Source organism: Prionailurus viverrinus, chromosome D1 (assembly GCF_022837055.1).
Source record: "Prionailurus viverrinus isolate Anna chromosome D1, UM_Priviv_1.0, whole genome shotgun sequence".
Lineage (NCBI taxonomy): Eukaryota > Metazoa > Chordata > Mammalia > Carnivora > Felidae > Prionailurus > Prionailurus viverrinus.
In genome coordinates this window covers 63,097,687-63,169,775 of record NC_062570.1, presented here as the reverse complement: position 1 = coordinate 63,169,775, position 72,089 = coordinate 63,097,687, and the positions used below count along the sequence as shown (strand labels likewise).

Here is a 72,089-nt window from a genome sequence, read left to right as displayed (position 1 = left end):
TGATATTCATGGGCCTGTCACAGTCTCTCAGAAGAGAGGCAGAAAGCTTAAGTCACCTGAGACAGGTGGTATTTAACTTAGGTTGGATCCTCTAGAAACAGACATTGAGGCAGAGATTTGCATGCAGGAAACTTATTGTGAAGTATACTTTGGAGTGACATCTGTCAGGGAGTGAGGGAAACAGGACAGAAAATACAAAAAAGTTAAACTGATCCTGTAACCCCAGCTGCCTGAGCTGATTCCATGGGGCTGCTCTTGGGCTGAGATGGTCCTTCAGTATTGCTTAAAAAGAGAGAGGTTCAGTTCTTTGTATTTGTACTTAGAGTGGGTATTGGGTAAGAGCTGCACTCAGAAAGGAAAAGTAATCTTGAATGAGTCAGCTCTTTGTCCAAGGGAGAGCGATTCAATTGTGAGCTTTTAGCAGCCAACACTCTCAGCAGATGGGAGGAATGAACATGTTTAGCCTTTAAAGAATTTATTGCTCTGAGTGTGACCTGTGTGAATGAGAAACCTGAGCTTAAAGTGAAATGTGGGCTTTCCTAGCTCACTGAGAATGAAGCTGCCTATGGCAGACATCAAGGTGGACAGGCTTAGGGGTGATGACCAACACTGGACAGATGGGCCACCTGGTCAGGTGCATGTGCCACTCCCTGCTCTGCCTCTCTGCCCAACCAGCTATCCCTGGGGTAGTTGACTTAGCTCTGTGTGTCCCCAGCCAATCTGGATGCTAATTTTGGCTCTGTCCGGAGGTGTCTGTGTGTCCTCTAGGACTTGACAATTGATAATAACATCTTGCCTGCCCAATGCCTTATTCACAGTCACCGGCCCTACCTTGGGGAAGTAGCAAGAATGGATATGTCTTTCATGGTACGACTACAGAACTAGGTATAAGTTTGTGCATTATTTATAGAATAATCTATATACCAGAACTTTATACATATCATTTAATTAATATTTATAATAAACAAGTGTGATTTATGTTATTTGCTCTACAATCAGATGAGGAAATCTATACTCAGATAGTTTAAGTATCCTGCCATGGTTTCATTTGTAGAATATGAAAAGGGGAGAATTTAACCTTTGTTGTCTGCCTACAAAGCTTGTGTTTATCCCACTGTACTGTGAAGCCTCTGCCAGCCAGCATATAATTATCAAGTTTAATAAGAAATTGTACTTTTCTTAAGACAAACCATTAAGACACTGAAAAGATTTCTGTAATTATGTAAAACAGAAAACTGTGGATGAAGATAAAAAGATCACAAAATAAAGTGCTTCTGACATGACTAGTATGTTCCTAATACAGCAAATGAGTCCTTCTAAAAGACAGTAGCCAAGAGCCTATGAATTTTGAAGGATGAAAAAGACCAATTCAGATAAAAGAGGAAGAAAGAATACATTAAAGTTACATGTAAAATAAATTGGTGTGCTCATATAATTCCAACATTGGAATCGTTCAAGCAAAACATATGTGTGGAAAAGTGCTAAGTATAAGTCAAATTAATACAAAAGATAGACTTTGAAAACTTTGCTTGCCAGTCAGTTATGATATTAGTCCATGGATTAAATGGACAAAAGGATTTTAATCTCAGAAGTGATATGATGACTTTCGAATTTCAGATATATTTTATAATCCTCTGCCTTAAGAATGCAGTGTGGAAGAAAGGGTTAATGACAAGGCCAGAGGATCTAAGGAAATAATCCAGGTGATAAACGTTAGGAGTATGCACTAGGCAGTGACCCTAGGGGTTGAGAAGAATGAGTGGATCAAAAGGGGTTGAAATTCAGTCAACAGGAATGGTGACAAAGTAAAAGGAGATATAAAAATGAATAAGAATGATATCAGGTTTCTACATTGGGTTAGATAGGTAGATATAGTGATTATATAGAGAGAAGATAAAGGAGGTAGAGTGTATTTAGGGAGAATAAACAATTTGATTCAGTCTTGAATATGTTGAGTGTGTGCTATAGACATTGATGTATAGATAAGTGGAAAATGGATTTGTATTTCAGAAAGGTATTTGAATTAGAAACCTAGATTTGGAAGATATTAGACTATATAAGTGGTTTAAATATTGTAAATGGATGAACTCAATCAGAGAAAATGTACAGAACTGGGAAGGGAGTAGAAGATGAAGCCCTGGAATCAATAACATATAGTGAACAGATAGATGGAGAAGGTGTTGGGATGGAGGACATAGGAGGAACACAGTAGAGTGCTGTGTCATGGAAACTGAGGGAAAATACTTAAAAAAAATAACTGATTTATTGTGTCCAGTAATGGCAAGAGGTGATACAGAAGATCCATTCAAGTGGATATTCCAAATTAGAAGTCAATGAATGGTAGTTTACACATCTCTAAGCAGCATGATTACTCTGCTGTAAATGAAAGTAGACCTATCTTAATTCAGGCATGTGGATGTCTCACCTTAAAGACATTATCTCAAGAACAGAGGATTCTCTGTATCTCACTTTATTCTTTTGTGTTTCACTTTCAGGTTCTGTCTTCTCATGAAGGTGGTAGCCAGAGGTAGACACTGTGATAACCCCCCAGCAATGGAGAAATCATGATTTTTGTTTCTTTTCTCTCTTGCTTCTCTAAGCCATTGACGATGGCCCTTAGTAATTCCAGCTGGAGGCTACTGCAGCCTTCTTTTTTCCTGATGGGCATCCCCGGTTTAGAGGAAAGCCAGCACTGGATAGCAATGCCACTGAGTGTCCTTTATCTCTTTGCTGTAATGGGCAATGTCACCATCATCTTTATCATCTGGACTGACCCATCCTTGCACCAGCCTATGTACCTCTTTCTGGCCATGCTCTCTGGCATTGACCTGGTGCTGGCATCCTCCACTGCACCCAAAACCCTTGCAGTGCTCCTGGTTCATGCCCATGAGATTGGGTACACTGTCTGCCTGACCCAAATGTTCTTCATCCATGCGTTCTCTTCCATGGAGTCAGGTGTGCTTGTGGCCATGGCTCTGGATCGCTATGTAGCCATTTGTCACCCTCTGCACCATTCCACCATCTTGCATCCAGGGATCATAGGGCGCATTGGAATGGCAGTGCTGGTACGGGGGTTACTCCTCCTCCTCCCCTTCCCTATCCTGTTGCGGAGACTTATCTTCTGCCAGGCCACCGTCATAGGCCATGCCTATTGTGAACATATGGCTGTGGTGAAACTTGCCTGCTCAGAAACCACAGTGAACCGAGCTTATGGGTTGGCAGTGGCCCTGCTTGTGGTTGGGCTAGATGTCGTGGCCATTGGTATTTCCTATGCCTTCATCCTCCAGACAGTGCTGAAAGTACCAGGGGGTGAGGCCCGACTTAAGGCCTTTAGCACATGTGGGTCTCACATTTGTGTCATCCTGATCTTCTATGTTCCTGGAATATTCTCCTTCCTCACTCACCGCTTTGGCCACCATGTACCCCATCATGTCCATGTTCTTCTGGCCACACTCTACCTCCTCGTGCCACCTGCACTCAATCCTCTTGTCTATGGGGTAAAGACTCAGCAGATCCGCCAGCGAGTACTCAGGGTATTCTCCCTAAAAGGATGGATCTGAACACATCCCAGTTATTATTTTCTGAGGCTCCTGTCAAAGGTACTGCCTGGAGTCCATGGCTGATCTAAGCTATGTGAGTAGAGACCATTGCACAGTGAGGGGTCCTTCTAGTCCTGCTATCTCATGGCAAAGAACACCCCTGGGCACTTGGCTCCATCACTTATTGGATTACTTGGATAGCAGGATTTGTGATTATTTTCCCCATCCTTTTTTTTACTGTTGATACCAATATTTATATACTCCTTGTGGTGAGGGACTGGGAGATAAAGTCAATAAATAATAGCTCTGGATATGCCATTTTTTTCTGCCTTCACCCAATGATTGTGGAACATTGTCTAGTAAGGGAATGGGAGGTCCCAACCTTTGTCTGGTTTTAGTTTTAAAGTGTCTTGAACTTTCAAAAAGCTGGAGCTCTAGGGCACTGGTTTTCTTGGTAGTAAGAGAATGTCTCTCATAGCATTTGAGATGTCCACTATGTGAGAAAACACCTGTATTACAATATGTTTCTCATTTATTTAAACAGACCTAAGGGGGACAATACTGTATTAGACTCTATAAATAATATGTTATGATCCCTATTTTTATTTTTTATTTTGCTTAAAATAAAAAAAATGTTTATTTATTTTTGAGAGAGAGAGATAGAGTGCTAGTGGGGGAAGGGCAGAGAGAGAGGGAGACAGAGAATCTGAAGCAGGCTCCAGGCTGTCAGCACAGAGCTAGACACGGGGCTGGAACTCACAAACCGCAAGATCATGACCCATTCTGAAGTTGGTGCTTAACTGACTGAGCCACCCAGGTGCCCCTGATCCCTATTTTTAAAATATAAAGATATATGTATATATACATCTTTATATATAAAGATATATGTATATATATATACAGTGTAAAAAAATATATATTACATAAAGATATATGTGTGTGTGTATATATATATATATATATATATATATATACAGTGTAAAATATAAAAAAAATTTTTTTTTCAACGTTTATTTATTTTTGGGACAGAGAGAGACAGAGCATGAACGGGGGAGGGGCAGAGAGAGAGGGAGACACAGAATTGGAAACAGGCTCCAGGCTCTGAGCCATCAGCCCAGAGCCTGACTCGGGGCTCGAACTCACGGACCGTGAGATCGTGACCTGGCTGAAGTCGACGCTTAACCGACTGCGCCACCCAGGCGCCCCTACAGTGTAAAATATAAAGATATATGTATATATATACACAGTGGATTTCTTTTTTAAAAAGTTTTATTTATATTTTTTATTTATTATATTTAAATTCATTTATATTTTTTTCTTAGGATAAGAGGGAATAAGACCAAGTATTGAATATACATATGTTTATGAATATTAATTTAACAAAGCAATAGTAATCATGTAATTATTATTATCTAATAACTATAATGTGCTAGAAGCTGATGTTGGTAAATTTTTGTTATAATTATAGATTATTATATTTATTAATAAATATAGAACTAGTTATGCCACTTGAGAGTAGAAATTTCTCTTTCTGAAATGTGGATATGGAATGATGTTCATTAGATCCCCACCCCACCTTTTGGTAACAGGAGCTAGGTTAAACTTACAAGAGAATTGTCATAATTGGTGTGTTGCATCCTATTTGTTGGACATTGCCCTAAAATCTGACTTAACTTTTGTGTTCCTAAAAAGTAGCACATTTTGTTCAGTTCTGGAAGAAGCAAGTCACTGCTGCCTTGAGGTAGGATACTCTGGGGTCAGTGGACTCCACAGCGGTCAAAAGAGGGGAATGGATGAGTTAGTGTTCCAGTTTCCCCTTTCTTGGTAAATTTCACTCCTAATAAATAGTTTTCAGGTACAGAGACTGAGTAGGAAATCTTCAGTTTGGGTGAATTAGGGAGGAATTGTATGAGTTCTTATTGTAGGAACAATTACACGTTCTCATCACGTTGGTTGTAGGCGCAGGACTTGAACTCTGGTGAGTTGTCCTGAGGAAGCCCAGGCTGTGGTGTATGTTGTATCCCATTCACTAGAAAACAACTATTTTGGCTCTAGAGGTACTTTGTTTAGGAAGGTTATTCAAAGTAGCTGTTTGTTCTCTAGTCACATTTACACTATTTGTGGATGCTTGGGATGTGGGTATGATGGTGGGATCTGAAGAGCTTCTTGGGTCACAAGATGGAAACATGTACTGAAGATGGCAGAGCAACACTGTAGAAGAGCCTGTGTTCCCAATGCTCTCTCGGCCACCAACCCTGACTTAAACTTGAGACAGAAACTTGTTTAGTAGGTTAAGTCCCCTACTATGATTTGGAGAATCTTTTTTTTTTAATGTTTATTTATTTTTGAGAAAGAGAGACAGAGACAGAATGTGAGTTGGGAGGAGCAGAGAGAGAGGAGGCATGGAATCCAAAGCAGGCTCCAGGCTCTGAGCTGTCAGCGCAGAGCCTGACTTAGAGCTTGAACTCAAGAGCCATGAGGTTATGACCTGAGCTGAAGTTGGATGCTTAACCAACCAGGTGCCCCCAAATCCCAAATAGGCTCTAGCTGTCAGCAGCCTCTCCCCCACTCATGCTGTCTCCATTTCAAATAAATAAACTAAAAAAAAAAGGACATTTAAAAATATTACTACATATTTTATAAATTTTTTTTCTACTTTCACTCCTATCTGTAAAGGATTAGCTTTTCTGCTTGTTTAGCATCATCCTTCCTTTTCACGAGACTAGTGTTCTTCAACTGTCTGTAGATTCTTTTATCTGTCTATTCATCGATGAGACTTACTGGTTTAGATAGGTGGTGACAGTTTCCTCAGAGGCTGTGAAGGTTACAGCTCCTGTTTTCTGGTTGTAAGACTCTGTAGGTCATTGTGCTGCGGTGTGCTAACAGGTAGAATTCCCCTCTGGTCGTTAAGAAGAAAATGAAAGGTGTACCAAGTTCCCTCTTTTTCTGCTGAAATAGAGAAGCTTTTATACCTGGAACCAGAGATGGTACAGTATACTATGCTGATATGTGGAGCTACCTCTCCATACGTCTTGTCCATTTCTAGCGAGTACCCTACCTTGGAATTGATTTTGATTGTATCTGGCCTCACTGCAATGACAGGGTTTGGGGGTCAGCAGCATCTTCTTTTTATATAGGGAGATTATGTCCTAGCCACGTTGTGCACACAGAACACTACACTGATACAGCTGTCCAGCCCATACAAGAATAATGACCTCATGAATTCATGAAGGATATCTTTCAATTTCTGTCACCATTTCCATTGACTCTAAGCTTGGCATATTCTCTGGATCTTTTAATGAACACATTTCCCATCTCTGCATCAAGATTTAACTTGTCCAGTTTCTCCTTCCCTAATTCATAATTCTCTACACAACTACCGACATTGGTTTGCAGCCTCTTCATTCTGGTTTTTCTGTGAAGCCAATCCTATGTGACTTATGAATACCAGAAATTTTCCAAGTATTTGAACTGATAATTGTACACTTTCCTATATCTGGTATTGGTATTTAATTATCTTATTTTCATATTTCTTTAGCCATTAAACATTGGCAGATGTGGGAAGTAAATCATGTTTTCAGTCCAACATCTTGAATCAGAATTATTACAATTTTAATTTAATCTTGTGATATTACTTGTGTTGCATGCATTTTATGTGCTAGACTAGACGCCAGGAAGACAGGAGTCTCTTATATGTCATTTACTTCTCAATACCAAGTGCCTGACTTACTCCCCAACACAACAAACCTATTAATAATTATTTGTGGTACAGGATGAATGCACAAACTTGATACCTCTGGTGTGAATGCTTTCTTTCTATCTTTTTTTTTGGTAACTTTTAGTGTGCTTTTCTGTTTAGGAGGACAGATCTCCCATCCTAGAATTAGATGCTCCTCATTTGAGGGAGACAGGGTGACTCTTGATAGAAAGAAGCTCAGGAATGTTATGGGCAATTGAAAGTGCAGATTTCTCACTCTTTATCTCCTCTGTTCTTAGTAGTTCAGATTGCATACAAGGAATTAAAGGGTGATCAAAGTAATGACAGTTAGAACCTAGTAACTTTCTTTTCCAGTAAGTCATGACTACAAAATATAGATGGGACCAGAGGACAAAGGGGAGGCCGTCAATTTCATTCTCTTACTTCTAGATCTTGAGATCCATTCCTACTTCTTCCCCCCACCTTGACATGTGTAGATTTAATGTGAAAGTTGGGCTACTAGTACAATTACCCAGCCATCTGCAAGGAGGATTGCAGGAACCCCATAAACGGAGCCATGGAAGAATGTAAAATGTAAAAAGAATCATTGGCTTCTAGGGCTTTCTCTCAGAGAAACAGACCTTAGTGTTCTTATGCAGGTGTGTATGTGATAACTTGAATACAAGGTACAAGAGTCCACTGCTATACTTACAGATCCTCCAGGAAGGCAGTGAAACAGACAGAACATATTTCCTATGTCTGAGATGCATTAACCCCACACACTGCGCAATTGTATTAGTAATCCTTCTTTCCATATGGTAAACCAATCAAGGGAGAGGAGGAGGGAAAGATAGAGCAGAAATTTCATTCCTATTATTTCCCCCTTGTGGTGAGAGGAAGAAAAGCCTTCTTCTGGAAGTGGAGTGGAAGAATAAAGTTCTTCCCTAATAGGCAGCAGATGGCTCCTTTCACGTTCTGAATGAAGTTGATAATGTTACATGGGGGCGTGGGGGTGGGGTGGGAAAAAGGGCATCGGGATGGGGGCAGGATATTTTTTTGTTTGTGTGCTACATCATAAATTATGTCTCAATAAATTTCAAGCGAACAGAATATATTCTTTTAACAAACACAGAATTAAGTTGGAAAACAATAACAATAAGATGCCATGAAAAGCACTAAGCACTTGGAAGTTAAATAGCACACATCTAAATAATCCATGGCTTAAAAAAGAATCACAGAAGCAGTTAGACAATATTTCAAACTGGCTGTTGGTAACATAACAAAAGTTGTAGGACACAGACCCCCCCCCAAAAAAAATTGAGACAAATTTATAATTTTCACTGCTTATAATAGAAAGAATGAAGATTTAAAAGCAATTATTTAAGTTGATGACTTGACAATTTAAAGAAAGAGGGGTAAGTTAAGCCCAGGTAACCAGGAGTAAGGAATTAATAAAGATAAGACTAGAATCGATAAAATTGAAAAGAGAAACAATAGAGAAAATCAAATTAACAAAAGAACAAAGTTGATTCTTTGGAAAGATTAATAAAGTTAATAAAGCCCTAATAAGACTTATAAAAGAAAAAGAGAGAAACACAGAAGATCAATATGGTGATTTAAGAAGTTATCATACAGATAATACAAAATATTAAAAGGATAATAAAGGTTTGTTACAACTTTAAGCTCAAAAACCCAACAAATTTACCTATTAGATTTTAGGGCACACACTATGTGAATTTTAACCCCCATACATCCTAATTGCAGGCTTGCCTTTAGGAATTCTCAAGGGATAGTGTTTTCTTTTTCAAAGAAAATATTTTTTTCCTTGTCTTCCATTCCCTTCCTCCTTCTTTCCTCCTCCTCCTCCTCTCCCTCTTCTTCCTCCCCCCTTCTTCTTCTTCCCCTTCCTCTCTTGCTATCTCCCTCCCTTCTCTCCATCTCACCTTCCTTCCTTCCTTTTTTTCTTTTCTATGATTTTCCCCTAATTATCAACTAAGAATGTCTCCTTCTCAGCTTCTCCCCTTAAGGGAGACTGTATTGTAATAGAGTTCTCCAGAGAAATGGAACTACAGTAAAACCTTGGATTTATTTAGAGTAACTTGTTCTGTAGGTGTTCCACAAGATGGAGCAAACATTTCTAATAAATTTTAAACCTGATAAACAAACAGTGTCTTGCAATAGAAGTAGTAAGTGATGCAGAATGTCACATGATCACAACTGAGCCAAGGGGTCTTAAAATTTGCTTTGATATACCAGTACTTTGGATTACAAGCATGTTTCCAGAGCTAATTACTCTCGCAAACCAAGGTTTTACTGTAATAGGATATAGATAGATATAAGAGGAGATTTGTTACAGGAACTGGCTCATGTGGTTATGGAGGCTGATAAGCCCCACAATCTGTCTGCAAGCAAGAGAACCAGGAAAGCTGGTGGTATAATTTATTCTGAGTCTCAAGGCCTGAGAAGCAGGAGAGCACTGGTGTAAATCCTAGTCTGAGACCAGCAGCTGCTAGTCTAAGTATAGGAGTCTGAAGGCTGAGGTTCCAGTTGCTCTGATGTTCAAAGGCAGGGAAGAAATTGACATCTCAGCTCAAGATGAGAGGGGATTTCCCCTTCCTTTGTCTTCTTGTATTTTATTAAGGCTTTCAATAGATTGGTTCATGTGGGCCCACATTGGTGAGGGTGGGTCTTTTAATCAACTGAACGAAATGCTAATGAATTCCAGAAACACCCTCACAGTTACATCCAGATGTAAAGTTTGGCCAGCTATCTGGGTATTCCTTAGCCCAGGTAACTTGACACATAAAACTAACCATCAGATATATGAACTCCCAACAGACTCCTTCCTTCTTCCTTCTCCTCCCTGGCTTTGTGTTTTTTCTCCAAGAAATGTGATCTGTAAATGTAGATTGGACCTGGACTCTCTCTTTATGCTAATGACCGTATAATGAGAAAAATATATATAAATGGAACAGGTAGGCATTAGCTGTGAAGGTTTACACTTTTAGTTGATTTCAACTTGAAGGAAAGTCTAAATAGTGTGTGAGAGCCTCTATGAGAAAGAAAATATAAGGGCATGAAGGAATTAATTTATGTTTAAAATATGAGCCCAGCACTATTCTAAGTGGTATTTATATATTGATTCTTTTAACCTTCGTGAGGACCCTGTGATGTAGGGGGACTATTACTATTTTCATGTTAAATAAGAAAACTGAGACTCAGAGACACAAAGTGATTTTTTTAAGTAACACAGCTTATAAGTGACTGTGCTGGGATTTTAACCCAGGTAGCCCATCCTACAGTCTTTTTCATCATAGCACCCTGCCCTCCATTCTAAACCACATTGGTGGTAATTTGCACTATTGAGATATCACTCCGTGCCACATTTTACTGATGTTCCATTTTGTGCTGATAAGATTTCCCACAGGCTCATCAAATATGTGAGTAACCAAATTCTAGAATCTTATTCTGAGGGTCTGTTCTTGAGTCCCCTTCTGGTACCAATTACTGTATCATGCAGGGTATAAGCAGGAAACTACTAGAAAAGGGTTTAACTGAAAGGAGTTTAAAAAGGGAATATTTATTGAGGTGTTGCAAGGGTCAAGTACCAACAAGAAGTACTCAGGAGCTAGCCACTGCCACCCAGAAGGGGAGGGAGCAGTATTACTCCAACCTGGGGGGCTGTGGAGCTGTGGAAGAGGGGCTTCTTACTAGGATCTCTGGCTAGGAAGAAACACAACCATGGTTAGAACTGTATCAGACCAAAAAGTGGGGGTAGCAATAAGTACCCCAGCCCCTCTCTCCTCCTATATTTGATGTCCTAAAGGTGACTACTGTTGTCTGAACTGGAAGTCCAAGAGTCAGGTTGGGGAACAGAGCTGAAGCAGGACATAGAAGAGATCAGCCTCCATGAACACAGAGCAGAGCAAAGAAAGAGGAAATGGATTTGTAGCCACATAGAGAATAAACAGCACACTAGGTTGAACAAACTGTTTGCCTTTTCTGTGGCTGGACCCAGGAGGTCAAGGAGAAAAAGATCACACAATGAATCTGACTGGTTTTACTTTAACTTCTTTATCACAAATCCATAAGAGATATTCAACAATGTCTGCAGCTGGAATGATTACCCACTCAGAAATGTGGTTCTAAATACATTGAAGGGATAGGAAGGAGTCAGATTATATGACTTTGATTTCACTAGTTAGGTAAACATGTTTTGAACCTACTACATTCTAAACACTATGAGTAACACTACATTAATGGGGAACAAAATTGACATGGATTTAATTCATGTGTAATGTTGAATAGTGCATGTTAAGAAAATTAGTTTTATTTTATGAAAAATGGAAAGCCACTGATACTATAATGTAGTGTAATTAGTGTAAAGGAATCTTGATGACGGCAGGGACCTTAACTACTTTATTTACCTTTATACCTGTGACAAATCTAGAACTGGACATATAGCTGATAATAAAAAGTGAATATGTATATTACACCTGTGACATGTGTCAACTATACTTGAATAAAAAATACTTATCCAGTGACTAATTTTACATAGTGTTAATTAGCTGCATGAATTCATGAAGATACCAAACAGCAGAGCTTAACACAGGATAATGTGAAAAGCAGGAAAAAGTATAGTTTTGTTGAGAAATTCTGGAAAGTTTCAATATAAGATTTCAGGATGTTGAAAGTGGTATAATGTTTAGGAGGATAGTCTGTGGAGTTGAGCAGACAGATATAGATTTGAATTTCAAGTCAGTTTCAAATCCTGTCCTTCACATTGCAACTATAGGCACCCACTAGCACCATACCATAAGGTGAGATGAAGGTTCTTAAGAGATCCAGCTCATTGGCCTCAGGATCCTAGACTCCCAAGCTAAGACTATTCCCAGATGGCTTGGAGAAGGGGGTAGTACAGTGTGAGGAGTTACCCTAGATCATGAAACTCATAAAACCTTGACAGAGCCTCCTGCATGCCTGACACTGTGACAGCCAGGGTTTGTTTGTTTTGTTGCATATTCCCCTGGCTGGAGAGCCTCACCGTGTGCAACAAGGCCATGTCCGAGCTCAGCCCCAACTCTTTGCCCTCATTCCCAGATACAACTTTTAACCCTTTCCCAGGTGGAGAGACCAATGGAAGGTAAAGAAAGGCAAATTGAGGAATTCAACAGTGAGCCAGATTCATAGACTGGGACAGAACCCTGGGGAGGTGGACTGCCTCCATTGATCCCTCCCAGTGTCCTTGACAGTGGCTGGTTTACTTACTACTGCAGAAGGGGCCATGAAGATGCCCCCAGGCTGGTTCTTCCTTCTGGGCTCCTTCCCCTCTCCTGGCTGTTGCTGCCTGTGCTGGGCCTTTTGTTGCTGAGAGCAGATCTGTCCCTCTCTTACCACTCCTGGGTTTGGGATATAAATCATAGCCATGAAATCACCTGGTCTCAGTCTGACTCCCCTGGGCCCACCCCATGGCACTCCTCAGTGTCACCCAACTGCCTCTGGGGCAGGTCATCTCACTCCAGCAAGAGGAGCCTGCAGTGATTTTGGAGGCCTCTCTTGGCCACTCTGGGAACAAACCTAGTCCTAGGACATGGGCCCTGCAGGTGGACAGCTCTGCCAGGTTGAGTTGTTAGAATAAAAAGTGTTTCTTCTTCTTGTCTCAGCTTGGTTTCCTCTCCACTCAGTCTAGCAAGTAGTCAATTCTGTTGTAATGGGACACAGGAGTTCTGAAAAATCACCATGCTATGCAAAACCCCACACAAGATACCATAGGATTTATGGAAAAACAGAGGTAGCATAGTACTCAAAAATGTTGTCAGTGACACATAAAAAAGATAGAAAACTAGGATAAACTATAGCAGAATTTGACACGTTAAGAGGGTAAGAGAAATACAAATGCTACAATGAACACAACACTTTATGTTGAGAAGGACATGAAGTTGCTTGTGGACGTGGATGGAAGGGCTGCAGATTGTGAGTCATGGTGAAGTGATAAAAGGAGATTTGTTTGAAATCAGAAAATTGTAAAGTGAGGGAAGGTGGCTGGTGGGTGTTAGCAGTGTGTGTGTGTGTGTGTGTGTGTGTGTGTGTGTGTGTGTGGTGTATTCTGTGATGCTCACTCTCAACTTGATGCAGTTTCTGTGTTTGGATTGCACAAAGGCAAATGTGAAATTCACTTATCCTCAAATCGTTTCATAGTGTATCAGTGGTGTTGGACCATGTTTGTACATTTAAACCAAGTGACATAGCAGAACTGACTGTATCTCCCTTTTCCTGTGTCAACAGTCTTCCACTCTCCTGAAGCTTCCACCTCAGTATTTGAAGATTCCAAGGACTAAGGACTTCAAAAAAAAAATCTCTATTGCACGCACATCCTGTAAGAGTCATCTTTGTATATTGCCCTCACTTCCTCACCGTTTTAATCTACAACCATATAAAAATATGTCCTATGGCTGCATTGAACCTGCTTTCGTTAATAACTTCCATATTGCTTAATTGAATGAACATTGAATTATAGAGAGTCCCAACAGGGAACAGATGGCCCACTCAAATTAGAGTAATTAGTGGGGCATCTGGGTGGCTTAGTCAATTGAGTGTCCCAACTTTTGATTTTGGCTCAGGTCATGATCCCAGAGTCCTGCGATGGAGCCCTGTGCTAGACATGGAGCCTGTTTGAGATTCTCTCTCTCTCTCTGCCACTGCCCTGCTTGTGCGAGCTCTCTCTCTCTCTAAAATAAAAAATAAAAAAAAATAATAGAGAAAGATTTATGTACAAAGGGACTATTTATAAAAATGTCACCAATAAAAGATCCCAAGTGATAGTGCAATTATGTTGCGTTAGTAACAGCACTTGTCACCAGCTTTAGATGTGAAGGGATGAGTCACTAGATTTTTGAAGTAGGGAGTTGGCATAGAGAAGGTTACCTTGAGAGGACCTTTTTTTATTGATTTTGAATTTATTCTATCTCTTCAGGCATGAGTTATGTTTATGAAGTTAAAAAAAGTTTATTTATTTATTTATTTATTTATTTAGGAGAGAAAACATGAGTGGGGGAGGGGCAGAGAGAGAGAGAGAGAGAGAGAGAGAGAGAGAATTCCAAGCAGGGTCCATGCTCAGCATGGAGCCTGATGTGGAGCTTGATCTCATGGCCATGAGATCATGACCTGAACCGAAATCAAGGGTTGGACACTCAACTGACTGAGCCACCCCGGTGCCACATGTTTGTGAACTTTAATGCCACTCTCTTCTGTTGATTTTGTACAAATATCTGGTTGTATTTGGTGTTAGATAAAATTGTACTGGACAGGATGCACAAGCGGAAGTTGATTTTATTCTTATGCCTTTGCCAGCAAGGGGAAAGAGAGCACAGATTAAGTCTGGATACTCAATTGTCAAAAGGCAAGGTTGAGCTGGGGCAAGTTGTCAGGTGGAATAGGTTTAAACCCTGGGGTGAGCAAGTGGGAAAGTATTGGAGGATTTCAGTGGGAAGTTAATCAATAGGATGTGTCTAACACATTGAATTACTCCTGAGGATTACCAATGATTTTGTCTATGATTAGGCCATCTGTATTTGCTAATTGGTGCCCTTAGAGGTTAGACTGGTGCCCTCTACAGGGACTGGAAGATGGGGTGCCATCTCTTTCAATGTTTACATTTCAGGAGATAGTTCCCAGATCCTTGAGAAAGACATTTCCTAGGTTGTAAAACTGACCAGAGGTTAAGAGAAGATTTATATACACTGCAAAGGGGCAGAGAAAGAATTTATAATTACACATTTGCTTAAACAAGTGTTTTAAGAAAGCAAAGGCCAGGGGCCTATACTCAGAAAAAACTTTCTAAAGTTTAGCCATCTTGGTCATTGATTGTTTGTTTTTTCTCTTAGTAGGCAATGTGAGGATGCTGTTGTATTTGGTTGATGTATCATGTTGTCTAGGAACTGTAGGGTGTCCTGATAGCTTGATTTATGCCTGAGCTTATGCCCCATGCTTAATGGGGCATGATTGTTTATAGCCATGTGGGTCATTGTCCTGTTTTCTGACCCAATCTTTAATATTCTGGAATACTCACCACTGTTTCTTGACTTTTGGCTACTTCTTTGTCCAGGAGTATATATGCAGGATAGAAGACCTGCTTGACTACTACTCCTATGCTTCTCATTTTTTAGCAGCTTGATTTTCTCATGGCCTTCTGCTTCTTTTAGTATCAGACGTCTCTGAATCTGAATCAACATTATTTTTGTAGCAGTTTTTTTCCTGTGTACCTTTTGGGCTCCCATTATTTTCCATAATTCTATCACAATAGTCTTTTGTCTTTTGGAGTTTCCTCATATTTTTTGTTTCATAAATGACTCTCCATTTGTTTTGTATCATGTTATGGGTTGATTTATTATTGAATATCTTGTCAGTATTGTTAGGTTTTGGAATGGGAGTAGGGAGGTGCAGTGAGTGCTGAATTTGTCATGTTGATCCAGAAATATTTGGAACTTATTTACTCTTTAGAATTTTTGAGACTTTCCTGATAGCTTATTATTTTATCATTTCCTGAAAATAATGCATGAAAAGAACATGATGTATATTATCTGTTTTTACTTGGTGTTAGCTATTCAGCATTCATTCAAATCCACCTTTGTATAACTTTCATTATCATAGAGACTGGGAAACAAAAAATACTCAACTTTGGAGTCTTGTAATTGGAGATTAACATCAGATTAATTTATGGCCAATCAGATATAAAGGTCTCTAGAGGCTTCCTTTTCCATCTCTCCTTCTTGGCTGGAGTTTAATGTGGAGGATGGTGGTCATTGCTTTGAATGGCAGAGCAGAGAAGTAGAAAAAGCCTGGCCTTTTGTTGGTATACTAGAAGTGTTATAACAACTCAACTACCTGAATCTCTGTGTGTGTGTGTGTGTGTGTGTGTGTGTGTGTGTGTGTGTGGTGAGATAAAGAAACTCCAATTTGGTTAAGCCACTATAATCTAGTGTGTTTTATACAGCTAAGCACAACCCTAATTGGTAGTTGACTAACGTTTCCCCTTTTTGATGTATTGTGCCTTGTACAAGATAGTACATTGTTGTGACACTTCTAGCTTCTGTTCACTCTTCACTCACTTTCCAGAGTAAGAGTATCTTATTATTAGTGATTGATGTAAAGGGGGAAAAAATGGGCATGTAGAGCTCAATCCCTTTCTCTCTTCTTGTCTCTGCAACGTGTGTCTCTGTGGCTCTCAGCCATGTGGTAACTCCAGTTGTAAAGGTCCTATGTCTTCAGGGTCCTATGTCTTAGCAGTTTGGGAGAGTCATTTGATTCAAGACGTTGTTAGCATTTGTTTAATTAACAGGGTATATTGAAACAATATAAAAAGCATTCAAAATCCATATTTAGATAAAGAATTCTCAACAAAATACTAGAAAACAGAATTCAGCAAAATAGAAAAATGATTATATACTATAATCAAGTGTGTTTTATCTAAAAAATGTAAGATTGGTGAAAATCAACTAATGCAACATACCATATCAATGGAATATAAACCCAAACCACATGATCATCTCAAGATGTAGAAAAAGCATTTGACAAAATCCAGTACTCTTTCAAGATAAAGACACTTAAAAACTAGGAATAGAAGGGAGCTCCCTCAACTTGATGAAGCCCATCTATTAAAACCCTATAGCTAACATTATACTTGATGATGCAAGATTGGAGATTTTCTCTCTAAGATGGGGAATAAGATACAGAGGTCTGTTCCCACACTTCTATTCAACATACTGAAGTTCTAGCCAGGGCAGAGGCAAAAAACTAAAATAAAGGCACTTGGTTGTAAAGGAAGGAGTAAAACTATCTCTATTTGCAGACGACATGATCTTGTATGTAGAAAAAAGCTATTATAAGTAATAAACAAGTAATAAACAAGGAGATAAGGTAATTTGTACATAAATTATTTGTATTTTTTATGCTAGCAATGAACTATTCAAATAAGAAAACAATTTCATTTAACACCAGAAATAATTAAATATTTAAGAGTAAACTTAACAAGTGGAAGGCAAAATGTGTACTCTGAAAACTACAAAATGTTTAGAAGAAATTAAAGAGAAACTAAATAAAGGGAAAGATATCTTTTGTTCATGAGAAGAGATAATATCGAGATGGCAATACTCCTGAAATTGATCCACAGATTCTGTGAAGTCCGTATCAAAATTTCAACTGCCTTTTGGCAGAAATGGACAGGTTCATCTTAAAATTCATATGGAAATTCAAGGGACCAAGAAGAGCTAAATAATATTTAAAAAAAGAATAAAGTTGGTGGACTCACACTTCCAAACTTACTACACAGTTATAATAATCAAAACAGCATGGTATTAATATGAGGATGTATATATAGTTCAATGGAATAGAATTGAAAATTCAGAAATAAACTCTCATACTTATGGTTAACTGGTTTTTAACAAAGTTATGAAATCAATTTGATGGGAGGAATAGCCTTTTCAACAAATGGTGCTGGGATAATTGGATATGCAGGATGCATATCATTTTCTCACATATCATATATAAAAGTTAAAATGAATCATAGGCTTAAATGCAAGAACTAAAACTATAAAACCCTTAGAAGATAATATAGGAACAAATCTTTATGACATTGACATTAGGCAAAACCTATGAGACCAAAAGCATGAGCAATAAAGAAAAATATATGAGTTAGATGTCATCAAAATTAAAAACGTCCATGCTTCAAAGAATACCATCAAGACATTAAAAAGACAACCCCACAGCATAAGAGAACATACATGCAAATCATATCTCTGATAAGGAACTTGTATATAGAATATTCAAAGAACTCTTACAACTTAATAATAAGAGGACAAACAACCCAACTAAAAATCCAGTTTAAAATTGGACAAATGATCTGAATGGACATTACCCTAAAGAAGACATGCACGTGGCCAGTATGCATGTGAACACATACATGCTCGACATCACTAGCTATCAGGAAGCTCAAATCAAAAACCACAATGGAATACTACCTCACACCACCTAGGATACTTTAATCAAAAAAGATAGATAAAAGCAAATGAAAAATGGACTTTTTATTGTAGAATGGACTTAGATTTTTAGAATAGTGTTAGTTGTGAAGATAGTGTAGAATTCCCATATATCCCACTCCTACCTTCTCTATTGTTATTAATTTCTTTGGTACAGTACATTTGTCACCTTTCACTAACCAATATTGATACAGTATTATTAACTAAAGTAATGCTTTATTCAGATTTTTAAAATGTTTACCTAATGTCTTTTTTTCTGTTCCAGGATTCCATCAGGACACAACATTACATTTAGATGCCAGGTCTCCACAATCCTTTTGCTTTGATAATTTTCTTATGATTGGACCAGGATTATGTGTTTTTGGAGAAATGCCAAAGAGGTAAAGTCTATTCTCATCATATCATATCAGAGATACTTATTATGTACATGATTTGTCAGTGTTGATGTAAACTTGATCACCTAACTGACATAGTGTTTGTTGGGTTTCTTCATTTGTTTTTTAACCGACTGAGCCACCCAGGCACCCTAGTTTCTTCATTTGTAAACTGATTCTTTTTCCCACTTCCCATACTGTACTCTTGGGAGAGAAATAACGAGTTATGCACTTAAGAAGTAAGTAATTATGTTCCAGCTATTTGAGGATGGTGTACATACATAAATTATTTGGAAATTTTTACATGGGAGATTTGTCTATTATTCTCCATTTATTTATTGAATCATCTACTTATATCAGTGTAGACTTATGGATATTTATCTTGTACATTGGGTATTAATCCCATACCAGGACTTCTGATGTGTAAAGAACTTAGAAGTCTTCACTCCTGTCCTTACAAGAAGAAAAATTAGAAAAAAAGGAATATTAATAATTTTTCTTGAATCCATAAGGGAATTGATTGTTGCAGGGCAAAGTGCCACCCCAAAATTTGGAGAGATAGGAAAACACAGAGAATCAGTTTACTTAGAGTAGAAGCTGCTGGAGTCACAAACTTGTAGTAAGACGTCAAAGGTAATTTTGGCATATTGCTGGAGTATGAGTGTAGTTTAGTATGAAAATGAGAAATATTTGGGGACTACAGTCTTAGGGAAGCCCCACACTTAATATCCAGCAATTCCAGCAGATTCTCACAGTATAGATCCAAGATGGGCCCCCTGGATTTTGGCAGGAGGAGGGGAGAAGTTAACATTATGAAATAATCCCAGAGCATTCTCCATGATAAAGGCCTCATCTCCATGGGGAAGAGACTTTATTACAGCCATTTCCCACCTAGAGGAAGAGATTCCTCTGACACCAGGAAGTCAGTTAGCCCTGTCACCTCAGTTTTCTTGTGGGTCCAGGAAGTGGTTGGTTTTCAGTTGTTCAACTTTTTCTTGATGTGAGGATGGGAATGACAACTTCTAAACTTTCTTTACACATTTAACCTGAAAAGAAGTCTCTCTGAGTCTCACATAATTTTTACTAATTTGTTAGTTTTCCAATGTCTATACCCATTTAAAGATGTTCATCCATGATTTCTACTTGTTCTCAGCAGGACACTTTGCTTGAATTATCCTATCAGCCATTAATAGAAATGGATCCAATCTCTTGGATGGCAATATTAGAGGAGATTCTAGTATCTTTTTTTCTGGGACTTTTTTCTTTCTCCCTGAAATGTCAAAGGATCCCAGGGACTTGGTCTAAACATCATGTGGAAAGAGTAACAGGCTTTGACCCATCCATTAGTACACTACTGTTTATCCGTTGTCACTGCTTTTGTTTTTGGTGTCTGGAATCACAATTAAAAACAGGTGAAAGCACATGGTCCAATTCTGTATTGACATTAGATATAATGAAACTCTATCTAACTCACTCTGTCAAAGGAAAGATGATTCAGTTCCTTGAGGGTTAATGGCTTAATGCTGTCACATTTGAACTTCCAAATTTACTGGCACAAGTTAGGCTTCTCCTTGCGAAGTCAGCCATAATGCTATGTGATTGGGTCAGAAATGTCATATCGCATGCTATCTTGGAGCCAATATTCCACCCTTATTGATCTGGCACTGAAATAAATAAAAAACATTAGAGCAACTTTCATTCTTTTTGTCCCCAAACAAATATCATTTCTTTTACAGAAAAAAATACCCTTTAGATACTTTTGGTGTCCTTTATAATTTCAGTGAACCATTGGGCATCATTAGGATTTTCTGAATTCATTAGAGAAATTCAAGTAATGTTGAATATAACAAATTGAATATTCCTCTTTAGGCTCTAATGCAAATAAACTCAAGAGTTGGTAAAAACTTTATAAAATAACAAAATAATTACTGTCAAATTCTTGACCTACATTCTTTTTTTAATGTTTATTTATTATTTTGAGAGAGAGAGAGAGAGAGAGAGAGAGAGAGAGACAGAGTACGAGTGGGGTAGAGAGAGAGGGAGACACAGAATCTGAAGCAGGCGCCAGACTCTGAGCTGTCAGCACAGAGCCAGACATGGGGCTTGAGTTCACAGACCACAAGGTCATGACCTGAGCTGAAGTCAGACACTTAACCGACTGAGCCACCCAAGTGTCCCATCTTGACCTACATTCTTATAACTGATAGGGATCCTATAGAGTGACTATAGAGGATTTAAAATGTGCTGTGTTTACTATTGGACAGGAAAATTGCTGCCACCTTTTAAACGGAATATTCTTTTATTAAAAGACAAGAGATTTATAATTTCACTTGGAGATCATTCCTTTTTATTGTCATCTTAATTTATGTTTTTAAAAGTTAGTAGCAAGGTTGAATAGAGAGAAAAGGGTAAGGGTTAAGAACAGAGACTCTGGAGCCTGAATGCTTGGGTTCTAACCTCACTCTGCAACGTCCTTCCCATTTGACCTTGGCCAAGTGTCTCAACTTTCTTGCCTCACCTGCAGAATGTGTAAAGGACAGTTGTACGTGTTTCATAGGGTTGTTGTGCAATTATATGAGTTAATATTTGAGAAATGCTTAGAACAGTGCCTGGCACATAGTATACACTTTACAAAACAGGTGAGTTAATTTGAATCGATATTGCTAGCAACTGGGAGACATGGAATTTTAACCCAGGGCTGTTGTGCTCCAAAGCCTGTGCTCTTTCTGTAATACCGGTTGTAAAATTCTGCCATCAAAAGTTGGCTCACTTCCTGGACACATTCTCACCCAAACCAAGCACCCTCTGGAAGCCCACTCTCAGCTCCTGGGTCCGGAGGGCATACACCATGGGGTTAAAGGCTGGAGGCATAACATTATGCAGCACGTTGAAGAGAACAGGGATGAAGGGGACCTTTCTTCCTGCCAGGTGGGTGACAGACAGCACAATAACGGCTGTGTAGAAGAAGACAATGAGGATGAGATGGGAGCTGCAGGTACTCAGGGCCTTCGATGTTGCTTCAGCGGAGTTCAGTCTCAGCACGGAGCGAACAATCAAAACATAGGAAGCAAATACCAGACCCATGTCACCCCCAAGTGTAATCCATGCCAAGGCCAACTGGCATACTCTGTTAATAGTGACGTCATCACAGGCCAGACTAGTGACCCCCAAATTAGAGCACAGACAGTGGTCAATTTCATTTCTGGAGCAGTAGTGTCGCTGGGCAGCCAGTACAGGCAGTGGGATGGTCAACAGGCCATTCCTGAGCACCATGGACAGGGTGACTTTGATCACAGAAGCCTCATTGACTATGGAGGAGTACTGAAGGGGGTAGCAAATGGCTACATATCTATCCACAGCCATGCAGAGGAAGATGCCTGACTCCATTCCCATGAAAGTATGGATAGCATAGATCTGAGCAAAGCACTCAGGGAGGCTGATGGCCTTGGCATCAAACCAGAGAATGGCCAGGATCTTGGGCATGATGGTGGTAACCAGGCCAATGTCCACGATAGCCAAGATGCCAAGGAGCTGATACATGGGCTGGTGCAGGGAAGGCTCATGTTGGATGGTGATCAAGATGAGGATGTTGGCAATGAGAGCTAAGATGTAGAGCAGAGCCAGGGGCAGGGAGAGCCAGTGCTGCCACTCATGAATGCCTGGGAGCCCCACCAGGATGAACTCAGACACTTGAAGCCTTGAGCTATTGGTTATACTCAGGGTGGTATCCATATCATGGGATGTCTTCTTCTCAGCATCTGCCTACGGATTAAGGGAAGCAAGGATAGTGTGTGGTTAGCTTAGCTAAAGGTTAAAATTTCTGTGCAGGTATAAGATTCACCACAATAATTCAGTTCTGTTAAATATAATGCATCCTTTATCCCCTTGAGACTCTGGGAAAAAGTTTACCTAAGAATAAAAGAAGGTCCAGTGTGATAATAAGATAAAGATTTAATAAAATACAAGTAAAGATTTACTGATTCTATGTGCCTGAAATCCAGCATATATTTTTATATGCTGGGGACATGAACATAATGCGGGAGACAGATACATTTTAAAGAAACATACATATCAGGCCTGTTCTAGCTTTCAGTGGTTGCCAAACAAAATTTTACAGACTGGGTAACTTAACCAATGGAAATTTGTTTTCTCACAGTTTCGTGGGCCAGAGGTCCAAAATCAAGGTGTTGGTGGTCCTGTTTTCTTCTCAGTCCTCTCTCATTGGCTTATAGATGACTGTCTTCTTCTGATGTCTTCACATTGTCTATTGTTTGTAAATGCACATGTCTGTGTCCAAATTTCTTCTTAAGGACACTTGTCACATTGGATTAGGGTCCATGGTCAAGATTTCATTTTAACTTAATTACCTCTTTAAAGACTTTTTCTGCGAAACTGTTAATTCTGAGGTACTAGAGACAAGGATTTCAATACCTGAAGTGAAGCATATAACTGATCCCTAACAAGTAAGTAAAGTTAGGGAGTAGAGGTGATGTCTCCATTCTTAGGGATTTTAGAAAGAGATTAAGTGGCCGCAGTTAGAACTCTGACCAGGGTTTTTGAGTGTCTTGTTGTTGGAGAATAATTTCTGACATAAAGCACTTCATTTAATTTTACCATACAGGTGAGGAAACAGATTGAATGATTTGTCTAGATAAGGATCATGTATCAAAATCACTAATATGTGTCAAAGCTACAGCCAAATTTTAATGTTATGCATTTAAATCCAACACTCCTTTCATAAAATCTTAGCCAAAAGGTTAGTACCCTATGGAATAGCATTTGTTTCCTTTTCTGATTATGAAAGGAATGTTAAAGACATACCTAGAGCTGTATTTTTAAATCCCTTATGTTATTAACAAAAGGTAGGAGGAGGAACAAGTGGCAAAAATCTTAAATTAAAAAAAAATGTTTATGTATTTTTGAGACAGGGAGAGAGAGAGCAGGAGAGGGGCAGAGGGAGACACACACACAGAATCTGAAGCAGTCTCAGGCTCCAGGCTGTTAGCACAGATCCCGACTGACACAAACTCATGAACTGTGAGATCATGACCTGAACTCAAATCAGATGCTTAACCTACAGCCACCCAGGCGCCCCATGGCAACAAACGTTTAACAGCTTCTATATTTCTGTATGGTACAAATTGGAAATATAGTACGCACATTTAGCCTTGTTTTTCTTTGCTTAAGTAATTTTGTGGCTTGCTTTTACTCTTGGTTCTCTTTTTTAATATATTCTTGATTTATTAATTCTTTAATTTTTGGAGAACTTTTCAAGCAATTGTATCTAAAACTGTACCTGAGAGACTGATGTCAGCAAAATAGTGGGCTAGGAAACTGTAGGTCTTTGTTCTACCACAGATCACTAATCAAGCAACAGATTGACCAAAATAGCTTTGTGGTTGTTCTAGAAACTGAGAAACTAAGTTACGATCTATAGGGACCAAGTGAATGAATGCCCAACTGAAGAAATGCCACACTCAAAATTGCAGGAGTTTTCATGGTATTTTCTCACTCTTGTCTCACCCTCTCCTTTATGCAGCATGGTACACGCAGGAGGAATCCATCCAATTCTTAGTTTCTCCCTTGAGAGGTAAGGTAAAAAGTATTTCATGGTCGTCTGACTGGGAAGTCCCATCCTTTTGAGGTTGTCCCATCATCTTAGAGCTCTGCTTCATTTCTCTCCTATTTTCTGATCATAGACCATAGTCTCTATAGATGGGAAGAGCTTGTAAGAAGGGAGGTAGTAAAGGTGAAGATCAAATAAGTAAAGCCAGCTATGGAAGTGGAAGGCATATAGTAATCAAATTCAGAGTCAGGACAGAATTACTGGAATGTGGGACACATCAATCCCCTCACCTCTCAGGATGTAGATCATTGGTTGGTTTCCTTACTACTTCAGGAGGATCTTTGAAGAGGCTTTCACACTGACAGTGCTTTCTGTAGCTGTTTCTGCTCTCCTGGCTTCAGCTACCTGTGTTCAGCCATATGTTGTTCAGAGCAGATCTGTAACTTTGTTTGTCATCCCTGGAGTGTGGGGTTTTAGAATAAATTGGATCCTGGTGATGCCTGGTTTGGTGTGCTGGTCTATAAGCCCTCCCCACTCTACTCTAAGCGTCCTCCAGGGTGTAATGCTTTTTTTTTTTTTAAATCAAAATAAGGCCTCTGGTGCCCTTGGGGGTTAGCCAAGTAATTTCAGGGAGTAGACACATCCAACACTAATCTTAGGGCAGTTCCCCAGATGGACAGCTTTCTACTCCAGACTCCTCAGAGTTTAACTGATGAATAACTCTCCTCAAATTGTATGACAGTTCTGAAGTAGCCCCCCACCTTCAAATGCATGTTTACTTCATATCCCTCCCAGAGATTGCCTCTATTTATTTTCCCCTTCACAAACTTTGTGAGTAACCTCTTTATTTTGTTTACTCTTCCTCATCTTCTTGATGTTTATTTCACTACAATTTAATTTTTGTTTCAATATTGCACAGAAATTTCTCTCATTAATACTCTCAAATTGCCAAAAATAATGTATTTTTTTAGAATGTAATCTCACTCAAACCCTCTCTAGTGTTTGTGTTGATCAGTTCCTTCTAGTACCACCTGCCTCTCTTGTATTTCATGACGTGGTACTTTTAGTGTTAATTAAACTGAAATAAAAGAGTGATGTTTAACTTGTATTCAGATCAAATCCTTCTTAATGAGAAATGTATTGGTTGATAAGTCTATCTAAAATGGCAGTCCCAATTCTATCACTCTCTGCTTTATTTCTAGGACACTCATCACAACTGTCAAATTATGGACTTACTTCTTTGTCATTTTGATTTTTAAAATCATTCCCTTTGGGTTGTCTTACTTTTTTGATGATATCCTTTGCCTTTTTTTTTTTTTTAATATATGAAGTATATTGTCAAATTGGTTTCCATACAACACCCAGTGCTCCTCCCAAAAGGTGCCCTCCTCAACACCCATTACCCACTCTCCCCTCCCTCCCACCTCCCATCAACCCTCAGTTTGTTCTCAGTTTTTAAGAGTCTCTTATGCTTTGGCTCTCGCCCACTCTAACCTCTTTTTTCTTCCCTTCCCCTCCCCCATGGGTTTCTGTTAAGTTTCTCAGGATCCACATAAGAGTGAAAACATATGGTACCTGTCTTTCTCTGTATGGCTTATTTCACTTAGCATCAATCACACTCTCCGGTTCCATCCACGTTGCTACAAAGGGCCATATTTCATTCTTTCTCATTGCCATGTAGTACTCCATTGTGTATATAAACCACAATTTCTTTATCCATTCATCAGTTGATGGACATTTAGGCTCTTTCCATAATTGGGCTATTGTTGAGAGTGCTGCTATAAACATTGGGGTACCAGTGCCCCTATGCATCAGTACTCCTGTGTCCCTTGGATAAATTCCTAGCAGTGCTATTGCTGGGTCATAGGGTAGGTCTATTTTTAATTTTCTGAGGAAGCTCCACACTGTTTTCCAGAGTGGCTGCACCAGTTTGCATTCCCACCAATAGTGCAAGAGGGTTCCCGTTCTCCACATCCTCTCCAGCATCTATAGTCTCCTGATTTGTTCATTTCGGCCACTCTGACTGGCGTGAGGTGATATCTGAGTGTGGTTTAGATTTGTATTTCCCTGATGAGGAGTGACTTTGAGCATCTTTTCATGTACCTGTTGGCCATACGGATGTCTTCTTTAGAGAAGTGTCTATTCATGTTTTCTGCCCATTTCTTCACTGGGTTATTTGTTTTTCGGGTGTGGAGTTTGGTGAGCTCTTTATAGATTTTGGATACTGGCCCTTTGTCCGATATGTCATTTGCAAATATCTTTTCTCATTCCGTTGGTTGCCTTTTAGTTTTGTTGGCTGTTTCCTTTGCTGTGCAGAAACTTTTTATCTTCATAAGTCCCAGTAGTTCATTTTTGCTTTTATCCCTTGCCTTTGGGGATGTGTCAAATAAGAAATTGCTACGGCTGAGGTCAGAGAGGTCTTTTCCTGCTTTCTCGTCTAGGGTTTTGATGGTTTCCTGTCTCACATTCAGGTCCTTTATCCATTTTGAGTTTATTTTTGTGAATGGTGTGAGAAAGTGGTCTAGTTTCATCCTTGTGCATGTTGCTGTCCAGTTCTCCCAGCACCATTTGTTAAAGAGACTGTCTTTTTTCCATTGGATGTTCTTTCCTGCTTTGTCAAAGATGAGTTGGCCATACGTTTGTGGGTCTAGTTCTGGGGTTTCTATTCTATTCCATTGGTCTATGTGTCTGTTTTTGTGCCAATACCATGCTGTCTTGATGATGACAGCTTTGTAGTAGAGGCTAAAGTCTGGCATTGTGATGCCTCCTGCTTTGGTCTTCTTCTTCAAAATTCCTTTGGCTATTCGGGGCCTTTTGTGGTTCCATATGAATTTTAGGATTGCTTGTTCTAATTTTGAAAGAATGCTGGTGCAATTTTGGTTGGGATTGCATGGAATGTGTAGATAGCTTTGGGTAGTATTGACATTTTGACAATATTTATTCTTCCAATCCATGAGCAGGGAATGTCTTTCCATTTGTTTATATCTTCTTCAATTTCCTTCATAAGCTTTATATAGTTTTCAGCATACAGATCTTGTACATCTTTGGTTAGATTTATTCCTGGGTATTTTATGCTTCCTGGTGCAATTGTGAATGGGATCAGTTTCTTTATTTGTCTTTCTGTTGCTTCATTGTTAGTGTATAAGAATGCAACTGATTTCTGTACATTGATTTTGTATCCTGCAACTTTGCTGAATTCATGTATCAGTTCTAGCAGACTTCTGGTGGAGTCTATCGGATTTTCCATGTATAATATCATGTCGTCTGCAAAAAGTGAAAGCTTGACTTCATCTTTGCCAATTTGGATGCCTTTGATTTCCTTTTGTTGTCTGATTGCTCATGCTAGAACTTCCAGCACTATGTTAAACAACAGCGGTGGGAGTGGGCATCCCTGTCGTGTTCCTGATCTCAGGGAAAAAGCTCTCAGTTTTTCCCCATTGAGGATATTAGCTGTGGGCTTTTCATAAATGGCTTTTATGATCTTTAAGTATGTTCCTTCTATCACGACTTTCTCGAGGGTTTTTATTAAGAAACGTTGCTGAATTTTGTTAAAAGCCTTTTCTGCATCGATTGACAGGATCATATGGTTCTTTTCTTTTATTAATGTGATGTATCACGTTGATTGATTTGCGAATGTTGAACCAGCCCTGCATCCCAGGAATGAATCCCACTTGATAATGGTGAATAATTCTTTTTATATGCCGTTGAACTCGATTTGCTAGTATCTTATTGAGAATTTTTGCATCCATATTCATCAGGGATATTGGCCTGTAGTTCTCTTTTTTTACTGGGTCTCTGTCTGGTTTAGGAATCAAAGTAATGCTGGCTTCATAGAATGAGTCTGGAAGTTTTCCTTCCCTTTCTTTTTTTTGGAATAGCTTGAGAAAGATAGGTATTATCTCTGCTTTAAACGTCTGGTAGAACTCCTGGACTCTTATTTGTTGGGAGAATTTTGATGACTGATTCAATTTCTTCGCTGGTTATGGGTCTGTTCAAGCTTTCTATTTCCTCCTGATTGAGTTTTGGAAGGGTGTGGGTGTTTAGGAATTTGTCCATTTCTTCCAGGTTGTCCAGTTTGTTGGCATATAATTTTTCATAGTATTCCCTGATAATTGCTTGTATCTCTGAGGGATTGGTTGTAATCATTCCATTTTCATTCATGATTTTATCTATTTGGGTCATCTCCCTTTTCTTTTTGAGAAGCCTAGCTAGAGGTTTATCAATTTTGTTAATTTTTTCAAAAAACCAACTCTTGGTTTCGTTGATCTGCTCTACAGTTTTTTTGGATTCTATATTGTTTATTTCTGCTCTGATCTTTATTATTTCTCTTCTTCTGCTGGATTTAGGCTGTCTTTGCTGTTCTGCTTCTATTTCCTTTAGGTGTGCTGGTAGATTTTGTATCTGGGATTTTTCTTGTTTCTTGAGATAGGCCTGGATTGCAATGTATTTTCCTCTCAGGACTGCCTTCGCTGCATCCCAAAGCGTTTGGATTGTTGTATTTTCATTTTCATTTGTTTCCATATATTTTTAAATTTCTTCTCTAATTGCCTGGTTGACCCACTCATTCGTTAGTAGGGTGTTCTTTAACCTCCATGCTTTTGGAGGTTTTTACAGACTTTTTCCTGTGGTAGATTTCAAGCTTCATAGCATTGTGGTCTGAAAGTGTGCATGGTATGATCTCAATTCTTGTATACTTATGAAGGGCTGCTTTGTGACCCAGTATGTGATCTACCTTGGAGAATATTCCATGTGCACTTGAGAAGAAAGTATATTCTGTTGCTTTGGGATGCAGAGTTCTAAATATATCTGTCAAGTCCATCTGATCCAATGTATCATTCAGGGTTCTTGTTTCTTTATTGACCGTGTGTCTAGATGATCTATCCATTTCTGTAAGTGGAGTGTTAAAATCCCCTGCAATTACCACATTCTTATCAATAAGGTTGCTTATGTTTGTGAGTAATTGTTTTATATATTTTGGGGCTCCCATATTCGGCGCATAGACATAATTGTTAGCTCTTCCTGATGGATAGACCCTGTGATTATTATATAATGCCCTTCTTCATCTCTTGTTACAGCCTTTAATTTAAAGTCTAGTTTGTCTGATATAAGTATGGCTATTCCAGCTTTGTTTTGACTTCCAGTGGCATGATAAATAGTTCTCCATCCCCTCACTCTCAATCAGAAGGTGTCCTCAGGTCTAAAATGAGTCTCTTGTAGACAGCAAATAGATGGGTCTTGTTTTGTTATCCATTCTGATACCCTATGTCTTTTGGTTGGCGCATTTAGTCCATTTACATTCAGTGTTATTATAGAAAGATATGGGTTTAGAGTCATTGTGATGTCCGTAGGTTTCATGCTTGTAGCGATGTCTCTGATACTTTGTCTCACAGGGTCCCCCTTAGGATCTCTTGTAGGGCTGGTTTAGTGGTGACGAATTCCTTCAGTTTTTGTTTGTTTGGGAAGACCTTTATCTCTCCTTCTATTCTAAATGACAGACTTGCTGGGTAAAGGATTCTCGGCTGCATATATATTTTTTTTTTGTTCATCACATTGAAGATCTCCTGCCATTCCTTTCTGGCCTGCCAAGTTTCAGTAGAGAGATCAGTCACGAGTCTTATAGGTCTCCCTTTATATGTTAGAGCACGTTTATCTCTAGGTGCTTTCAGAATTTTCTTTTTATCCTTGTATTTTGCCAGTTTCACTATGATATGTCATGCAGAAGTTTGATTCAATTACGTCTGAAGGGAGTTCTCTGTGTCTCTTGGATTTCAATGCCTTTTTCCTTCCCCAGATCCGGGAAGTTCTCAGCTATGATTTCTTCAAGTACACCTTCAGCACCTTTCCCTCTCTTTTCTTCCTCTGGAATACCAATTACGTGTATATTATTTCTCTTTAGTGCATCACTAAGTTCTCTAATTTTCCCCCTCATACTCCTGGATTTTTTTATCTCTTTTTCTCAGCTTCCTCTTTTTCCATAATTTTATCTTCTAGTTCACCTATTCTCTCTTCTGCCTCTTCAATCCGAGCCGTAGTTGTCTCCATTATATTTTGCAGCTCATTGATAACATTTTTTAGCTCCTCCTGGCTATTCCTTAGTCCCTTGATCTCTGTAGCAAGAGATTCTCTGCTCTCCTTTATACTGTTTTCAAGCCCAGCGATTAATTTTATGACTATTATTCTAAATTCACTTTCTGTTATATTGTTTAAATCATTTTTGATCAGTTCGTTAGCTGTTGTTAGCTGGATGTATTTCTGAGGGGAATTCTTCTGTTTTGTCGTTTTGGATAGTCCAAATGTCGTTTTGGATGTCATTTGGATAGTCCCTGGAGTGGTGCGGACCTGCAGGGCACTTCCCCTGTGCTGAGGTTAACTCCCTATAACTGGAGTTGGTGGGCGGGGCCGCAGTCAGACCTGATGTCTGCCCCCAGCCCACCACTGGGGCCACAGTGAGACTGGTGTGTGCCTTCTCTTCCCCTCTCCTAGGGGCGGGATTCACTGTGGGGGGGCGTGGCCCGTCTGGGCTACTTGCACACTGCCAGGCTTGTGGTGCTGGGGATCTGGCGTATTAGCTGGGGTGGGTAGGCAAGGTGCACGGGGGCAGGAGGGGCAGGCTTAGCTCGCTTCTCCTTAGGTGATCCACTTCAGGAGGGGCCCTGTGGCAGCAGGAGGGAGTCAGACCCGCTGCCGGAGGTTTGGCTCCACAGAAGCACAAAGTTGGGTGTTTGCGTGGTGCAAGCAAGTTCTCCGGCAGGAACTGGTTCCCTTTGGGATTTTGGCTGGGGGATGGGTGAGGGAGATGGCGCTGGCAAGCACCTTTGTTCCCTGCCAAGCTGAGCTCTGTCGTCAGGGGCTCAACAACTCTCCCTCCTGTTGTCCTCCAGCCCTCCTGTTCCCCGAGCAGAGCTGTTAGCTTATAACCTTCCAGATGTCAAGTCCCGCTTGCTGTTGGAACACACTCTGTCTGTCCCCTCCGTTTTTGCAAGCCAGTCTCGGGGGCTCTGCTTGGCCAGAGTTCCGCCCCTCCGCCGGCTCCCTCCCGCCAGTCCGTGGAGCGCGCACCACCTCGCCCCCTTCCTACCCTCTTCCGTGAGCCTCTCGTCTGCGCTTGGCTCTGGAGACTCTGTTCTGCTAGTTTTCTGGTGGTTTTTTGGGTTATTTAGGCAGGTGTAGGTGGAATCTAAGTGATCAGCAGGAAACGCGGTGAGCCTAGCGTCCTCCTATGCCGCCATCTTCCCAGGATTGGGTCCTGGCTGTCCTCCTTTTTTTAGTTTTTCAAATAGCTTGTTAGAAGGTATGAACTGCTGTGTTGAGGTCATGCTGCCTCCCCAGCCGTGGCCTGGCTGCAGGTTGCCCAGTGACCTACGGGCCCAAGGACCACAGGTGAGGCGCCACCATCTTCCCAGGATCCTATATATAATATACTGATGATATCCTTCGAAGCACAAACATTTCTAATTTTGATCAAGTCCAATTTTTCTATTTCTCTCCCCTCCCCCCAACCCTTGTCCTGTGCTTTTGGTGTGTTAGCTAGGAAGGCTTTGCCTAAACAAAGATCATGAGGATTTACTTGTACATTTTCTTCTAGCATGTTGGTAGTTTTAGTTTTGATATTTAGGTTTGTGACTCATCTTAAGTTAATTTTTGTGTATAGCGTGTTGAAGGGTCCAACTTCTGTCTTTGCACATAGGTATTCAGTGGTCCCAGTACCATTTCTTGAAAAGACTATTATATTCTCATTGAATGATCTCACAAGCCTTATTGAAAATCAGTTGACCATGAACATACAAGTTTATTTCTGGACTCTCAATTCTGCATCCAACTATTTGTCTGCCGTTATGTCAATACAACTTTGTTTTGATTACTTTTCTTCGAGGTTGATTTTGAAATTGTGAAGTGTGAATGCTCCACCTTTGATTTTTTTCCATGATTGTTTTGATTCAAGGTCCCTTGAAATTCCACATGAATTTTATGATCAGCTTGTCCATTTCTTCAAGAAAAAAAAAAGCAATTTGTGTTTTGCTAGGGGTTATTTTGAATCTGTAGATGAATTTGGGGAGTATTGCCTTGTGAACCATATTAAGTCTTGAGTTATGAACACAGACGTCTTCCTATTCATTTAGTTCTACTTTAATTTTTGTTAGAAATGCTTTGTAGTTTTCACTGAGCAAGGCTTGCACCTACTTGGTTAAATTTATTCCTAAGTATTTTATAATTTTTGATGGTATTGTAAATGGAAGTATTTCTTATTCTATTTTTGAATTGTTCTTTGCTCATGTGTACAAATACAACTTTTTTTTTTTTTTGTACCCTGCAACATTTCTGAATTCATTAGCTCTAATGATTTTTTTTTTTTGGTGTATTCTTTAGGATTTTCTATATATAAGATCATGTCATCTGTGAATAGAGATACTTTCACTTCTTCCTTTTTTATTTGGATCCTTTTCATGTAATTTTGTTGCCTAATTGTTATAGTCAGTCCAGCTAAAGGCTTGTCAATTTTGTTGATCTTTTCGAAGAACGAAGTCTTGGTTTTGTTGATTTTCTTTATTCTTTTCTCTCCTCTGTTTCACTTATCTTATTGTGATCTTTGGTTGTTCCATCTTTCTTCTTGCTTTGTGTTTAGTTTGCTGTTCTTTTCCTAGTTACTTAAGCAGGAAAGTTATGTTTTTGATTTGAAATTTATTTTATTTTTCAGTGTTGGTGTTATAGGTATAAGTTTTGAGGAATGTGTTTGCTCTATCCCCTAAGTTTTGGTATGGTGTGTGTTCATTTCTATTCTTATCAAGTATTTTCTATTTGATTTTCTCTTTGACCCAAATTTTTAAAGAAGTGTGTCACTTAATTTTCACACCCTTTTAAATTTCTGGTTTTCTTTCTATTATTGAATTCTAATTTTATTTCATTGTGATTAGAGGAGATAATTTGCATGATTTCAGTCTTTTTAAATTTATTTACTCTTGTTTTGTGGGCTAACATATGACCTGTTATGGAGAATGTTCCATGTGCCCTTAAAAAGAATGTGCATTTTGCTCTTACTGGGTTGGATGTTCTATATATACCCATTAGGTCTAGTTGGCTTATAATGTTATTCCAGTTTTCTATTTTCTTATTTATCTTATGTATAGTTGTTCTATCCATTATTGAAGTGATTGTTGAAATCCCCAAGTATTGTTGAACTCTTTACTTCTCCCTTCAATTCTGTCAATTTTTGCTTCTAATATTTTGAGGCTCTGTTGTTTGGTGGATGTATATGCATTATTGTCATAGTTACTTGATGGACTTACCTTTTGCCATTATTTTATATCTCACATAGCTTTTTTTCTTTTTTTGGCCTAAAGTCTATTTTTATATTAAGTATACTAATATAGAAGGGACAGGGCGGCAAGATGGCGGCTTAGGAGGACGCTGGGCTCACCGCACGTCCTGCTGATCACTTAGATTCCATCTACATCTGCCTAAATAACCCAGAAAACCGCCAGAGGATTAGCAGAACGGAGTCGCCGGAGCCAAACGCAGACGAGAGGCCCACGGACGAGGGTAGGAAGGGCGGCGAGGCGGTGCGTGCTCCACGGACTGGCGGGAGGGAGCCGGGGCGGAGGGGCGGCTCGCCGGCCAAGCACAGCCACCGAGTCTGGCTTGCAAAAGCGGAGGGGCCTGACGGACTGTGTTCCCACAACAAGCGCGACTTAGCGTCTGGGAGGTCATAAGTTAACAGCTCTGCTCGGAAAGCGGGAAGGCTGGAGGACAAAGGGAGGGAGAGCTGCTGAGCCCCCTGACAACAGAGCTCAGTTTGGTGGGGAACAAAGGCGCTCGCCAGCGCCATCTCCCCCGCCCATCCCCCAGCCGAAATCCCAAAGAGAACCTGTTCCTGCCGGGGAACTTGCTCGCTCCGCGCAAACACCCAACTCTGCGCTTCTGCGGAGCCAAACCTCCGGCAGCGGATCTGACTCCCTCCCGCTGCCACAGGGCCCCTCCTGAAGTGGATCACCTAAGGAGAAGCGATCTAAGCCTGCCCCTCCTGCCCCCGAGCACCTTGCCTACCCACCCCAGCTAATACGCCAGATCCCCAGCATCACAAGCCTGGCACGGTGCAAGTAGCCCAGACGAGCCACACCACCCCACAGTGAATCCCGCCCCTGGGAGAGGGGAAGAGAAGGCACACACCAGTCTGACCGTGGCCCCAGCGGTGGGCTGGGGACAGACATCAGGTCTGACTGCGGCCCCGCCCACCAACTCCAGTTATACACTACAGCACAGGGGAAGTGCCCTGCAGGTCCGCACCACTCCAGGGACTATCCAAAATGACCAAGCGGAAGAACTCCCCTCAGAAGAATCTCCAGGAAATAACAACAGCTAATGAGCTGATCAAAAAGGATTTAAATAATATAACAGAAAGTGAATTTAGAATAATAGTCATAAAATTAATCGCTGGGCTTGAAAACAGTATACAGGACAGCAGAGAATCTCTTGCTACAGAGATCAAGGGACTAAGGAACAGTCACGAGGAGCTGAAAAACGCTTTAAACGAAATGCATAACAAAATGGAAACCACCACAGCTCGGCTTGAAGAGGCAGAGGAGAGAATAGGTGAACTAGAAGATAAAGTTATGGAAAAAGAGGAAGCTGAGAAAAAGAGAGATAAAAAAATCCAGGAGTATGAGGGGAAAATTAGAGAATTAAGTGATACACTAAAAAGAAATAATATACGCATAATTGGTATCCCAGAGGAGGAAGAGAGAGGGAAAGGTGCTGAAGGGGTACTTGAAGAAATCATAGCTGAGAACTTCCCTGAACTGGGGAAGGAAAAAGGCATTGAAATCCAAGAGGCACAGAGAACGCCCTTCAGACGTAACTTGAATCGATCTTCTGCACGACATATCATAGTGAAACTGGCAAAATACAAGGATAAAGAGAAAATTCTGAAAGCAGCAAGGGGTAAACGTGCCCTCACATATAAAGGGAGACCTATAAGACTCGTGACTGATCTCTCTTTTGAAACTTGGCAGGCCAGAAAGAATTGGCACGAGATTTTCAGGGTGCTAGACAGAAAAAATATGCAGCCGAGAATCCTTTATCCAGCAAGTCTGTCATTTAGAATAGAAGGAGAGATAAAGGTCTTCCCAAACAAACAAAAACTGAAGGAATTTGTCACCACTAAACCAGCCCTACAAGAGATCCTAAGGGGGACCCTGTGAGACAAAGTCCCAGAGACATCACTACAAGCATAAAACATACAGACATCACAATGACTCTAAACCCGTATCTTTCTATAATAACACTGAATGTAAATGGATTAAATGCGCCAACCAAAAGACATAGGGTATCAGAATGGATAAAAAAACAAGACCCATCTATTTGCTGTCTACAAGAGACTCATTTTAGACCTGAGGACACCTTTAGATTGAGAGTGAGGGGATGGAAAACTATTTATCATGCGACTGGAAGCCAAAAGAAAGCTGGAGTAGCCATACTTATATCAGACAAACTAGACTTTAAATTAAAGGCTGTAACAAGAGATGAAGAAGGACATTATATAATAGTTACAGGGTCTATCCATCAGGAAGAGCTAACAATTATAAATGTCTATGCACCGAATACCGGAGCCCCCAAATATATAAAACAATTACTCATAAACATAAGCAACCTTATTGATAAGAATGTGGTAATTGCAGGGGACTTTAATACACCACTTACAGAAATGGATAGATCATCTAGACACACGGTCAATAAAGAAACAAGGGCCCTGAATGAGACATTGGATCAGATGGACTTGACAGATCTATTTAGAACTCTGCATCCCAAAGCAACAGAATATACTTTCTTCTCGAGTGCACATGGAACATTCTCCAAGATAGATCATATACTGGGTCACAAAACAGCCCTTCATAAGTTTACAAGAATTGAAATTATACCATGCTTACTTTCAGACCACAATGCTATGAAGCTTGAAATCAACCACAGAAAAAAGTCTGGAAAACCTCCAAAAGCATGGAGGTTAAAGAACACCCTACTAACGAATGAGTGGGTCAACCAGGCAATTAGAGAAGAAATTAAAAAATATATGGAAACAAATGAAAATGAAAATATAACAATCCAAACGCTTTGGGACGCAGCAAAGGCAGTCCTGAGAGGAAAATACATTGCAATCCAGGCCTATCTCAAGAAACAAGAAAAATCCCAAATACAAAATCTAACAGCACACCTAAAGGAACTAGAAGCAGAACAGCAAAGGCAGCCTAAGCCCAGCAGAAGAAGAGAAATAATAAAGATCAGGGCAGAAATAAACAATATAGAAACTAAAAAAACTGTAGAGCAGATCAACGAAACCAAGAGTTGGTTTTTTGAAAAAATAAACAAAATTGACAAACCTCTAGCCAGGCTTCTCAAAAAGAAAAGGGAGATGACCCAAATAGATAAAATCATGAATGAAAATGGAATTATTACAACCAATCCCTCAGAGATACAAACAATTATCAGGGAATACTATGAAAAATTATATGCCAACAAACTGGACAACCTGGAAGAAATGGACATTTTCCTGAACACCCACACTCTTCCAAAACTCAATCAGGAGGAAATAGAAAGCTTGAACAGACCCATAACCAGCGAAGAAATTGAATCGGTTATCAAAAATCTCCCAACAAATAAGAGTCCAGGACCAGATGGCTTCCCAGGGGAGTTCTACCAGACGTTTAAAGCAGAGATAATACCTATCCTTCTCAAGCTATTCCAAGAAATAGAAAGGGAAGGAAAACTGCCAGACTCATTCTATGAAGCCAGTATTACTTTGATTCCTAAACCAGACAGAGACCCAGTAAAAAAAGAGAACTACAGGCCAATATCCCTGATGAATATGGATGCAAAAATTCTCAATAAGGTACTAGCAAATCGAATTCAACGGCATATAAAAAGAATTATTCACCATGATCAAGTGGGATTCATTCCTGGGATGCAGGGCTGGTTCAACATTCGCAAATCAATCAACGTGATACATCACATTAACAAAAAAAAAGAGAAGAACCATATGATCCTGTCAATCGATGCAGAAAAGGCCTTCGACAAAATCCAGCACCCTTTCTTAATAAAAACCCTTGAGAAAGTCGGGATAGAAGGAACATACTTAAAGATCATAAAAGCCATTTATGAAAAGCCCACAGCTAACATCATCCTCAACGGGGAAAAACTGAGAGCTTTTTCCCTGAGATCAGGAACACGACAAGGATGCCCACTCTCACCGCTGCTGTTTAACATAGTGCTGGAAGTTCTAGCATCAGCAATCAGACAACAAAAGGAAATCAAAGGCATCAAAATTGGCAAAGATGAAGTCAAGCTTTCGCTTTTTGCAGATGACATGATATTATACATGGAAAATCCGATAGACTCCACCAAAAGTCTGCTAGAACTGATACAGGAATTCAGCAAAGTTGCAGGCTACAAAATCAATGTACAGAAATCAGTTGCATTCTTATACACTAACAATGAAGCAACAGAAAGACAAATAAAGAAACTGATCCCATTCACAATTGCACCAAGAAGCATAAAATACCTAGGAATAAATCTAACCAAAGATGTAAAGGATCTGTATGCTGAAAATTATAGAAAGCTTATGAAGGAAATTGAAGAAGATTTAAAGAAATGGAAAGACATTCCCTGCTCATGGATTGGAAAAATAAATATTGTCAAAATGTCAATACTACCCAAAGCTATCTACACATTCAATGCAATCCCAATCAAAATTGCACCAGCATTCTTCTCGAAACTAGAACAAGCAATCCTAAAATTCATATGGAACCACAAAAGGCCCCGAATAGCCAAAGGAATTTTGAAGAAGAAGACCAAAGCAGGAGGCATCACAATGCCAGACTTTAGCCTCTACTACAAAGCTGTCATCATCAAGACAGCATGGTATTGGCACAAAAACAGACACATAGACCAATGGAATAGAATAGAAACCCCAGAACTAGACCCACAAACGTATGGCCAACTCATCTTTGACAAAGCAGGAAAGAACATCCAATGGAAAAAAGACAGCCTCTTTAACAAATGGTGCTGGGAGAACTGGACAGCAACATGCAGAAGGTTGAAACTAGACCACTTTCTCACACCATTCACAAAAATAAACTCAAAATGGATAAAGGACCTAAATGTGAGACAGGAAACCATCAAAACCTTAGAGGACAAAGCAGGAAAAGACCTCTCTGACCTCAGCCGTAGCAATCTCTTACTGGACACATCCCCAAAGGCAAGGGAATTAAAAGCAAAAGTGAATTACTGGGACCTTATGAAGATAAAAAGCTTCTGCACAGCCAAGGAAACAACCAACAAAACTAAAAGGCAACCAACGGAATGGGAAAAGATATTCGCAAATGACATATCGGACAAAGGGCTAGTATCCAAAATCTATAAAGAGCTCACCAAACTCCACACCCGAAAAACAAATAACCCAGTGAAGAAATGGGCAGAAAACATGAATAGACACTTCTCTAAAGAAGACATCCGGATGGCCAACAGGCACATGAAAAGATGTTCAGCGTCGCTCCTTATCAGGGAAATACAAATCAAAACCACACTCAGGTATCACCTCACGCCAGTCAGAGTGGCCAAAATGAACAAATCCGGAGACTATAGATGCTGGAGAGGATGTGGAGAAACGGGAACCCTCTTGCACTGTTGGTGGGAATGCAAATTGGTGCAGCCGCTCTGGAAAGCAGTGTGGAGGTTCCTCAGAAAATTAAAAATAGACCTACCCTATGACCCAGCAATAGCACTGCTAGGAATTTATCCAAGGGATACAGGAGCACTGATGCATAGGGCCACGTGTACCCCAATGTTCATAGCAGCACTCTCAACAATAGCCAAATTATGGAAAGAGCCTAAATGTCCATCCACTGATGAATGGATAAAGAAATTGTGGTTTATATACACAATGGAATATTACGTGGCAATGAGAAAAAATGAAATATGGCCTTTTGTAGCAACGTGGATGGAACTGGAGAGTGTGATGCTAAGTGAAATAAGCCATACAGAGAAAGACAGATACCATATGGTTTCACTCTTATGTGGATCCTGAGAAACTTCACAGGAACCCATGGGGGAGGGGAAGGAAAAAAAAAAAAAAAAGAGGTTAGAATGGGAGAGAGCCAAAGCATAAGAGACTTAAAAACTGAGAACAAACTGAGGGTTGATGGGGGGTGGGAGGGAGGAGAGGGTGGGTGATGGGTATTGAGGAGGGCACCTTTTGGGATGAGCACTGGGTGTTGTATGGAAACCAATTTGTCAATAAATTTCATAAAAAAAAAAAAAAAAAAGTATACTAATATATATCATAGCTTTCTTTTGGTTACTATTTGCATGGATTATCTTTTCCTGTTCTTTCACTTTCAATTTACTTGTGTTTTTGGTTTTAAAAACCAATTTCTGCCAATTTCTGCCTGCTAGTCTAGTTAAAGTCATTACTGATAATGAAGGACTTCTGCCATTTTTCTAGTTGTCTTCTACATATCTTATATCTTTTGTATGCCTGGATTTCTCAATTCTGTGTGTGACATAAATATTTTAGAGTATACTGCTTTGATTCTCTTCTCCTTTCTTTTTTCCTTCTTCTTCTATTGTATATTTTTTTGTTTATTTTTGTAGTTTTTCCCTGGGGATTACATTTAACAGTTTAATTTATAATAATTTGGTTTTAATTAATATCAGTTTAGTTTCAATAATATTAAAAATACTTTGCTTTTTTATAGCTTCATTCCCCTTATCTTGTTATTGTCACAAATTACATCTTTATGTCAGTCCCTCAACATAAATGTAGAATTTTGTTTGGTAGTTGTACTTTAAATCATATAGAAAAAAGGTATTTACTAAATATATAATTGCCTTTTTATAAAACTAAAAAATTAAGTCTGTTGTAGTTACCATACATACATACATAATGTGACATTAATTTCAGATGTACAATACAGTGATTCAGCAATTCCATATATTACTCAGTGCTCATCACAATAAGTGTACTCTTAATCTCCTTCACCTATTTTACCCGTCCTTCACCCACCTCCCCTCTGGTAACCATCAGTTTATTTTCTCTAGTTAAAAGTCTGTTTTTTTGTTTCTCTCTCTCTTTTTTTCCCTTTGATTTGTTTCTTAAAATCTACATATGATTGAAATCACATGGTATATATCTTTTTTCTGACTGGATTATTTCACTTTGCATTATACTCTCTAGATCCATCCATGTTGCTGCAAATGGCAAGATTTCATTATTTTTTATGGCTGAGTGATATTCCATTGTATATTTATACCATATGTTCTTTATCCATTCATTTATCCATGTACACTCTGATGTGTCCATAATTTGGCTATTATAAATAAAGCTTCAGTAAACATAGGGGTGCATATATTTTTTTGAATTAGTTTTTTCATATCCATTGGGTAAATAACCAGTAGTGGAATTACTGGATCATATAGTAATTCCATTTTTGATTTTTAGAGAAACCTTCATACTGCTTTCCACAGCGGCTACATCCGTTTGCGTTCTCACCAACAGTGCATGAGGGTTCCTTTTTCTACACATCCTCAACAATACTTGTTTCTTGGGTTTTTGATTTTAGTCATTCTAACAGGTGTAAGGTGGTATCTCATGTGGTTTTGACTTGCATTTCCCTGGTGATTAGTGATGTTGAACATTATTGTCTTTTATATTTACCTATGTTGTAAACTTATTTGTGTCCTTCCTTCCTTCCTTCCTTCCTTCCTTCCTTCCTTCCCTCCTTTCTTTTTCTTTTTTTCTCTTTCTTTCTTTCTTTCTTTCTTTCCTTTTTCTTCTTCCCTTCCCTCCCTTCCCTCCCTTCCCTCCTTCTTTCCTTCCTTCCTTCTTATATTTTCTTTCTTTCTTTCTTTCAAAAAAGAAAAGCTTCATTCTACCAAACTATGTATAATTAGCATTAAACATTTTCCCTAAATGATAAATGATAAATGATAAATTTCTCCAAATATTAAATAGTATATACCATATTTATTAATTAAACATTGCTAAAATTTATTCAAATTCTCCAATTGCTCCTTCTCAATTGGAGAATGTTCTGTTTCTTTCTTTTTTTTTTTAAAGTTTATTTATTTTGTGAAAGAGGGAGAGAGCATCCACTTGTGTGCATGCATAAGCAGCAAAGGGGCAGAGAGAACAAGAGAATTCCAAGCATGCTCTGCACTTTCAGTGAGGAGTGTAATGTGGGCTCAAACTCTCAAACTGTGAGATTATGACCTGAACCAAAATCAAGAGTCAGATGCTTAACCGACTGAGCCACCCAGGCACCTAGAGAATGTTCTGTTTCGTATAAAGAGATCCAAATGACAAAAAAAGTGGTAATCCACTGAAAAAAACTTCTAGTGAGTATTATGAATGTGGCAGAAATTTTTAGCCCAATTCAGTTAACTTTACTATGGTGATTTTGTGAAGTCTGTAGTGAAATGTCATGAATAAGTATAGGTCCATGTCTCCTAACCAAAGCAGAGTGCTTATAAAACATTTTTTGATATGTAACTTCAATTTCTTGACAATAAGAAATTAGTTTAAGCTGGTTTAGAAAGCAGTAATGAAATGCCCTTTTTGCAGGCCACCATACATTACTGGACACTTTTTTGTTTGCAATGATGGCTATAACACATATCTGGAAACTTCATCAACATCTGACTATTGTCCAGATTTCTTTCAATTTTATTTTTTGTCAAAGCCCATGATCCTCTTCAAGATAGGTCTCTGCTCTTTTAAGACTAAGAGATCTTGGGGTGTCTGAGTGGCTCAGTTAGTTAAGTGTCTGACTCTTGATTTCATCGACTCAGGTCATGATCTCAGGGTTTGTGAGTTTGAGCCCTGCTTGGGGCTGCACGCTGACAGTACAGAGCCTGTTTGATATTCTCTTCTTCTCTTTCTACCCCTCCCCTGCTTGTGTTCTCTTTATCTCTCTCAAAATAAATAAGTAAACTTAAAAAAAAGAGAGATAAGTACTTCTCCTATCATCTGTTTGTGATCATCCATTGTGGTGTGATACCTACCTAGTTGTCCAGTGTTTTCACATTTCCTATGGCAGCCAGAAGCTGGATAGCAGAAATTCTGAAGTCTGCTGTAAGGCCTTGAATTGCTGTTTGGGAGTAAGTTTCCACCATGGCTTTCAACTGGTCTTCATTTAAAACAGATATGGGTCTCCCTCAAAGCTCATTTTTCAGACTCACATCCCAGAACAAAAATTTCAAGCCACTAAGTATAGTCCTTTTACTAACAGAGCCTTCTCTAAAGACAGACTTGATGTTTCTACTTCCTATGGGTGCATTAAATCCTAGTTTAAGATCAGATAAAAAAGTATTGAGAAATCTTTCAAAGATACGATAATGTTCACATCTGAAAAGATGATGATTTCTCTTAGTGATTTGTTTTTAGAAGTTTCCTATTAACAAATGCATAACCACAAGGACAAGATTTACATACAACAGGAGCATGTTAGTTGCAATCGGGGCATGATTTGGTGGCCATCTTCGTTTTCATGGCTCAGGTTGTACACATGCTTTTCTCTGGCAGCAGTGGCTCAGGCTCCTCCCTTTGTATTTCAGTGGACTGGCCCTCTGTCCAACCTCATGCCTGCTGGCCAGACCAAGGCTATTCTTTATTTCTTTGTATGGATTTGAGTTACTGTTTAGAGTCCTTTTATGTCATCCTAAAGGACTCCTTTTGGATTTTTTTGGTAGAATAGTTCTTCTAGCTATGAACTCTGTTTTTGTTTTGTTGGTAGTTGGCTGGTTATATTTTAATTTTCCCTTTATTGTTGAGGATTGCTTTAGCAGATACAGAACTCTTGCTTGACATTTTTCTTTCAGAACTTTTAATTTGCCATCCCACTGACTTCTAGTCTTCATGATTTCTGGTGAGAAATCAGCTGTTAATCTTATTGAAGCTCTCTTATGACTTTTCTCTTGCTACCATTGGGATTCTTTTTCCTTGTCTTTCCAAAGTTTGATTATAATATGTCTCAATGTGGATCTTGTTGAGTTTATCCTACAAAAATTTATTGAGCTCTTGAATGTATAGATTCGAATCTTTCATCCAATTTGGGAAGTTTGCTGTGACTATTTCTTCAAATATTCTTAATTTTTCTTTTTTCTTCTCTGGCATTCCCATTATGTTCGTGTTAATGTGATTTATTGGCATCCTACAGTTCTTTTAGATTCTGTTCACTTTTTGTCATTCTATTTTTCTGCTTCTCATTTTGGTTAATCTCAATGGACTTGTATTCAATTTACTAAATTCTGCCTGTTTACATCTGCCATTGCACCCCTCTAGTGAATTTTTATCTTAGTTATTGTACTTTTCAAGTCCAGAATTTTTATTTGGTCTCTTTTTATAATTTCTCTTTTTTAATTGACATTCTTGATTTGGTGAGACAAATATTGGTTTGCTCTAGTTTTTGTTCATGGTTTTCGTTTGCTCATTGAGCATATTTAAGACAGTTTCTCTTGGGGCACCTAGGTGGTTCACTTGGTTAAGCATCTAACTCTTGATTTTGGCTTAGATCATGATCTTGCTATTCGTGAGTTCGAGCCCCGTGTCAGTCTCCATGCTGATGGTACAGAGCCTGCTTTTGATTCTCTCTCTCCCCCTCTCTCTTTTCCCATTCCCTTCTCTCTCTCTCTCTCTCAAAAATAAATAAATAAACTTAAAAGAAGACAGTTTCTATTAAGTCTTTTTCTTATGCCTATGTATGAGATATACTTATTATTTCTTTGGATACATCATAATTTTTGGTTAAATGTGGACATTTTGAGTATTTTAATGAAACGACTCTGGAATTCAAATTCTCCCCCTCCCTGGGGTTTGTGTGGCCTTTAGGATGAAATGAGTCCTTCAGGATGAAATGAAAGGACACTAAGCAGTGACTCCTTGTGGCAGAACTGTTGGCTCTTTAGTGATTCCAGATAAAATTTATAAATCTATATTTTTTGTTGTTTGTGGTTACTGAAGTCTCTGTTGATTAGTTTAGTGGTCAGCTAGTGATTTAACAGAATTTTCTTTAATTGCCTGGAATGAAAATACTCCATTCTTTGCAGGTGGGGTCTGTGTGTGTGTTGAAGTATGCCTTCAACAGTCAACTAGGCACTTTATACTGCTACTATAATATTGGTTTTCTGCCGTACAGAGACTGAAGGTCAGCCAAGATAAGAGTTAAGGGCGTTTTACAGTCTTTTCTGAATATGCACTCATCCCTGGACATGTTTGACATGTCCCAGGAATATATGGAAGCTTTTCAAAGTAAGCACCTATTCCAGTGAGATATCTCACTCCCCGGCCTTTCCTTTAATGTTTTTGGTAAATCTGTGGTTTCCCCAGCTATAATTTCTTCTCTCAGGTGGCAGAGGCTACTCCATTTGTCTTTAAATGATTTTGACAAATGGTCATAAGTAACCACCACCCTATCCTGGGACAGTTCTGAGTTATGTGAAATAAAAGCAACCTCTTTGCACCTGTCCTTCAAGAAATCACAAGACGGGTCAAAATAAACAACTATAATTCTTTGAGAGCAATGTCTGCTCTGCTTCTTCCAGCACCATGGACCCTCCCATGAGGAACATGAGCTGCCATTTTTAAGACCACTGCTGAACTAAAGAGGGAGGAATCAGGCCGGGGTGAGTTAAAACATCACCGAGTTCTCTTGCTGAGATTCAGTCAACTTTTTCTTGATTAAATGTCACCTCGTTTCTGCAAATCTTTGACTAGTTTCCAGGGTTCTGATAAAGTTGATTGTAACAGTTTGTGATAGTTTATTTTCTGTTGTTGTTGGGGGACAAGCTCCTGTGGTTCCTTAGTATTCTATTTCACTGAGGTAACCAGAAAGGGTTTTACTTTCTGGTTGTTACATGCTTGTCTAGAAGGCTTTGCTGCAGCATACACAGCTTCTTTAGTGCCCAGGCCCTACACATCTTCCCAAGCACCCAGCTCCTGTGGTGCTTGGCAGCTACAAGTACCCAGTGGTCAGGTGCTTCCTGCACCATCTCCCTGGGGTAGGTTTATGACAGAGCATCTGGTGAGGTACCTTCTTGTGAACAACTGTCCTCAACACCCTAGATTGTGGATTTCCAGCAATTTCAACTGACACATCATCACAACAACTTCTTTTCTGTTTGGTGTATCATCTTGTGCCCTCTCCAACAGGGCCTGATTCTCAGCTCAAGGTGGGTCTTCCTGGGCAATCTTTCTTGTCTCTAGTGGTAGGGGCTGTTCCTTACATCTGCTATTGCTATATTCTTTAGAGCTCTCTCTCATTACTAGCCAATCTCTTGATAATCCAATCCTTGTTACAGTTGAAAATTATTTATATAAACTTTCCCTGTTTAAATTATCATGTGGTTTGTCTTCCCTGATTATAACCAGAATAGTATATATTGGAGGAACAAAACATACTGGAATTTGGTGTGAACAAATGATTTAGTGAAGATTTACAGTCAAATAGAAATGAATTTTGCCAACTAAGTTGTAAACTATATTAAAAATTCAAAAACATTTTTTAAATAAAAGTGATATGCTTAAAAAAATCATCAATAATGAATCAGAAGTAAACCCCCAAATTATTTCAGTAAAATCCAGCTTTCTTGTTATCTATTCTTTTTAACGAACAATCATATACATAGTGGCATAAAATAACATCTATTTTATCACTCTCACAGGTTTTGTGGGTCAGGAATTCAAAAAGAATACAGTGGAGTGGAGTGCAGTGGCTTTCTTCTACTCAAACAGGTGGGGATAATTGAATAGCTATGGGCTGGAATCAGTGGAAGGCATCTTGACTCACATATCTGCTCCTGGGTTGACATGATTTTAAGACTGGGATTAGTTTGGAATGTTGACTAGAGGACCTCCCCAAAGCTTCTTCATATGGTTTAGACTTCTCATTGCATGGCAGCTGGATTGTAAGAGAGAGCTTCCTGAAGTGAGCATACAGAGAGGAAAAATGCCAAGACATGCAGGTGGATACTTTTCGGCTTTTTCTGGCCTGGACTTCTGTCACATTCTGTTGATTGTCAGTGGATCACTAAGTCCAGCTCAGATTCAAGAGGGAGTTTAATAAGAATTAATCTCTTGGTGAGGAATTGTCAATGTTACATTGCAACAACCTGTGGGATAGAGATGTGTGATTCTTTGTAAGGTGCCATACCCAGTGAGATTTTTGCTTGTCTGAGAAAACCTTTATTTCTCCTTCACTTTTGAAGGATAATTTCACAGGGTAGAGAATTCTGGGTTGTTGTTTTCTGTCTCTCACCTGCTTAAATATTTCACTTCTCTCTTTGCTTTCTTGCATGTCTTCTGAGGTGAAGTCAGGTGTAATTCTTATCTTTGTTTCCCTATAGGTAGGGTGTTTTACCCCCTCTAGCTTCCTTCATTATTTTTTCTTTATCTTTGATTTTTGGTATCTTGAAAATGATATGCCTAGATGTAGGCCTTTTTTGGGGGGGCAGTATTTATCCTGTTTGGTGTTTTCTGAGCTTCTTGGATGTGGTTTGGCGTCTGACATTCATTTGGGGGAAATACTGTCATTATTGTTTCAAATATTCCTTTCTTTCTTCTTGGAATACCATTATGTGTATGTTACACCTTTTGTGGTTGTTCCATAGTCATTGGATGTCTTTTCTGTTTTTTTCAGTCTTCATTATTTTTGCTTTTCAGTTTTTGAGAATTCTATTGATCTATTCTCAAGCTCAGAGACTCTTTCCTCTGCCATATCCAATCTACTAATAAGCCTGTCAAAGTCATTCTTTCTGTTACAGTGTTGTTGTTTTTAATTTCTAGCATTTATTTTTGTTTTCATCTTAGTATTTCTATTTCTCTGCTTACATTGCCCCTCTGCTCTTTCATGATGTCTACTTTGTCCATTAGAGTCCTTGGCCTGTTACTCATAATTGTTTAAAATCCCCAGCCTGATAATTCCAAATACCCTGCCATGTCTGGTCTTGTGGTTTATCTTTTTCAATTGTATTTTGCCTTTTATATACCTTGTAATGTTTTGTTGACAGCTGGACATGAGGTATTAGGCAAAAAACAAAACAAACAAAACAAAAAACAAAAAAACCCCAAAACAACCACAACCGAAAAAACTTTATATAGACCTTAGTAATGTGGTGGTGGGGTGTGGGGGAAGGAAAAGTGTTCCATAGTGCTATGATTATGTCTCAGTGTTTAAGTGTTTTAGATTTCAGGTGTGGAATATGAGGTCACATGTGGGGCTTACAGTTTTGAGGAAGACTATTGACAGCTGACTTCTGCCTTTCTCATAGCCCTTGTGATAGGAGCTATTTCTTGGTTGGCTACTATGGCTGAGTGTTTCACTGCATCTGGATTGATGCCTCTTAGTTTTCTTAAGTTTATTTCCTTTTCAAAGTTTATTTATTTATTTTGAGACAGAGAGTGTGAAGGAGGGACAGAGAGGGAGAGAGAGAGAGTCCATCCCAAGCAGGCTTCACACTGTCAGTGCAGAGCCTAACATGAGGCTTGAATTCACAAACCACGAGATCATGACCTGAGCCGAAACCAAAGTCGCTTAACTGACCGAGCTACCCATGCGCTTCTTAAGTTTATTTCCTTTTGCCTCAGACTAGCTGTTCTCCCCAGGTCTGACTTCTTAAAACTAACCCTCTTAGTCCCATTCCCCTTAGCTTCTCACCTTCAGACCATACATTACTATAAGGTAGCCTTTGAGTTTGCCCATACTTACCAATGCCATAGTTAAATCTTCATGATCATGCACAGAGTACTTCAGCATCCTAGCTTGACATTCTGATCATCATATATGATATATGTAGACATAGCTAATTACCTTCTTTACCCAAGTCTTGCCAGAGCTGGAAGGAGTCATCCTGGAAATCTTTATCTTCCTGACCTGAGTGATATGTTTGGTTTCCTCTTTGGTATCCAGATATTGCTGCATAACCCTTCTGAATATAAAATCCCCTTTATCACTGTTTCTCCTGTGCTAGGGCAGACAATCATCATGGAGACTAAACTGGGGATTCAGGATATTTTTGCAGCTGAGCAGAGAGGACCATAATGGAACTTTTGAGTCTGGCAATTTTATCCTTTTTCTAAGCTCTCTCCAAGTTGCTGAGTTTCCCTCAACCCTGAATCAAGACTGTGAATTATGCATCCTCAAAAACAGCCCAGAGATCAGGAGAACAGCATCCCTGTACCAGACATATTTTACTGACTGTTTATGCATCTTGGGTTTGACACCTGAACTCTGACACTGACGGTTTGATTTCTATTTCTCCCTCTCCTAGTAAGTCATCATTGTGAACCCACTGTTTCTGTGATCTCCCATAATCTCTGTGTCCTTGCATCTCCCTTTTACCACTATCATAAAGTCCATGCCACTACAGAGGAGATTAAGGAAACAGGGACAGGCCACAGCCCGCAGAGGGATGCCAGACCTCTCTGTCTGCAGTGACAGAGACAGTGGCAGAGGTGACCAGATGTGACCACAGGAGTCCCTCAATTCTGACACACACCTGGGATTCGGTTATACCCCTTTCTGGCAGAGAGATTCAGCTGGGTTCCTTCTGCTATGGAGCACCCAGGATATCACTTTAGGTGAGGAGCATTGAAGCCCAATCAGCTCATCCCTCACAGATATCCACTATAGTATGCCAATAACCACTATCTCTCCAGTTTTTGTCTGTTTTGTCAAGTTCCTGTGATTCCTGGTTGTTTTACATATTCATCTATTTATTTGTAATGTAATCATAGAGACATTTATTAAGCAAACATTACTGAGTACCAGTTAGATTCTGGCACTTCTGGAACTTGCCCTGGGACTGCTGCCCTAAGCAAGGCATAGTCTCTGCTCCTTAAGGACTGACACACTGATGGGTTTTCCAGTGCAAGGAGTTAATGCCATGACACAGCAGTGAAATGATTTGATAGGAAAGAAACAGAGATATGCCATGCTGCCTTACAGAATTTGGGTATAGCTTCATGGATGATAGGTTGCTTGGACTGAATTTATATGAATAAATAGGAATTTACAACTTCATTTCTTTGCTAATTGTCCTCTGCTTCCTGGTCAGAGAGCTAAATATATCTTCACTTAGGTTCTTGGGAATAAAGTTCAGTCTGATTTTTATCTAAGAATCACTGGGGGATCTCTTGTTGACCTCAGCAATTAATTTTTAAAAAACAGCCCTAGGCTGTCCCTCCAGATTGACAAATCACACAACATAAAAAGGCAGATTGTACTCAGGCACCTGTGGGTCTGCTTCTCTCTCTTACCCACTGTATTTGGCTTTATCCTCCACTGCTCTGCTGACACTGCTCCTATCAAAATGATGGGTGGCCTTTCACAAGTGCACAGCTGTTCTCTGACTCCTCCAGTGAAAAATGAGACGTAGGCTAAAACCTGCAGTGGAATGGGTGTAGTTAAGACAAAGACTTAAGTTTCTTACAATGTAGAATGTTAAGCACTGAAATGTGAATTTTTGTAATTAACCTCTTCTGGAGGTCTGGATAAAAATATGTTAGTTACTCTTATTTGGATTTATAAGTGGACTTGAATCTGAAAGGAAAACAAAGACTGAGAGTTAAGTGCCCATCTGGCATTTCAGGTTTTGTAGCTGCCATGTTCAAAAGTTTGGAACAATACTATAGTCCTCACTGGTTCATAAGAAAGATACTCAGAGTGATCTATAGATGAATAATCTGAAGGAGCTGAGTCTTTCATAACTCTTTTTATATATACATATACATGTGAACCTTTCCTTTTGGTAGAAAAATATAATTATTTTTTAGACTGTGTCTGTCTTTTAAGACAAACATATATGCAAACACATCCAATATCAAGTGTTTAATTTTAATGCCCAAGAAGTGAGTCACATTGGGAAAGTTAAACAGAACACTTATTTAATTGGTACTACTTGCTAATATGGGGGTTTCAGAAACATTGAATTACTTTGTGGTAAGAGATAGATATAGCACAAATTTGAGATAAAGAAACAGATCCATGTGGACAAGTAAAAAGGAAAGAGGCCACTGATCTCATAATCTTTTCTTATAAATGTTAATAATAATGCTAACTATAATTGATTTAAGATAATGTATATGAGTTAACCTTTGAAAACTTTGTATACTAGTTTGAAATGTGTGATTTTATTTCATGGATTAAATGGACTAAGGATTTTAACCTCAGAAGTGACAAGATGACATCTGCATGTTAGGAAAAACCCTCTGACTACAGAGTGGAGACTGGTTTGAAGGGTATGAAATCAAAGTCAAAGAGATCTAAGGAAATATTCCAGGTGATAAAAGTTACGAGTGTGCACTAGTCAGTGATACTGGGGTTGAGAAGAATGAGTGAATATTAAGGAGTTAAACATTTAGTCAGCAGGAACTGTGAAAATGTAAAAGGGATGAGAGATAAGAATGAATAAGGACCATTTCAGGTTTCTGAAAGTAGAGTTAATTCAGTCTTGAATATGTTGCATGTGTGGTATAAATATTTAGTAAGCAAATGGAAAGTGAATTTGCATTTCAGAAAGGTATTTGACTTAGAAACCTAGATTTGGAAGAAAATAAAGTATATATGATTAAAATATTGTAAATCATGAACTCAGTCAGAGAAAATGTACAGAACTGGGAAGGGAGTAGAAGATGAAGCCCTGGAATCAATAACATATAGTGAACAGATAGATGGAGAAGGTGTTGGGATGGAGGACATAGGAGGAACACAGTAGAGTGCTGTGTCATGGAAACTGAGGGAAAATACTTAAAAAAATAACAGATTGATTTATTGTGTTCAGTAATGGCAAGAGGTGATATAGAGGATCCATTCAAGTGGACATTCCAAATTAGAAGTCATTGAATGGTAGTTTAGACATCTCTAAGCAGCATGATTACTCTTACCTGTAAATGAAAGTAGACCTATCTTAATTCAGGCATGTGGATGTCTCACCTTAAAGACATTATCTCAAGAACAGGGGATTCTCTTCTTTGTATCTCACTTTATTCTTGTGTGTTTCACTTTCAGGTTCTCTCTTCTCATGAAGGTGGTAGCCAGAGGTAGACACTGTGATAACCCCCCAGCAGTGGAGAAATCATGATTTTTGTTTCTTTTCTCTCTTCCTTCTCTAAGCCATTGACGATGGCCCTTAGTAATTCCAGCTGGAGGCTACTGCAGCCTTCTTTTTTCCTGATGGGCATCCCCGGTTTAGAGGAAAGCCAGCACTGGATAGCAATGCCGCTGAGTGTCCTTTATCTCTTTGCTGTAATGGGCAATGTCACCATCATCTTTATCATCTGGACTGACCCATCCTTGCACCAGCCTATGTACCTCTTTCTGGCCATGCTCTCTGGCATTGACCTGGTGCTGGCATCCTCCACTGCACCCAAAACCCTTGCAGTGCTCCTGGTTCATGCCCATGAGATTGGGTACACTGTCTGCCTGACCCAAATGTTCTTCATCCATGCGTTCTCTTCCATGGAGTCAGGTGTGCTTGTGGCCATGGCTCTGGATCGCTATGTAGCCATTTGTCACCCTCTGCACCATTCCACCATCTTGCATCCAGGGATCATAGGGCGCATTGGAATGGCAGTGCTGGTACGGGGGTTACTCCTCCTCCTCCCCTTCCCTATCCTGTTGCGGAGACTTATCTTCTGCCAGGCCACCGTCATAGGCCATGCCTATTGTGAACATATGGCTGTGGTGAAACTTGCCTGCTCAGAAACCACAGTGAACCGAGCTTATGGGTTGGCAGTGGCCCTGCTTGTGGTTGGGCTAGATGTCGTGGCCATTGGTATTTCCTATGCCTTCATCCTCCAGACAGTGCTGAAAGTACCAGGGGGTGAGGCCCGACTTAAGGCCTTTAGCACATGTGGGTCTCACATTTGTGTCATCCTGATCTTCTATGTTCCTGGAATGTTCTCTTTCCTCACTCACCGCTTTGGCCACCATGTACCCCATCATGTCCATGTTCTTCTGGCCACACTCTACCTCCTCGTGCCACCTGCACTCAATCCTCTTGTCTATGGGGTGAAGACTCAGCAGATCCGCCAGCGAGTACTCAGGGTATTCTCCCTAAAAGGATGGATCTGAACACATCCCAGTTATTATTTTCTGAGGCTCCTGTCAAAGGTACTGCCTGGAGTCCATGGCTGGTCTAAGCTATGTGGGTAGAGACCATTGCACAGTGAGGGGTCCTTCTAGTCCTGCTATCTCATGGCAAAGAACACCCCTGGGCACTTGGCTCCATCACTGTTTGGACTCCCTGAATAGCTGGATTTTTTATTATTTTCTTATCCTTTGTTTTGCTTCTGATTCTAACATTTCTCTATTCCTCTATCAAGGGGACTTGAGAAGTGGAGAAAAGATATATCTTTGGACATGCCATTTTTTTCTGCCTTCACCCAATGATTGTGGAACATCATCAAGTAAGGGAATGGGAAGTCCCAGCCTCTTCTTTGTTTTAGTTTTAGAGTGTCTTCACACCCTCAATGTTATTGCTATGAGCTCTAGGTCACTCAGCTTCCATGTAGCAACAGAGTCTGTCTCTAACCATTTGATACTATCAATATGTCAGGAAACACCTTTTTATTACAGTATGACTCTTACTCACATATTTAAATTAACCTAGGTAGGGAGACATGGTAATGGGTTCTTAGAAAAATGAGATACAAACACTATTTTCAAGGAAGAAATGTATATTGTAGAGTGCATTTCTTTTTAAAAAGGTCAGTCTTTTTAATTTATTCATATTTTTTATTAGGGTAAAGAAGGAATAAGACCAGTATTGAATGTATGTATGTTTTGTAAGTCTTAATTTAACAAAGTTAAACACCCATATATTAATATTATTTAATAACTACAAAATGTGCTAGAGTCTGATACTGGTAAACAAAGCTTTATTAATACATGTAGATGTAGTTTTGGCACTTGAAAGAATTTCTATTTCTGAAATGTGGATATGGAATGATGTCAGTTAGACCCCCGTCCCCACTTTTTTGGTAACAGGAACTGGGTAAAACTTGTAAGAAGATTGTTACAATTGGTGTATTGCATCCTGTTTGTTGGATGTGCCCTAAAATCTGGCTTAAACTCTTTTGTGTTCCTAAAAGGTAGCACATTTTGTCCTGTTCTGGAGGAAGCAAGTCACTGCTGCTTTGAGGTAGGATGCTCTGGTGTTGAGAGGGCTCTATCAATGGACTCCATAGTGGTCAAAAGGGGGGGGAATGGATGAGTTAGTGTTCCAGTTTCTCCTTTCTTGGTAAATTTCACTCCTAATAGTTTTCAGGTACAGAGACTTAAGTATGAAGTCTTCAGTTTGGTGCACACACATGGGTGAATTAGGGAGGAATTGTATGAGTTCTTATTGTGGGAACAATTACACGTTCTCATCACATTGGTTGTAGGCACAGGACTTGAACTCTGGTGAGTTGTCCTGAGGAAGTCCAGGTTGTGGTGTATGTTGTATCCCATTCACTAGAAAACAACTATGTTGGCTCTAGCGGTACTTTGTTTAGGTACTTTGTTTACTTTGTTTTATTCAAAGTAGCTGTTTGTTCTCTCATCCCATTTACACTATTTGTGGATTTTTGGGATGTGGGTATGATGGTGGGATCTGAAGAGCTTCTTGGATCACAAGATGGAAAAATGTACTGAAGATGGCAGAACAACACTGTAGAAGAGCCTGTGTTCCCGAAGCTGTCTGGGCCACCAACCCTGACTTAAACCTGAGATAGAAACTTGTATCTGGGTTAAACCCCCACTATATTTTGGAGAATCTTTTTGGTGGTGACTAACCTATAGGCTAAAAAGTAGATTTTTTTTAAATCTCAGATCATCTAAATGGGATATGTATTATGCTTGAAGGATGTCTTTTAGAATTTCCGTTTGAAAGATTTTAAACCTTTTTTTGGCCTCAATATCTGTTTGTTTGCTGTCATTGAAGTTTACTATCAGAAAATATTCATATCATATCTTATTGTTTTATTTTCTACTGTGGTTATAGTATATCCCCTATTTTATACCTAGCAGTGTTTATTTGTGCCTTCCCTGATTTCCTTGCTCACCTGTGCCAAACATTTATCAATATTATGAAAATATTTAAATGTTTAGATTCATAGCCATTCAGCTTAATGTTAGCACTGGCTTTTTGGATTTAGATTTATTGTCACATATTGTGCAGAAAAGACTGTACTGACACAGCTGCCCTGGCAATACAAGAACAATTCCCTCATCAGTTCACTAAAGGATTCCTTTCAATTTCTAAAATTTCAATTTATCAGTTCTATTGATTCCAAGCTTGTGTTATTTCTTGAATCTCGTAATAAGAACAATTCTCAGGTCTGTATCAAGCTGTAACCCATTCCTTTTCCTAACTCATAAGTCTACTCTCCACACATACATACCTACACTGGTTTGCAGATTTCTTCATTCTGGTGTTTATAAAGTTAATACGATCTGACTTATAAGTTCCAGAAATATTTGAAAATGTATGATCCAACCCTAGAACAATTCCCCAAATCTGGTAATTTTATTGAATTATTCTTACTGTTGTGTCTTTTTAGTTATTAGATTTCAAACTACATCACAGAGCTATAGTAATCAAAACAATATGGTATTGACATAAAAACTGACACATAGATCAGTGGAACAGATCAGAGTTCCTAGAAATAAACTCATGCATATATGTATAATTTAATTATAATAAAGTAGTCACAAATATGCAATGATAGAAGGATAATGTCTTCAATATATAATGTTGGGAGCACTGGATATTTACATGTGGGAGAATGAAACTGGATCCCTATCTTACACCATACACAATAGTCAACTCAAAATGGATTAAAGACCATTTAGGTCTGAATGTAAAACCTGAAACCATAAAACTCCCAGAAGGAGACATAGGGGGTAAACTTTTTGACATCAGTCTTCATAAAGAATTTTTGGGTTTCACACCTTAAGAAAAAGCATCCAAGGCCAAAATAAACAAGTAGTAGAACGTTAGACTAACTAAAAATCTTCTGTATAGCAAGAAAGCCATCAACAAAATGAAAGGACAATCTATAGAATATAGAAAATATTTGCAAATCATATATCTGATGATGGGTTAATATCCAAATTATATGAAGATCTTATATGACTTAATAGCAAAAAGCCAAACAGTCCAATTATAAGTGGGCAGAGGTGCTGAATAGACATTTTTCCAAAAAAGTTATACAAATGTCCAAGAGGTACATGAAAAGGTGCTCAGCATCGCTGATCATCAGGGAAATGCAAATCAAAACCACGATGAGCTATCACCTCGTATCTATTAAAATGGCTATCATCAAGAAGACAAGAGATAACAAGTGTTGGCAAGGATGTGGAAAAAAGAAACTCTTGTGGACTGTTAGTGGGAATGTAAATTGGTGCAGCTACTGTGGAAAGCAACATAGAGGTTCCTCAAAACAATAAAAGTAGAACTGCCATATATTTCAGCAATCTCACTTCTAGGTATATTCAAAGGAAGTGAAATCACTATCTCAAAGAGATATCTGCATCCTTAGGTTACATGTGCAGCATATTTTATAACAGCCAAGAAATGGAAATAGCCTAAGTGTTCCTCAACAGATGAATAAATAACAAAAATGTGAGATATATAGTGTTATATATGTGTATGTGTGTGTGTGTGTGTGTGTGTGTGTGTGTGTGTGTGTGTGTGTGTGAGACATGGTATATTACTGTAGTACATATATTGTGGTATACACATATATGTATATATATTGTGATGTATGTATATATTGTGAATGAATAACAAAAATGTGGTATATATACATAGTTGTATATATACCCACACAATAGAGTAATATTCACTCATAAAAAAGGAAATCAGTCATTTCCAACAACGTGGATGGAACTTGAGGGCATTATGCAAAGTGAAATATGTCAGTGAAAGACAAATACTGTATGTAAAATCTGAAAAAAACAAAACTCAGAAATGAGAACAAATTGGTGATTTCCATAGGTAGGATTTGGGGGTGGGTATAAAAAAGTATGATAACTTTGAGGGGAGGGGGGAGTAAATCATGTTGTCAGTCCAATATCTTGAATCAGAACTATTACAATTTCAGTGTAATTTTGTAACATTACTTGTGTTGTATATGTCCCATGTTAGACTAGACTCCAATTTACTTTTCAACTCCAAGTGTCTGACCTACTCCTCAGCATAACAAACATCCTCAATAATTATTTGTGATACTAGATTCAACCAGTGCACAAACGTCACACAGTGAATTTTTTTTCCTTTTATTAATTTTTTATGTGATTTTCTGTTTAGGACTAGTGGGACAGATTTTCCATCCAAGAATTAGCTGCTCCTCACCTGAGAGAAACAGAGTGCCTCCCTGAGAGGAGAAAGCTCAGGAGTGCTGTTAAAGATGGAAAATGCAGATTTCTCACTGCTTATCCCCTCTGCATTCCTAGCAGTGGAGAATGCCCACAAGGAATTAAAGAGGGATTAAAGTGAGAATAGTTAGGACCTAATAAATGTCATATGCTTGGCTTTCTGGTAAGTTATGATTAGAAAATGAAGGTGAGATCTGAGGACAAAAAGGAGGCCATCAATTTCATTCCCTAAATTTTAGGTCCTAACACTCCAACCACTCCCTCCCTTTGCTCAGATATGGTGAGATTTTATTTGAAAATTTCGTTCCAATGCAAATACCCAGTAATTTGCAAGGAGGATTGTAGACTCTCCATAAATTGGATGAAGCCATAGTGGAATGTAAAATGCAAAAAGAATGGTTGGTTTCAGAATTCTGTCCATGAAAGACATCATAAGCTCTATCCAGGTGAATTTATGATACTTGGATACAAAACAAGAGAGTCCATTGCTGTACTTACAGATCCTCCAGGTTGGCAGTAAAACAGACAGAACATATTTCCTATGTTTGAGATGCATGAACTCCACCCACTGCTCCCAACGATTCCTGTCCAATTGTATTGGTGATCCTTCTTCCCATATGGAAAAGAAAACAAGGGAGAGGAGAGGGGGAAAGATAGAGCAGGAACTTTCACTCCTATTACTTCTGTCTTGTGATGCGAGGAAGAAAAGCCTTGCTCTGGAAGTGGAGTGGAGGAAATAAAGTTCTTCCCCAATAGGCAGTAGATGACTCTTTTCATGTTCTTTGGGTGAGGTTGAAAATGTTACATGGGGGATGGGAAATGTGAGGAGGTAGAGGACACTTTCTTGGCACTGGGTCATAAATTATGTCTGAATAAATTTTGAAAGAATAAAAAAATTACACAGTATATTCTCTTACCAACATGTAATTATATTAGAAAACAATAATAATAAGATGTCATGAAAAACCCCAAACACATAGACATTTTTTTATATTTACATTCATGATTTATATTAAATATAATTTATTGTCAAATTGGTTTCCATACAACATCCAGTGCTCATCCCAACAGGTTCCCTCATCAATGCCCATCACCCACTTTCCCCTTTCCCCCACCCCCCTCCATCAACCCTCAGCTTGTTCTCAGTATTTGAGTATCTTATGGTTTGCCTCCTTCCCTCTGTGTAAATTTTTTTCCCCTTCCCCTCCTCCATGGACTTCTGTTAAGTTTCTCAGGATCCACATGTGAGTGAAAACATATCTTTCTCTGTCTGACTTATTTCTCTTATCATAATACTCTTCAGTTCCATCCACTTTGCTACAAATGGCCAGATTTCATTCTTTCTCATTGCCAAGTAGTATTCCATTGTATATATAAACCACATCTTTATCCATTTGTCAGTTGATGGGCATTTAGGCTCTTTCCATAATTTGGCTATTGTTGAAAGTGCTGCTATAAACATTGGTGTACAAGTGCCCCTATGCATCAGCACTCCTGTATCCCTTGGATAAATTCCTAGCACAAACACTTAGAAATTAAATAACATATATCTAAATAATTCATGGCTCAAATAAGAAATTATAGAGAATGTTAGAAAATATTTCAAAGTAACTGATAATGACATATAATAAAATTGTGCGAATGCAGATAAAGAGAATATAGAGGAAAAATTATGTTTTTAAATGCTTATATTAGAAAATAAAGACTTAGTATCAATTATCTAAGGTGACAAGAATTTAGAAAAAGGAAAATAAATTAAGCCTAAGGTAAAAAAAAGAATAAGGAATTAGTTAAGATTAAGATAGGATCAGGGTGCCCGGATGGCTCAGTTGGTTGAGCATCTGACTCTTTATCTTGAGTCAGGTCATGATCTTGTGGTTCTTGGGATCCAGCGCCCCAGTGGTCTCTGCACTGACAGTGTGGAGCCTGCTTGGGATTCTTTCTCTCCCCCTCTCTCTCTGTCCTTCCTTCATTCGCATGCATGTGTGTGTATACACACTCTCAAAATAAATAAACTTAAAAAATTAAAAAATATAAAAAATAAAAGTTGGATCAATAAAATTGAAAACAGAAATAAAGAAAATCAAGAAATTTTAAAGTCAATGTTTTGCAAAGATCAATCAAATCGATAAAGCCCTAATAACACTTATCAAAGAAAAACAGAAAGGGAGATGATATCAAGATGGCAACAGAAGTTGCTCGACTTTAATCCCGTTCACAAGAAGACCAACTAGCAACTATCATAGATAAGACACCATTAATCCCGTAACCCAAGGCATCCTCCTGGACCACAAAGACCCAGAAAGACTGCATTAGAAGAGTAAGAGTAGAGGTTTCACTTTGCCTGCTTTGCCTCTCTCCCAGGGCAGCACAGCACTGCTCTGAGAAGGCCTGTCCAGTTCCTCTAGTGGGAAAGGAGAGCCCAGTGTGGACATCCAGCTCCATCAACTTTGCAGGATGCTTTCTGGGAGGCCCACTCAGGTCTTGTCTCATAAGGATCATGAGTTAATCTGCATGGCTTGATCACTGGGCATCAGACAGAGATGGAAAAGGGGGCAGAGTTTTCTGGCAACCAGTGCTCAGATGCTGGAGGACAGCCTTCCTGCTGTAATGGAACCTGAGTAGAGATCTCAGGCAGTGGTCAGTCCACCTGCAAAGCTGAGCTCATGGCTCAGCTCCATCTGGCAGTGAGCTCAGTTGGCAGTTCTTCCTGATTTAGGACCCCAACCAATAGGCATTACCAGTCTTGGAGTCTATTCTATGACCCCATCCAGACAGGGAAGCAAATCCATAGCCCCACTCACTGTTGAGTGTAGGTTCCAGTGCATGACCAGGAAGTCTTGTCCTGGTTAAATGATAAAAAAAAAAAAAAGATTTTAAAAAGAATGATAAAATGATAAGGTGATTAAAAAATGATTAAAAAAAAAACACTTTAAACAAACAGAAAGCCAGCAGACCTGTGAAACTGTTGAGTATAGCCTCTGACCTGCATAACCTAACAGTGACCCTGGGCCTAGTCTAGCCTTGGAGCCTAGCCTATTGTCTCCCTTAGCCTATGACCCTGACTGATTATTGAGCATATCCTGTGGCCTTGCCCAAGCAGGGAGCCCAGCCAGTAACTCTGCCCAGTTGAGGAGCAGGTTGAAGAGTTGAAGCAGTTGAAGATTTAGGTAGTCTGTGGGCTACCTAACCGGAAAGTCTGGACAATGGATCCACCCAATCACAATAGTAAGCCTTGCCTGGCCACTGTTGCTACCAGCTGATCTGTCCTGTACAGAAAGCTAAGCTGATTGGTATAGGTCTTACCCTTCTGAAGCAAACCTGTAGAGTATGGAAAGGACATTGCTTACTCCAATGCACAGATAGCAATGCAAGGATACTAGGATCCCAAAGAAATCTAATAAAGCTCCAATAACTGACCCTAAGAAAATAGTGATCTTAACTATGAACTGTTTGACAAAGTATTCAGAACAATCCTTTTAAAGAAGTTCAGTGAACTACAAGAACACATAGACATACAACCAAACAATTAGATTAACAGTGCATTAAGAAAACGAGAATATTAGTAAAGAAACAGAAATGATTAAAAAAAAACCTAAACAGAAATCTTTACATTCCTTCCTTTTTCTTTATCTTTGGTAAAGGAGAAAAAAAAAATCACACAATAAATCTGAGCGGTTTTACATTAATTTAATCATCATAAACCCCAAAAGGTATTCAGTAATGTTTGTGACTGGAGTAATTGCCTGCTCAGAAAAGTGGTTCTAAATACACTGGAGAGGTAGAAAGGGGTCAGATTATGTATGACCTTGATTTCACTAATTAGGTAAAAATGTGTTGATTCTACTACATTCTAAACATGGTATGAGACACCACATTAATGGGGAAGAAAACTGACATGGATCTAGCCACCCAGTTAATGTTTAGTGTTGAGTAGCCCGTATTAAGAAAGCTAGTTTCATTTTATAGGCAATGGGAAACTACTGATATAATGTAATGTGATTACTGTAAAGGAATCTTAATAAAGGCAATGACCTTGACTACTTTGTTCGCATTTTTATCCCTGTGACTATCCTAGTGCTGGCCATATGTTTGATAATAAGTAAATATTTAGTGAATGGCTGAGATTTGCATAGTGTAAATTAGTTGCCCAAATCCATGCAGACACTAAACAGCAGAGTTGAATTCAGGATAATATAAAAAACAGGAAGTAGTATAGTTTCATTGAGAAATTCTGGAAAAGCTCAATATAACATTTCAGGATATTGAAAGTGTTATAATGTTTAAGAGGATGGCCTATGAAGTTGAGCAGATTGATATAGATTTGAATTTCAAGTCAGTTTCAAATCCTGTCCCTCACATCACAACTACTGGCACCCAGTAGCACCACAAGTTAAAGTGAGATTCAGGTTCCTATGAGATCCAGCTCATCAGCCCCATGGTCCCAGTAACCCAAACTAAGACTGTTCTCAGATGGTTTGGAAAAGGAGGTGGAACAACGTGAGGAATTGACTGCAGATCATAAAACCTTCTAGATTTTTTCATCAGAGCCCAGGAAGCAGCTCTGGTTCTGGTTACTGGATACAGGCAGTTGACTCCTTAAGTAGGACTCAATCTGTTGTGTCACTGGTAAGTTTCAGGGTTAAGGGAGGAAAGCCCATGTCGTGCTAGGCCCACAGAGGCTGAGTCACAAGAAGAGTGAGAACAGAGGACTTTTTCCTCATTCTTTTTTTTTTTCATTTATTATTTATTTATTTTTATTAAGAAATTTTTTTTAAGTTTATATCCAAATTAGTTAGCATATGGTGCAGCAATGATTTCAGGAGTAGATTCCTTAGTGCCCATTATCCATTTAGCCCATCCTCCCCCCACACACCCTCCAGTAACCCTCAGTTTGTTCTCCATATTTATGAGTCTCTTCTGTTTTGTCCCCTCACTGTTTTTATATTATTTTTGTTTCTCTTCCCTTATGTTCATCTGTTTTGTCTCTTAAATTCCTCATATGAGTCAAGTCATATGACTTTTGTCTTTCTCTGACTGACTAATTTCACTTAGCATAATACCCTCCAGTTCCTTCCACGTAGTTGCAAATGGCAAGATTAAATTCTTTTTGATTGCCGAGTAATACTCTATTGTATATATATACCACATCTTCTTTATCCATTCATCCACCGATGGACATTTGGACTCTTTCTGTACTTTGGCTATTGTTGCTAGTGCTGCTATAAACATGGCGGGGCACGTGTCCCTTTGAAACAGCACACCTGTATCCCTTGGACAAATGCCTAGTAGTGCAATTGCTGGGTCGCAGGGTAGTTCTATTTTTAGTTTTTTGAGAAACCTCCATACTGTTTTCCAGAGTGGCTACACCAGCTTGCATTCCCACCAACAATGCAAAAGAGATCCTCTTTTTCCACATCTTTGCTAACATCTGTTGTTGCCTGAATTGTTAATGTTAGCCATTCTGACAGGTATCAGGTGGTATCTCATTGTGGTTTTGATTTGTATTTCCCTGATGATGAATGATGTGGAGCATTTTTTCATGTGTCGGTTGGCCATCTGGATGGCTTCTTTGGAGAAGTGTCTATTTATGTCTTTTGCCCACTTCTTCACTGGATTATTTGTTTTTTGGGTGTTGAGTTTGATAAGTTCTTTATAGATTTTGGATACTAACCCTTTATCTGATATGTCATTTTCAAATATCTTCTCCCATTTTGTCGGTTGCCTTTTAGTTTTGCTGATAGTTTCCTTTTCTGTGCAGAAGATTTTAATTTTGATGAGGTCCCAGTATTCATTTTTGCTTTGGTTTCCCTTGCCTCCAGAGACGTGTTGAGTAAGAAGTTGCTGCGGCCAAGGTCAAAGAGGTTTTTGGCTGCTTTCTCCTCAAGGATTTTCATGGCTTCCTGTCTTACATTGGGGTCTTTCATCCGTTTTGAGTTTATTTTTGTGTATGGTGTAAGAAAGTGGACCAGGTTCATTCTTCTGCATGTCACTGTCCAGTTTTCCCAGCACCATTTGCTGAAGACACTGTCTTTATTCCATTGGATATTCTTTCCTGCTTTGTCAAAGATTAGTTGGCCATATGTTTGTGGGTCCATTTCTGGGTTCTCTATTCTGTTCCATTGATTTGAGTGTCTGTTCTTGTGCCAGTACCATACTGTCTTGATGATTACAGCTTGGTAGTATAGCTTGAAGTCTGGGATTGTGATGCCTCCTGCTTTGGTTTTCTTTTTCAAGATTGCTTTGGCTATTCAGGGTCTTTTCTGGTTCCATACAAATTTTAAGATTATTTGTTCTAGCTCTGTGAAGAAGGCTGGTGTTATTTTGATACGGATTGCTTTGAATATGTAGATTGCTTTGGGTAGTATCGACATTTTCACAATATTTGTTCTTCCTATCTAGGAGCATGGAATCTTTTCCATTTTTTGTGTCTTCTTCAATCTCTTTCGTAAGCTTTCTATAGTTTTCCGTGTATAGATTTTTCACCTCTTTGGTTAGATTTATTCCTAGGTATTTTATGGGTTTTGGTGCAACTGTAGATGGGATCGATTCCTTGATTTCTCTTTCTGTCACTTTATTGTTGGTGTATAGGAATGCAACCGATCAATTCTAGCAGTTTTTGGTGGAATCTTTTGGGTTTTCCATATAGAGTATCATGTCACCTGTGAAGAGTGAAAGTTTGACCTCCTTGTGGCTGATTTGGATGCCTTTTATTTCTTTGTGTTGTCTGATTGCAGAGGCTAAGACTTCCAATACTATGTTGAATAACAGTGGCGAGAGTGGACATCCCTGTCTTGTTCCTGACCTTAGGGATAAAGCTGTCAGTTTTCCCCCATTGAGGATGATATTAGCATTGGGTCACTCATATGGCTTTTATGATCTCGAGGTATGATCCTTCTATCCCTACTTTCTTGAGGGTTTTTTTTTTTAATTTTTTTTTCAACATTTATTTATTTTTGGGACAGAGAGAGACAGAGCATGAACGGGGGAGGGGCAGAGAGAGAGGGAGACACAGAATCGGAAACAGGCTCCAGGCTCCGAGCCATCAGCTCGGAACCTGACGCGGGGCTCGAACTCACGGACCGCGAGATCGCGACCTGGCTGAAGTCGGACGCCCAACCGACTGCGCCACCCAGGCGCCCCTCTTGAGGGTTTTTATCAAGAAAGCATGCTGTATTTTGTCAAATGCTTTCTCTGCATCTATTGAGAGGATCATAAGGTTCTGGTCCTTTCTTTTATTGATGTGATGAATCATGTTGTTTTGTGGATATTGAACCAGCCCTGCATCCTAGGTATAAATCCCACTTGGTCGTGGTGAATAATTTTTTAAATGTATTGTTGGATCCGGTTGGCTACTACGACTGTTATGAATTTTTGCATCCATGCTCATCAGGGAAATTGGTCTGTAGTTCCCCTTTTTATGGGGTCTCTGTCTGGTTTTGGAATCAAGGTAATGCTGGCTTCATAGAAAGAGTTTGGAAGTTTTCCTCCATTTCTATTTTTTGGAACAGCTTCAAGAGAATACGTGTTAACTCTTCCTTAAATATTTGGTATAATTCCCCTGGAAAGCCATCTGGCCCTGGACTCTTGTTTTTGGCAGATTTTTGATTACTAATTCAATTTCCTTACTGGTTATGGGTCTGTTCAAATTTTCTATTTCTTCCTGCTTCAGTTTTGGTAGTGTATATGTTTCTAGGAATTTGTCCATTTCTTCCAGATTACCCTTTTTTTAAAAAAAATTTTTTTTTCAACGTTTATTTATTTTTGGGACAGAGAGAGACAGAGCATGAACGGGGGAGGGGCAGAGAGAGAGGGAGACACAGAATCGGAAACAGGCTCCAGGCTCTGAGCCATCAGCCCAGAGCCCAACGCGGGGCTCGAACTCACAGACTGCGAGATCGTGACCTGGCTGAAGTCGGCCGCTTAACCGACTGCGCCACCCAGGCGCCCCCAGATTACCCATTTTATTGGCATATAATTGCTCATAATATTCTTATTATTGTTTTTATATCTGCTGTGTTGGTTGTGATCTTTCCTCTTTCATTCTTGGTTTTATTTATTTGGCTCCTTTCCTTTTTCTTCTTGATCAAAGTGGCTAGTGGTTTATCAATTTTCTTATTTCTGTCAAAGAACCAGCTTCTGGTTTCATTGATCTGTTCTGTTTCTTTGGTTTCAATAGCATTGATTTCTGCTCTACTCTTTATTAGTTCCTGTCTTCTGCCAGTTTTGTGTTTTATTTGCTGATCTTTTTCCAGCTCTTTAAGGTGTAAGGTCAGGTTGTGTATCTGAGACCTTCTTGTGTACGTTCTTCCTTCTTTAGGAAGGCCTGGATTGCTATATACTTTCCTCTTATGACTGCCTTTGCTGCGTTCCAGAAGTTTTGGGTTGTGGTGTTATCATTTTCATTGGCTTCCATATACTTTTTAATTTCCTTTTTAACTGCTTGGTTAGCCCATTCATTCTTTAGTGGATGTTCTTCACTCTCCAAGTATGTGTTACCTTTCCAAATTTTTTCTTGTGGTTGATTTCGAGTTTCATAGCATTGTGGTCTGAAAATACGCATGGTATAATCTCGATCTTTTTGTACTTACTTAGGGCTGATTTGTGTCCCAGTGTATGGTCTATTCTGGAGAACTTTCCATGTGCACTGGAGAAGAATGTATATTTTGCTGCTTTAGGATGATATGTTCTGAATATATCTGTTAAGTCCATCTGGTCCAATGTGTCATTGAAAGCCATTGTTTTCTTGTTGATTTTTTGATTAGATGATGTGTCCATTGCTGTGAGTGGGGTGTTGAAGTCTCCTACTATTATGGTATTACTATCGATGAGTTTCTTCATGTTTGTGATTAATTGATTAATATATTTGGGTGCTGCCACATTTGGCACATAAATGTTTACAATTGTTAGGTCTTTGTGGTGGATAGACCCCTTGATTATGATATAATGCCCTTCTGCAACTTTTGATACAGTCTTTATTTTAAAGTCTAGATTGTCTGATATAAGTATGGCTACTCTGGCTTTCTTTTTTTGACCATTAGCATGATAGATGGTTGTCCATCCCTTATTTTCAATCTGTAGGTATCTTTAGGTCTAAAGTGGGTCTCTTGTAAACAGCATATATATGGATCTTGTTTTCTTATCCATTCTGTTATACTAATGTCTTTTGATTGGAGCATTGAGTCCATTGACGTTTAGACTGAGTACTGAAAGATATGAATTTATTGCCATTATGATGCTGTAGAGTTGGAGTTTCTGGTGGTTTTCTCTGGTCCTTTCTAATCTTTTGTTTCTTTTGGTGTATATACATGTATATACACATGTATACACACATATATACACATGTATATATATATGTATATAAATATATAAAATATATATAAATATATTTACCTTTTCTCCCCTCAGAGAGTCTCCCTTAAGATTTCTTGCAGGCTGGTTTAGTGGTCACAAACTCATTTACTTTTTGTTTGTCTGGGAAACTTTTTATCTCTCCATCTATTTTGAATGACAGCCTTTGCTCGATAAAGAATTCTTGGCTGCATATTTTTCTGTTCAGCACACTGAATATATCCTTCCAGTCCTTTTTGGCCTGCCAGGTTTCTGTGGATAGGTATGCTGCACACCTGATCTGTCTCCCCTTGTAGGTTAGGGACTTTTTTTCCCTTGCTGCTTTCATGATTCTCTCCTTGCCTGAGTATATTGTGTATTTGACTATGATATGCTTTGTTAATGGTTGGTTTTTTGTTGAATCTAATGGGAGTCGTCTGTGCTTCCTGGAGTTCGATATCTGTGTCTTTCCCTGGTTAGGAAGGTTTTTCTCTATGATTTGCTCCCATAACATTTCTACCCCTATTTCTCTCTCTTCCTCCTCTGGGATCCCTATGATTCTGATGTTGTTCCTTTTTAACGAGTCACTGATTTCTCTAATTCTTAAATCGTGCTCTTTTGCCTTCATCTCTGTTTTTGTGTCCTTCATTATTCTTTATAAGTTTTTCCTCTATATCACTGATTCTCTGTTCTGCCTCGTCCATCCTTGCCGCCGCTGCATCCATCCATGATTGCAGCTCAGTTATAGCATTTTTAATTTCATTCTGGCTATTTTTCATTTGTTTTATCTCTGCAGAAAAGGATTCTAATCTATTTTTGACTCCAGCTAGTATTCTTATTATCATGATTCTAAATTCTGGTTCAGACATCTTGCTTGTGTCTGTGTTGGTTAAATCCCTGGCTGTCATTTCTTCATGCTCTTTATTTTGGGGTGAATTCCTTTGTTTTGTCATTTTGAAGGGAGAAAAAGAATTAATGAGGTAGAAAAATTGAAATTAAGAAAATTAAAATTAAAAAATATTAAAATTAAAAATTAAAAACACTCCCACACCAAATCGAATAGATGATGCTAGATCCAGGTGTGTTTTGGTGTGAGTGTAGAAAGTGGTTTGACAGATTAGAGAAACAAACAAACAAAAAGAATAAAAGGGAGGGAGAGAAAAGAAAAAAAAAGGAAATCGTTTGAGAATTTGAAAAAATAAATACACTAAAGTAGACTACAATACATAAAAGTAGAGAATATAGTAGAAAAAATTATAGAAAAATATTTTTAATAAAAATTAAAAAGAAATATGAATTTTTTCATTTTCTGTGTTTAAGAAAAAAGAAAAGAAACGAAAAAGAGAAAAAAGATAAAAAAAGAAAAATGGAAAAGAAAAAAAAGAAATTGTTTGAAAATTTGAAAAAGTGAATACACTGTAGTAGACTGAAATAAAATGATGGGAGTAAGATAGATTTGAAAAAATATACATAAAATCAAAAAATATAATAATAAAAATTAAATAAAAATATTTTTAAAATAAATTGAAAGTAAAAATGAAGTTTTTCTATTTCTGCATTCAAGAAAGAGAAAAGAAATGAAAAAGATTAAAAGAAAAAGAATGAAAAAAGAAAATTGTTTGAAAATTTGAAAAGATGAGTACATTGAAGTAGACTAAAATAAATTGATGGAAGTAAAGTAGAATTTGAAAAAATCTACACAAAAGTAAAAAATATAGTAATAAGAAAGACAGATATATTTTTTAAAAATTTTTTTAACGTTTATTTATTTTTGAGACAGAGAGAGACAGAGCATGAACGGGGGAGGGGCAGAGAGAGAGAGGGAGACACAGAATCGGAAGCAGGCTCCAGGCTCTGAGCCATCAGCCCAGAGCCCGACACGGGGCTCGAACTCACGGACCGTGAGATTGTCACCTGAGCTGAAGTCGGACGCTTAACTGACTAAGCCACCCAGGCGCCCCAAAGACAGATATTTTTAATAAAAATTGAAAATAAAAATGAGTTTTTTCTCTTCTTGTATTCAAGAAAAAGAAAAGAATTGTAAAAGAGAAAAAGGAGAAAGAGAAAAAAAATTGAATAGATGAACCTGTTAACAGATTGAAGTAGTACTGAAATTGCTTCGTTTTCCCCTAGAGGTCAGTCCATGTAGCTCTTTATAGTCCATAGATTAAGCTGGCGGTGAGGTTTGTGTTCTTGAAGAGTGAAGTTGGCCCAGTTAGGCAGGGCCCAGTGTAACAGCTCCGCTCTCCAGTAGATGGCGCTGCTAGCCTACTGGGGTGGAGTGTTGCCGTGCATGTTGGTGCACATGCGTGGGAGCGTTGAAAAATGGCGCCACTCAGCCACCCAGTCTGTTCTCCTGGATCAGCAGTCGCGCACTGGTCCTCCGTCTTCAGCTCTCGTCCACTCCCCGCTTTTTCCACTCTCCGTGACCAGTCCCCAGGTAGTACCTCTCTCCCAAGTTTTGTCTCAGATACGGCTGTTTTCCCTGGCTCCTTACTTCCGAAGGACTGCAGCTTTGACACGCTCCACCCCTCTGCGGGAGGGTCTCTCTGAGCGATGGCTGACTGAGCAATGGCCTAATGTCGGCTGCACCCAGGAATGCCCGCTGCATCCTGCTGTTGCCGGTGCCCTGAGATTGCAGCCAGGCGCCAGCCCACCCCCCAAAAAAATCGTGAGACAGTGTAGCAGCAGCATTTCAGGCACCATGGAAAATCGCCACACACATTTGACACCAGGCTTCACCCTCACAACCTTGCTCCAGCACCAGCGAATGTGGCTGCCTTCCGGGGTCTGCTGGGACCAGGTGGCTTCAACAGTCTCTACTAAATGTCCTTCCAGCAGTGGAACCACTTTTCCCCGTGTGGCCTGAGAACCTCCTGGACCCCACTCTGTTCCTGGGGATTCACCTTTCCCCCCAGAGCACCACCAGGTATTGAGCTGTGGAGTTGTAGACTTTGCTCTCCCTTTGTTTACAGTCTTAATGGAATTTAAACCCTCTCCTTTCTCCTTTCTCCCTTTTTAGTTTAGTCCCTGCAGCTGTTTCCAATTTCCACTTTCTCTCCAGCTGCTTTTGGGGAGGGGTGCTTTTCCCATATGCTTTCCCCCTCCCCAGTTTCTGTCCTCTCTCCACCTGCAATAACGGTTCCCTACCTTTCAGGCCTTCTTGCTTCCCAAGTTCAGCTCTTTGTGTTGCATATCTGCTGAATTCTGTGGTTCAGGTTGTGCAGATTGTTGTGTTAATCTTCCAATTGGTTTTCTAGGTGTGTGGGATGGTTTAGTGTTGGTCTGGCTGTATTTCATGGACATGAGACACACAAAAAGCTTCCACGTTGTTCCACCATCTTGGCTCCTCCCCGATTCCAAAATTCTTAAAGGCATTCGAAATGTTGAGAGTACTGATTTCTTGTTTTCAACAAATATTATCTTGTCTTTGCAATATCTCTTGACTGGTAAATTGCAAATATTGGATATAAAGGAATATAGTATATAGCAGGTGGAGAGTTGGAGAACTGCTTGATTCCTTTAAGTATAAAGAGTATGAAAATGTGGTTTAAAATATTTTAAGAAAATTTTTTAAAGAATGAGAAGAACTTGATTATTAGTTGGATGTGTTGAGATGTGTGAGAAGGAGGGAAAGATGACTATGCATACTGATAATTGTGTGGATTTTGTTATCTCCAGTTTTTGTTTATTCAAGGAATATTGGCATAAAGTTCTCTTCTTATGAGTAAAAATAGCAGTTGGGTTCCTTAGAGCCAAACATAATTAACCTGGTGGCCTGGTCATAGAGCTGTCCTTGCTTAACCCTGTGGAAAATAAGATTCCTAGGTACACGGTATTTCCTGAGATGCTCATGTTAATTCTGAGTATACATCCTATTGTCTCCACACACAAAGAAGAACATTTTGATAGATTCTTCCCTTAAAAATAAATCTAAATGCCATTCTTAATCTTCAAGGTCCTGAACTAGTCACATATGTGGTTTCCCACATATCATGTGTATACTACTGTCCTTCATCTAGTCCTAAAATCTATTTTCTCCAAATTCCTTAGGTGAATTTTGTAGTCCCCAAATCACTATGACCTCAGGTTTCCCCAGAGGTGCATTTTCCACTCTCTGTGACCAGTCCCCAGGTAGTACCTCTCTCCCAAGTTTTGTCTCAGATGCGGCTGTTTTCCCTGGCCCCTTACTTCCGAAGGACTGCAGCTTTGACCTGCTCCACCCCTCTGCGGGAGGGTCTCTCTGAGCAATGGCTGACTGAGCAATGGCCTAATGTTGGCCGCACCCAGGAATGCCTGCTGGATCCTGCTGTTGCCGGTGCCCTGACACTGCAGCCAGGGCTGCATAGTCTGCATATTGTGGTGCATAGTCTCCTAAGATACTAAGGCTTCAGTTATAAAACAGATCTCTTCTGATTTGTGGTGAGGGTATGGGGCTTATGTAGTCACACATCCAACCCTGAGCTCAGGGAAGGGTCAGAAGTTAGATGGTGCTTTCATCTGATTGGCCAACATGACTTTACATACTTGAGAGGAACTTTAGCTTGTTGAAATGAATAACAAGGAGTAGATTTATCCTCTCACCAAAGCAACAACAAAACATTGGACAAAGTATATGAAATAATGGTTCTGAAGACACTGGACCTGAAGAAATGGAAGACAATGATCCCTGAGAGATAGGAAACAAATGTCCTGTTTATTGGACAAAGATTGTTACAGCTTATTGGAGAGATATTCCAAGACATTTTGAAGGAAGGGTGAACTTAGGTGTAGTCTGGTAGTCTTTCTGTATTCAGGAAAAGGACATGGGAATCAGGGAAGGCCAAAGTATCTAGAGTTCACAGGGTAGAGTATTAGTGCAGAGAGAACTGCATAGAAAGAGAATTCCAAAGATCTACAGAGGGCTCTCTAACATGCATGTGTGGAAACTATTAAAAAATATTTAAGGAAACAAAAAACAAAAACAAGACTCATATAATTACATAGGGATCTCTGGATAGATTTTCAGAGTTTCTATATTGAGACTTGTGTGCCAGACCCTTTTATTCTCTCATCAACTCATCTTTGGATGGGGGTTTCCCCAGGGGGAGAGCAAAACCTTGGAGAAGACAACTCCCATTGGCAAAGGCAGTGCCCCTAGAAGAACACAGCTGAATGCCCTGCCCTCATCACTGTTACTGTTCAGTGTGAAAGAGAACATCCTGACCAACACAGTAAGTCAAGGAAGAAAGAAGCGTTTTAAGGATCAGAGTAAAAATTGTTCAACTATAATTATTTTTATGTGATATAATGAGTAAACTTAATAGTTTTAGAAGTAGTTATATGTTCAATAAGATATTTAGATATAATAAACTGTAAAAAAATCAATAGTTGTCTTTATACCAACAAAAATAATCTAGAAATAATAGACATTATCCGCCATTTATGTAATAGAAAACTTATTAACTTATAGAAATTGGCATCTTTAAATACACAAGAATGCTATTTTAAAATTATGCTTAAAGTATTACAGTGAAGACCTGATTAAGTGTTGAGATAAACCATGTAAATGAAAGACACATGAACATTTTAAAGATGTCTGTTTTCAGGGGTGTCAGCATGGCTCAGTCAGTTAAGTGTCCGACTCTTGGCTTCGGCTCAGGTCATGATCTCATGATTCGTGGGTTCGAGCCCCATATCAGGTTCCACACTGACAGTGCAGAGCCTACTTCGGATTCTCTCTCTCTCCCTTTCTCTGCCCCTCCCCTGCTTGCTCAAGCTCTCTCTTTCTCTCAAAGTAAATAAATAAAGTTAAAAACAAAAGATGCTTGTTTTCAAATTAACTTATAGGGTCAATGCAATTTCAAGAAACATTCCAGCAAAGATTTTCAGAGGATGTTTGGTACAGTTATTCTGAAATATAAAATATATATGCAAGTTAAAATTTCACCAAATGGAAGAGAGTTTTTAAAAAGATTTGTCACACCTTACCAGATAATAAACCATTCTACAAACTCATTGTATATCAAATGATTGTGCCTAGGACGAAAGCATGGGATACAACACAGAGTTTATAACAGGCTCATGTATGCGAGTTAAATTGATATGGGACAATATCATTTACATGTATATGATCTTAATATACACATAGAAACAGATGAAATATACACAA

General features: G+C 39.1%; 3 protein-coding genes and 1 long non-coding RNA gene across 5 annotated transcripts; 3 read left to right on the top strand and 1 right to left on the bottom strand.

Moving 5' to 3' along the window:
- Positions 1-2,564: 2,564 nt before the first annotated feature.
- LOC125177225 (olfactory receptor 52L1-like) lies at positions 2,565-3,840 on the top strand. Its single transcript, XM_047879351.1, has 2 exons — positions 2,565-3,543; positions 3,806-3,840. Exons 1-2 carry the CDS (start codon positions 2,565-2,567, stop codon positions 3,838-3,840), a joined length of 1,014 nt encoding a protein of 337 aa, XP_047735307.1.
- A 9,676-nt stretch (positions 3,841-13,516) lies between these two features.
- Positions 13,517-71,144, top strand: LOC125177234 (uncharacterized). 2 transcript variants are annotated; one of them, XR_007156540.1, is made up of 3 exons: positions 13,517-13,612; positions 18,535-18,649; positions 71,023-71,144. It is a non-coding gene; the product is annotated as an uncharacterized LOC125177234 (long non-coding RNA). The 2 variants fall into 2 exon arrangements; XR_007156541.1 differs by lacking the exon at positions 71,023-71,144 and adding an exon at positions 44,793-44,858.
- On the bottom strand, positions 21,410-22,375 carry LOC125177227 (olfactory receptor 688-like). The gene has a single exon (XM_047879352.1). It carries the CDS (start codon positions 22,373-22,375, stop codon positions 21,410-21,412), a length of 966 nt encoding a protein of 321 aa, XP_047735308.1.
- LOC125177223 (olfactory receptor 52L1) lies at positions 51,323-52,318 on the top strand. Its single transcript, XM_047879350.1, has one exon. It carries the CDS (start codon positions 51,323-51,325, stop codon positions 52,316-52,318), a length of 996 nt encoding a protein of 331 aa, XP_047735306.1.
- Positions 71,145-72,089: the final 945 nt, after the last annotated feature.

What these genes read in the sequence shown, in the direction of transcription:
- LOC125177225 (XM_047879351.1), top strand. Translation starts at nt 2,565, where the DNA reads ATGATTTTTGTTTCTTTTCTCTCTTGCTTCTCTAAGCCATTGACGATG. An exon ending in AGTACTCAGGGTATTCTCCC is followed by an intron (nt 3,544 to 3,805) that starts TAAAAGGATGGA and finishes TATATACTCCTT; the next exon opens with GTGGTGAGGGACTGGGAGAT.
- LOC125177227 (XM_047879352.1), bottom strand. Translation starts at nt 22,375, where the DNA reads ATGGATACCACCCTGAGTATAACCAATAGCTCAAGGCTTCAAGTGTCT.
- LOC125177223 (XM_047879350.1), top strand. Translation starts at nt 51,323, where the DNA reads ATGATTTTTGTTTCTTTTCTCTCTTCCTTCTCTAAGCCATTGACGATG.